At 35.0% G+C, this 72,089-nt stretch overlaps 3 protein-coding genes across 4 annotated transcripts; 1 reads left to right on the forward strand and 2 right to left on the reverse strand.

The window, feature by feature from the left end:
- The first annotated feature begins 28,413 nt into the window (after positions 1-28,413).
- On the forward strand, positions 28,414-34,996 carry LOC141712798 (protein NAR1). The gene is made up of 11 exons (XM_074515869.1): positions 28,414-28,661; positions 29,011-29,096; positions 29,584-29,737; positions 29,956-30,142; positions 30,255-30,381; positions 31,034-31,202; positions 31,416-31,465; positions 31,558-31,726; positions 33,818-33,944; positions 34,091-34,182; positions 34,443-34,996. The coding sequence occupies exons 1-11, from the start codon at positions 28,548-28,550 to the stop codon at positions 34,593-34,595; spliced, it is 1,428 nt and encodes a 475-aa protein (XP_074371970.1). The 5' UTR covers positions 28,414-28,547; the 3' UTR covers positions 34,596-34,996.
- A 582-nt stretch (positions 34,997-35,578) lies between these two features.
- Positions 35,579-41,820, reverse strand: LOC141712799 (3-phosphoinositide-dependent protein kinase 2-like). Of its 2 annotated transcripts, XM_074515870.1 has the most exons (11): positions 41,542-41,820; positions 40,344-40,524; positions 40,180-40,232; positions 39,662-39,763; positions 39,486-39,594; positions 39,247-39,325; positions 38,883-39,048; positions 37,160-37,294; positions 36,898-37,016; positions 36,198-36,420; positions 35,579-35,893 (listed from the first exon to the last, which is right to left on the reverse strand). In XM_074515870.1, the coding sequence occupies exons 1-11, from the start codon at positions 41,803-41,805 to the stop codon at positions 35,810-35,812; spliced, it is 1,515 nt and encodes a 504-aa protein (XP_074371971.1). In that variant the 5' UTR covers positions 41,806-41,820; the 3' UTR covers positions 35,579-35,809. The 2 variants fall into 2 exon arrangements, with proteins under 2 accessions (XP_074371971.1, XP_074371972.1); XM_074515871.1 differs by lacking the exon at positions 40,180-40,232 and having other exon boundaries at positions 40,384-40,524.
- Positions 41,821-43,819: 1,999 nt separating this feature from the next.
- Positions 43,820-46,788, reverse strand: LOC141712800 (G-type lectin S-receptor-like serine/threonine-protein kinase At1g34300). Its single transcript, XM_074515872.1, has one exon. It carries the CDS (start codon positions 46,611-46,613, stop codon positions 44,115-44,117), a length of 2,499 nt encoding a protein of 832 aa, XP_074371973.1. The 5' UTR covers positions 46,614-46,788; the 3' UTR covers positions 43,820-44,114.
- Between the last annotated feature and the right edge of the window lie 25,301 nt (positions 46,789-72,089).

A 72,089-nucleotide genomic window follows, 5' to 3' on the forward strand; every position in this document is an offset into this window, starting at 1 on the left:
GAAAGTTTCAGTTCCCTTTTTAAATAATCATTTAGAACCCTTGATTGGATCATTTCCTCTTTCCATTTCATTATAATACGGGTGATCAGCCCGTACCGACCTCCATCCGGTCTTTAAGGTACCAATCGGCATAATTTCAGCCGTAAATCGGACTAGCCCCGCTAGCCTCTTACCATGACTAGACTAGTCCCACTAGCCTCTTACGTCCCAATCCAATCCATCAGGAATTCATTTGGAAAACCTTGAGTTGGAAAAACAATTAGGTTTTCTAAAACTCATTTTATCATTACCAAGAATTTGAAATCATTCGGACTCTTTCAAGTTGAAACTCATTCTTAAATCAGATTTTAAGGAAACAAAGTTCAGGGAGTGATTCAAAGATACGCAAGGAACAATTCATAAGAATTCTGTATCAGGGATAATAAAGCACTTAAGTTAGAAGGATCAACATTTGTTTAGGGATCAATAGGGTGATCAGGGAGAACATGGTATCATTAGACAGAGTTAACAAGGATAATCAGAGGGTCCAATATATTTCATGGCTCAATACATAATTTGAACAGGAAGGACAGATTATCAAAGGGTGGAATCAATAAGCTTATCAATAACAGATTATCAAGAACAAGAGTACTTCAAATCAATATCAGGGTTTCATAATTAAACAGTTCAATACTCTACATGGTATGAACAACATTCTCTTTATAACCATTTACACAAGTAATCAGAGTTACTTGCCTGGATTTGCTTTCCTGAAGGTTGAACTACTGCCACCTAGTATACCCTTTCCTTTCCTAGCCTGAATGCCCTCACGCTCCGAATCTACAATAAAACCAAACCTTAATCAGATTCTCAACTCTCGTTCCCGGAACGATCTCTCTATACGATAACTCGATTATATCCTTGACTCGAGTATACGAATATAGCTTATACACATAAGCACATAACACATAACACATTCCTTCTCGTAACCTTTATATCTTTATATACTTAATAATCGAAGCGCACTTGCTTAATCTTAGCTATTTCTCAAATCACACTAATATAACTCTTACGAATTCATGATTTATTCACAACCAAATATTTATGACCATAGCTATCACTTATAGCTCTTTTTAATATCAAACAATTTAATTCCCTTTTTCTTTTACCCCTTAATTCGAACCAAACATATAAAACACATCCACATATATTCAATGTCAATCTCACACATTCATGCACAACTAATGCAATTTACAAGATTCATTTACTCACTTTAACCTTATCCTTTTTAATCAAAAATCCGAATCACAAACACATTAAGGGTCAAAATCAACAACTTCTTTTAATCATCAAAATTCGAACAAAAACACTACCCCATCTTTATCATGCAATCAAGTTCTCACTAGCCATTAAACCAACTTAATTCCTCTTTTATTCCTTAGAACCCATTCGGGTTTTCCATAAATCAAACATGCAAGAATGGATTTTGATATGCAAGATTATATATCATATTTCCCACTTGTTTTAGTCCTTAACTAGATCATTCCATTAACTTAAACACCAAATCCAAGCATTACCTAGTGACTTTAGCTTTAATTAACTCATTCAACCAACATGCCTTCACTTAATCAACAAATTATCCCCTTTTAGTTTATTTTCCATTCAGCAAGAACATGATTTACAACTCAAGGACTAATCAATGACATGCACATCTTGATCTTCTTTAAAACTAACATGCAATCACTTTTTAGGCCATATAAACTTAGTGTTCACCACGATTAACTCACAAAATCAAATTCCTCTTCTTAATTAGCATAAAGCCAAATGATAAACTCACATACAAACCTTAATTTTTGATTTTCTAAGCAACAATCATTTACACACATCCATTTACTTCCTAACACAATCAATACAACCATTTTATCAATCATATACTCAATTTTTAACAAAAGAAACAAAACCCTTTTTCAAGCTTTCAAGAAACCATAACATGCAAAGCCAAAATCAAATGATCATATCATGGAAACTCCACCGGCTCTCCTTTGGATCATGGCCGGTGGTGGTCGAACTTGAGAGAGCCCATAACGGGTCTCTTCTCGAGTTTATGACCCCCAACATGCTTGAATTCACTCTCATGGTTATGCATCAAGAAATGGTTTTCCTTGAACACCACCATAGTGATTAACCAACAAAATTTCTATAAATACTTACATGCAAATAGGAATCGAAGAGTATACCGAAAATAAAGACTAAAGGTAGCAATATCTTTGAGTTTGAGTAGGTTTTGAAGGTTGCATGCAAGTGAGAGAGATGAGAGATGGAGAGAGCCAGGAGATAGAGTGAGAGAGAGTGTTCGAGAGAAAGAAAAGAAAAGAGAAGAGAGGGGAGAGTGGGTGCACGGGAAAAGAAATGAAAAGGGGGGGAGAATGAATTTATACTCCACCAAAACAATGGCAAATTTTTAATCTACTAATTCCCTTTTAGCTCATTTGTTCCTTTTCTTTTTACTCAAATGTAACAAAAATAAAATATAAAGTATATCTCTCTCGGGAAGTCAAAAATTATCAAAAATGAAAATTTTAATACGTAGGCCTCGAAATTAGCTTTTTAACCATTACTCATAATAGATTTTTAAGCAGACGGTTGATTTTATATGAATTTCGCAAGCTTACTTTAATAATAACATTTTCCACATAAAATCAATTTAAAAACGCAAAGACCATCAAATAAATTCACTCATCATTTTTAAAAAGTCTCTGGGACTACTAAGAAGATATCAGAACAAATCCCGTGTTTTTATCTTACTCGGATGATTTTATAAAAATGCGCGAAGGTTAAGTAAACCTTTATTTAAATCACTTAATCCCTTTTACATTCATAGAAATGTCACAGAACACATAGCCATGCACACAGACAACAATCTCACATATATAATCACATAATGACTCAAGTCTGATCATAGAATTTATCCCTCTTTAATCTTTATCCTCTTTTACGCGTACCGGGTCACGTTCAGCCTGACGGCCCGACGCTCAGCGTTTCGATTACGCTTCTCATTATCTTTACCAATCAACATGTTACTTAGGACGAAATACTTTATTTATACATTCATTTCATTCACTCATACATAATTCACATTCTATATTTCTTAATTCCTTATTAGGACGGGTTCCGTTCTACCTGACGGCCCGACACCACAGCTTAACTTCTAAGCTGACTCTTTAAATTGGAACGTTTTTATCCACGCTCATATATTCTAATATACAAAAAACACAATTAATCAGCACTTAGTCACATAATTATAATCATATCACATAACACATACTTTATTGACTTAATTACGTCGCAAAATTCTCAGTCGTCACAGCTGATTATGCCACATTCACTACTTCTTGTATGAACAAATTTGCCCCGTGCTTGGAATGCCTTTATTTGTGCTAATATCATGCCATCGTCTCATATGCATGAGGTTACTATGGAGCGAGAACGTTTATTGTGGGGCATTCTAAAGGGTGATTATATGGACATTAGTAGGATTATTCACCATGGTATTCTGAGATTTTTGAGAGGGAGCTCTACGGGTTCTATACCCTATGCATCCATAGTTACGAGGTTGTGTGCAGCAGTTCATGTTCATTGGACCGCACATGAGCAGCTTCAGCTCCCTAGTTCTGCCATTGATAGTTCGATTATATTGTACATGGTGGAGTGGTATGGTGGTAAGCCCGATCCTAAGGGGCTTGGTTGTTCGTTTGATATGCTTCCGGGAAAGCGTCCAGCTGATCAGTATTTTGCTGGTGGTTCAAAGAAAGCCTGTGAAGAAGGTTGGAGAGTTCAGTTGGGTGAGGAGATAGAACCGTCTCAGTTACAGGAACATTCGAAGATGAGCATGACGCAGTACAGGAGTCTGGCTAGGAGGATGCATGTGATACCTGACATCTACAGCAGGTTTGCAGGTGATCTCACCCAGGCATTGGGGACAGCTTTTAGAGCCACCAGTGTTGACATCTAGTGGCCAGTTTTGGGTGAGGATTTCGTGTATCCACCTCCTGACACACCTGACACTCCACCCATTAAGGGTGAGGAGCCTGATTCTGATTAGGTATGCCTGAATTCCTTACTATTACCTTCACCGAGGACAGTGAATATTTTAAGTTTAGGGGTAGTAGTTGAAGGAATATGTTTTGTGTGAGTCGCATGTAGTTGCATATTCATGATAGTTTAGTTCATATAGTTGCATATTTTTCCATGTAGTTTTTTTTGGTAGTTTTTTATGTTAGTTTGTTCATATAGTTCATGCATGTGCATTATAACATGATCTCATAGATGATTTTTCCAGTTGACTTGTGATATTGATGCTAGTGTAGTGATATCGTATTTAGTGATGTTAAGTCTTATCGAATAGTTGCATGATAGAGTCAATTGTATTTCACTAAGTCTTATAGGCTGCTAGAGTGCTAGATCATGATCATGGTTTGTTTATTTGTCGAGGTTTAATCGCTTGTTTATATTTAAAATTTAGGATATTCTCTTAATAATAAAATAACATGGATTTTTAGAAATTAGAGAAAAATTGGATTTCATTGCTAATTGTTATGGCTAGTTGTCAAATGTCTAGTAGCCGGCTCATATTTATATGAGTAGTCTAGGGTTGAACGAGAAGGAGTGAAACGCACTCGTTCAGAAATTGAAAAAAAAATTGAAAAAAAGAGAAGAAAAAAAAGAATAAGTGTTATGTATAATTGATCACGAGTGAGCTCTTTAGTACTCAAGTTATTAAGTTCTTAGGGGACTTTGTGCCTAGTGACCTAAGGCTTTTATAGTCTGGGATCCACTAACCTAACGCTCGCTACATGGGTACTATTGTATAAGTCTTTTGTGGACCTCTCTCATTGCACGACCAAATAAACATATTTGTTTGTTTTGTTTGAATAAAAGCATGAATCCATATAAAAACTCCAATATAATAATTGAAGTGTTATAAGTTTTTTTGAGTCTAGCTTTTTATTTTATTTATAACCTTGCGATTGCCTTGTTGAGTAGTGAGTCATGATTATTGATCTAGTTGTAGTAGTATATCTGTAAGCATTTGCACACACGCACGTCTCTAGTTTGAAAGTTGATTTGTATGATTTGATTGATCTTTATACGAGTAACTGCATTTGTTGAGATGTTGCTCGTTGACTAGTTTAGTTATTCTATTGGGACCGTTGCATTCATATTAGTTGCATTCATGCATTTTTGTTCTTGTTCTTTGAGTCTGTTTATGCTTGAGGACAAGCATCGATTCAAGTTTGGGGTTATGTTGAGTGGCATTTATGACACTTTATAATGCTCTAATAAGCTTTGAATTGATGCATTTGTACTCAAGTTATTAAGTATTTTGACGTGTTTTCTAGTATTTTTGCATTTCAGGCATTATCTAGGTAATCAGGTGAATTAGCATTATTTTGGTGCTAATTTGGTGTCAAGGTGGTGTTGGAATAAAAGCTCGTGGAAAGCCGGCTCGAAGCAGCAAGAAAAAAAGAAAATCTGAAGTTTTTCCAGAAGTACGGCGCGCCCGTGCTGGTCAAGCACGCGACCGCGCCACGATGTCAGAAAGGCAGCGCGCCCACGCTGTGATAGCGTGCGGCCGCGCCGGTGCGAAATCAGAGAATCCTGATTCTATTATAATTACAATTGGAAGACTTCTGGATTGCATGGGGCTACTACATAAACAACTTTAGGTCATTTTTCATATGTAATCAAGTCCGAGATATATCAGAGCGCAAGAAGAAGACGACAAGAGACCTATAGCACAATTCAACAAAGGTGAAGACGATCTAGTTTATTCTTGTGAATCTTTGTTTTGAGTTGTAATCTTGGATGCTCGTTTCTTGTTTTGTTGAACCTATACTTTTGTGTTAACTTGGTTTTGTTTATTTGTTATAAAGACTACGTTTGTTATACCATGCTTTCATCGGAACCCACTGTTAGGTCACACTTTCACTGTAGAGGGGGTGAATACAGTGTTTATTACAATTAAATCAAACTTCAAGAACTTATGTAACAGAAAACAAACTTTATTTAAACAATAAACTCTGTTACAATCTGGAACTGTTATCTCTCAGTGATGAACAAAATATCACGAGAGCTGCTAGAGTTATAGTAAATAATATTCTCGATAATGATAACACTTATAGTGTAAACCCTATGTCTGTGTTTATATACTACACAGTTACAAGATAATCGCTAATTGATATGGAATATAATTCTGCTTCCTAAAATATATCAATCAGATATCTTCTATTCCAAGTATTCCATTCTTCACGGAATTCCTTCTTCATGCATATCTCTTCTTATGTTTATCTTGATCTTCTTAACTTCAATCAGCTACTGTCCTTATCTGATCGTCCTTCAGCACTTAAGTTCCGATATCTATCTCCTGATGCTTATCTCCTGATAACATAAGTACTGATATCCCTTAAGTTCTGTCGTCCAGTATAAGTACTGATCAGTTAAGTACTGATTTGTTCTGTTCAAATAAGATCTGAAATCTAAACATAAAACATATTAGCCATGACATTATCAAATATATCTAACAATCTCCCCCAACTTGTAAATTAGCAAAATATACAAGTTTAACAGATATTTGATGATGTCAAAAACATTAAGTACAAATGCATGAGAAATAGACAAGATAACTACAACTTACAGTCCTTAAAGTTTTTACCAATTCAACTTCTGATAACAACTTCAATCTGTATAAATATCAGAATTTAAGCAGTTGTAGATCTTCGACTTGGCTTCATCATTTTCTGATCTCTCTGATGTCAGGAGTTGTTCTGAGATAATTCTTCAACAAACATTTCTCAGCATATCTGAGTTCATCAATCATTCTCCGTTTGACATCTTTAAGCTCTGCAGTATCTTCACCAGTTTGAAATATTGCAGCTCTGAGATCATTAATCTTTGCTTTTCTCAACTCCCGATCTAGTCTTATGACATAAGCTTTGTTAGACTCTAGATTGAATTCAAGCCCCTTAATACCAAGATATGTTCTGATCTGTGCAGTATTAGGCTTCATATCAACAATATCACCATTGTGATTTCTGTACTTTGGAACATATCTGCTGTCAGACTTAACAGAATAAAGCCTTTTCTGTCTCTGAATCTGTTCTTTTAAGTAGTTTGCAGCAGTCTCTGTTATTCTGTCATCCACTTGAAGTAAGAAAAGTACATGCTCCAATTCTTCAAAATACTTCAAAGGAATGGCATTTTGTCTTATATGATAAACCCTACCATCTGTCATGAAATACAACATGATGTATTCTTTCAAGTAGGTATGGTAAACCATCTGTATAGATTCTAGTTGATTCAATCTCTCAGGAGTTGCTCCAATACCTGGTTCACTCAAGGAAGTTGGATCATCAGTAGTGTTGTGTACTCTTCTTTCATCAGCACTTCCCAATCCAGTTTTATCTCTAGCTTCCTTTCCAGTAACTACTCTTGCTTCAAAACCACTTGGAGTAGTCTTCAAAGATTGAGTCTGTTTTGCTTTAGTGAATCCTGGTAGGAGTATTTTAGATTTATTTTCTGATATCAAGTTAACTTGAGCACTGTCAGAGGTTACTTGCTTCTTCTGAATATCAGAACTTACAATTTCTTGACTCTGAACAACTTGAGCCATGTCAGAGGTTGTTTTAAGAACTTTTCTTGAAGTCAGAGCAAGATCATCTTTTCCATCAGTAATTTCTTCTTCCTCAGGAGGTACATAAGGCTTGATAGGTTCACCAACCTTTTCTTTACCCTTGGATCTTGGATCTATCTGTGGTTGTGATCTAGCCAAAGTTTCTTCAGTATATATCCTTTCTTTGATCACAATGCCTTTAGGTTTTGGAAGTAACTTTTTACCAGAAGCTTCAGATTTAGATGTGACTTTCTCTGATTTAAGTCTGGCTTCTTCTTCCTTTAAACTTTCCAAGTCCATCCCTGGATTTTCTTGAAGAAATAACTGTCTTGACATTTTCTCATCAAGATCTAGAAGTTCATCAGAACTTATCCTTTTACCAGCAGCAGAACTTACTCTTTTCCCAGTATCAGAACTTGTTCTGTGACTAGCTTGTCTTGATGTAAACCTTCTACCTTGACTATGACCACTACCCATTCCAGAGTTTCCTTGGTCATCTTTTCCATCATCCTTTCCTTGCAGTGACTTGTTGGTTTTGCATTTGGACTTAATTACCTTCTCCCCCTTTTTGGCATCAGCAGGTAATAAAAGAGAGATAAGTAGTTCCACTGAGGTCTGGATTTCAGTAAGTTGCGATTGCTGAGAAGCTTGATTTGTCAGAATTTGATCAATCTGAGCTTGTTGCTTCTCTTGAGTTTTCTCAATATAAGCAACCCTGTCAATGGTAGGTTGGAAGAACTTTTTCTTATCAAGTTTCCAAACTTGTTCCTATTTGATAAAGTTCTCCTGAATCTTGTGTAGCTCTGCATGAGTGTTGGAATGAAGACCTTGTAGATGTTTAGTACTCAATACAGTGACTCGAAGCTGGGTTTTAAAATCATCAGAATGTAACATTTCATCAGCTTTAGTCAAGTGCTCAGCAAGATGTAAAGCATTTGGAACACATGAAACTGAGTTCCATTCCTTAGTCCACTCCTGACCGGCAGGAGTTTCACTCCAAGGTACTGGTGCATCCCTGATAACAAACTCCTTTACCAGTTCAGACTTAGGAAGATTCAGTGGAGGAGTATGTCCTGAAGGACCTGCTTCATCAGCATCTACAGTTGTAGCAACCTCACCAGTATCTCCAACATTTGCAGCATCAGAACTTAAAGAATCAGTATCTTCTGATAAGACAACTGTGTGAGTAGCAATGGAGGCTTCAACATCCTCTAATTGCTGATCTGATACTAAGTTCTGATCAACAGCCATATCCTGATGTTCACCTAAAATCTGATCATCAGCATCTTGATGCAGAGAAGGTGTTAGTGATAACTCAGGAGTTTGAACAACATCAGGAACAGGTGTTGTGGAAGGATTATTTGCTGTTGCAGCTTCTAAGAAAAGTATTTCAGGCACAACTAGGTTCTGAATATCAATTTCAGCACTTGTGCCTGGATCAACAAGAGACATAGAAGGTGAATTAGCCTTGTCAGATACAGGTTCCTGAGATGGAGTTGATGGAGAAGAAGTGACTGGAGCAAATTCCTTGTCTTGTGAGATCAGAGATTCCTGATCCCCTTCCTTAGCTGCTTCCTCCTCATCATCTGAAACTGGCCTCTGTGCCCTCTGTTTCTTGTACTTCCTTGTTGATTTGGATTCCTTGGGAGTTTCAGGAACAGTCATACGTCTAAGCCTCTTGAGAAGCCTAGAACCCCCAATTGCAGAATCCTTATGAGAAGTTGCCTTCTCAGCTTCATCTACCACAGGTTCTGAAGAGGGAATCTGATCCTCAGAATCTGATTCATCTCTCAAAGTAATCCTCCTCTTCTTCTGAGATGTTTGAGGAACAGTCTTTGTTCTCTTTGGTTTAGAGGATGTAGGCTTCACAGTAGGTGCTGAAGAAGAAGGTTGAGCAGTCTGTGAAGTGGAGAGATAGGATTTGAGATAAGTTCTGAGGGTAGGTTGAGTAGAATGAGAGGTAGGGACTGAGGTTGATGGATTTTGGTTATGGTGAGTTGGTTGAACATTTGAGTAAACAGATTTGTAAGTAGCAGGATCAGCATTTACCAGAATCTGTTTCACAGACTGAGGAATCTGTAATTGTCTCACCATTGATTTCTTTGTGTCAGCATTTATCAGGTCGTTAAAGTACCTTTTTGCAACCTTAAAAGGTGGGGTTTGAGTGTTGACTAACTGGGGTTCAGCAGTACAATACGTATAAATAAGTTGACAGAATCTAGCAAAATAAACAACATCTCGATCCTCTGTCATCCTATCCCCAATAAAACCAATTATTCCAGTTGCAAAATCAAAATGAGTTTGATGGATAATAGCATACCCGATGTGCTGACTCAGAATTGGGATAGCATCAAAATTTGAACACTTGTTGCCAAAAGCCTTGGTGATGCAATCGAAGAAGAAACTCCATTCTCTTCTGATATTAGCCCGTTTCAACTGTCCAAGTTTCGTCAGACTCTTTTCATATCCCAAATCAGTCATTAACCCTCGAAGTTCTGATTCCTCTGGTATAGAGAAGGTACAATCTTCTGGAAGATGTAATGCTCTTCGTACTGTACCAGGAGTGACTACATAGGAAGAATCACCCACTTGGAAGATAATACTGGGAGTTCCTCGTTTACCACCATCATCATAAACTCCAGTCCTCCAGAACCGCAGAACTTGTTGACTTGAAAATAATTCAGGCTGAGTTAAGGCGTACCCAACCTCACTATGTGCAAGAAGATCTTGCACAAAATGCAATTCAGATGGAGCTTCAGCATGATCAAGAATTGCAGCATAGTTGTTTGGAACAAACTTTGCTCCATCAATGATTAAATCCTTTGGTGCCATGTGAAAAAATATTGAAATTCAAGTATGCCTGTTAGGTGTTTGAGATAATGTCTGTATGAAAAACCAACGTGAGAAAGAATAAGAAAGAGAGTAAAAGTAAGAAGAGAGATAAAGTATAAAGAAAATAAAAGATTAAAGAAATCTTCTCTCTGTTGTTCTTATACTCTGAAAAAAATGTTACCGTTGGACACCTGTCAGACATGCAGTAATAACGGATAGTTACTGGGCTCGAGAAAACAGGAATGATTACTTACCCAGTTGCCTTGTTTCAAGGAAAAAACCATTTCAGTTATCAAGAGACACAGTTTTAATTCAAAATTGAAACCGTTAGCACTGATTGAATTATTTTTCACTGCAACATTAATATTCTGAAAATGAATCATGTTAAAAATGACCGAGATAATTTCGATGAATAAGTGCTGACAAAGAATCAGAACTTAAATAAAGACAAAATTTAAATGGTCATCAGAATATCAAGCAGGATTTAACAACACAGATAAAATAACTCAGAGACAAAATCTTGAAGTAAAAACAGTTTTCATTAATATATCAAGTCAATACATATATGAAATAGAAATTACATCAGTACAAGATTTTCCCTAAGCTTCTAATCCTAACGTCAACAGCTTTAGTCCTAGCTAAGAAGCCTGACAAAGCTGAGGATGAAGAAGAACAGGAAGAAGACGAGATTAAGTCATCTTCCTCTTCCTATCTTCGACAAACAAGATAGCGAGTCAATCATACCTCTGTAATCAGTAATATCTGCTGAATTACCAGTATCCTTATCCAGTTTTGTTGCAGTGGCCATGGGAGTGGATGCACTTGAACAGTCTTGCATTCCAAATTTCTTCAGCAAGTTTCTGGTGTACTTAGATTGACAAATAAAAGTTCCTTCTTCACTCTGCTTGACTTGAAGGCCCAGAAAATAACTGAGTTCTCCCATCATACTCATCTGATATCTTGACTGCATTAGTTTGGCAAACTTTTTGCAAAGTTTGTCATTTGGAGACCCAAAAATAATATCATCAACATAAATCTGGATCAAAAGTAAGTCCTTGCCATGGTTGAGATAGAACAGTGTTTTGTCAATAGTTCCTCTGTTGAATCCACTTTCCAGAAGAAACTGAGCTAAAGTCTCATACCATGCTCTAGGAGCTTGCTTAAGTCCATAAAGTGCTTTATCAAGCCTGTAGACATAATCTGGATGTTTGGAATCTACAAAGCCTGGAGGTTGTTCAACATATACTTCCTCTTCCAATTCTCCATTGAGAAAAGCACTTTTCACATCCATTTGAAAGACAGTAAACTTTTTGTGAGCAGCATAAGCCATGAATATCCTTATGGCTTCTAACCTAGCAACTGGCGCAAATGTTTCATCATAGTCAATTCCCTCCTGTTGAGAATATCCTTTTGCAACCAACCTTGCTTTGTTCCTTACAATTATGCCATCACTGTCAGTTTTGTTTCTGAATACCCACTTTGTACCAACAACCGATCTATTCTTAGGTCTTGGCACTAAGGTCCAGACTTTGTTTCTTTCAAATTCATTCAACTCTTCCTGCATTGCTTGCACCCAATCAGCATCTTGAAGAGCTTCTTCCACTTTCTTTGGCTCAGACTGAGAGAGAAAAGAATTGTAAAGACATTCATTCGAAGTACCTGTTCTAGTTCTGACACCTGCCTCAGGATTTCCAATTATCAAATCAGGTGTATGTGATTTTGTCCACTTCCTTGCAGATGGAAGATTTTCTCTAGAACTGGATGCTCCCCCATCATTCATGCTGTCTTCGGTTTCATTTTCTGATGCTCCCCCTGAAACTATGCTCTCTGAGTTGGATCCTTCAGTATTTAGATTTTCAGTACTGTCAGTACTTGGCTTATCAGAACTTGACGAATCAGAATTTGAAGAGCCAGATGTATGTTCTGATGCTTCTTGAGATGTGATAATATCTTGAGTATGCTCCCCCTGCATTGGTGCATCTTCCTTTGACGTAGTCACCACAGTTTCAATAACATCAGAGTTTAATCCATCAGAATTTACAGTATCAGGACTTAGACTGTCAGGACTTGAGGTATCAGAATATGAATCTTCATTTTCAAATCTCAGCTGATCATGATCAATGCAATCTTCAAGTCCAGTGATCTTCTTGTCATCAAAAGAGACATTGATAGATTCCATGACCACTTTTGTTCTCAAATTATAGACTCTGAAGGCTTTTGTAGAAAGTGGATATCCCACAAAGATTCCCTCATCAGCTTTTAGATCAAACTTCGATAGCTGTTCAGGATGAGTCTTGAGAACAAAACACTTACATCCAAATACATGAAAGTATTTGAGATTTGGCTTCTTGTTCTTCACCATCTCATATGGTGTTTTTCCATGCTTGTTAATGAGTGTTGCATTTTGAGTAAAACAAGCAGTCTGCACAGCTTCAGCCCAGAAATAGGTTGGAAGCTTTGCTTCTTCAAGCATTGTTCGTGCAGCTTCAATGAGAGTTCTATTCTTTCTTTCAACAACTCCATTTTGCTGTGGAGTTCCAGGAGCAGAAAATTCCTGCTTTATTCCATGATTTTTGCAGAACTCTTCCATTATCAGATTCTTGAATTCAGTGCCATTATCACTCCTCAAAATTTTCACAGAATTTTTGATCAATTTATCCAGATGTTTGACATGATCAATCAGGATAGATGCAGTTTCACTTTTTGTGTGCAAGAAATACACCCATGTGTATCTGGTGAACTCATCTACTATGATCAATGCATATTTCTTCTTTGCAATAGACATGACATTCACTGGACCAAATAGATCAACATGAAGCAGATAATAAGGCTCAAGAATTGATGATTCAGTCTTGCTCTTGAACGAAGATTTTCTTTGTTTAGCCTTCTGACATGAGTCACAAAGACCATCAGGAACAAACACTGATTTTGGCAGTCCTCTCACAAGATCTTTCTTGATCAGTTCATTTATCTTGTTGAAGTTTAAATGAGAGAGTTTCTTGTGCCAATTCCAGCTTTCTTCAGTTGAGGCTCTACTCACTAAACAGATTGCAGAACCATCAGAACTTGTTGAAAGCTTAGCTTCATAAATGTTACCACGCCTGAATCCCTTCAGAACAATTTTTTCTTTAGATTTACTAACTATTTCACAATGTTCTGCAAAGAAATCAACATGATAACCTCTGTCACAGATTTGACTTATACTCAGTAAGTTGTGTTTAAGTCCTGAGACCAGAGCTACATCTTTAATGATGACATTCCCAAGATTGATATTGCCATATCCCAAAGTTTTTCCAATGTTGCCATCTCCATAAGAAACACTTGGGCCAGCTTTCTCCACAAAGTCTGATAGCAGGGCCTTATTTCCAGTCATATGTCCTGAACATCCACTGTCCAGAACTAAAATATTTTTCCTGTTGCCCTGCAATCAAAAAGACCACTAATTATTAGTTTTAAGGACCCAGACTTGCTTGGATCCTTTGGCCTTTTTAGGTTTGTTAACATTTGCAGCGGATTTAGCATCAGATTTTATGTTAACAGTTTTCTCATCAGAACTTATACTACCAGACTTTGAATCAGAACTTACACTAGAAGGAACAACAGAAACTTTCTTTAAAGAAGGTTTTATTTGATAATAATCATAGTACAAACTATGATATTCCTTACAAGTATAAATGGAATGCCATAAACTACCACAATGAAAACAAGGATTTTGTGGTTTGTATCTAACAGACTGACTCTTAACTCCTGACTTTGTAGATAAGGAGTTAATATTCTTATTCTTCCTGCAAAAAGAAGCCAGATGGTTAGAACTTCCACAGTTATGACATGCTTTCCTAGGAGCATCAGGAACAGATTTATAGTTATTGCTTTTATTCACACCTTCCTTTCCATTCCTATTTTTCCTAGGTGATTTTACCTTGTTTGCATTCTTAACATCTTTCAGCTTATGCTTAAGCTGCTTCTTTGTCATTAAGCCTATGTTAACTTCAGCTGTCTTTTCCTGTTTTAGTTTGTCAGAAGCTAATTCCTTTTTAACTTCTGATTTCTCATTTTCAGATTTTTCAGTTACAAACTTAACAGGTTTTAACTTCGGCTTTTGCTTATCAACAGGCTTAATTTCTACAGTTCCTTTTTCATTTTTATTTTCTCCATAGCCTAAGCCCTCTTTCCAGTTTCCACTGCTTAGCAAATTTTGAGTTGTTTTGCCAGAGTTAGTCCAAGTTCTGATAATCTCTCTCTCCTTTTCTAACTCAGTTTTTAGAGATTCATTCATTTTTAGCACTTCATCCCTAACATAAAAAGCATCATCTCTATCCTGCTGAGTTTGATGGAACATGACTAACTCTTTTTCTAAGAAATCATTTCTTTTCCTAAAAGCAAGATTTTCAGAAGTTAATCTTTCACATGTTAAAGTTTGATCTCTATAACTAACAAACATGGTTTTAAGATATCTTCTCAACTCATTAATATCATCAGTATGAAAAGCATAAGTAGTCTGAGGTACCTTTGTTTCAGCAGCTTCAGAACTGCTCTCAGAACTTGATTTATCAGCATTTGCCATCAATGCATAGTTCTCCTCACTTTCAGAGTCTGAGGTGTCTGTCCAGCTTTTCTGCTTTGTGACAAGAGCTTTGCCTTTGTCACTCTTGGTCTTCTTGCAATCAAGAGATATGTGGCCTTTCTCACCACAATTATAACATTTAACATTAGCGTAATCTCCTCTGTCAGACTTTCCTCCTCTTCCTTCAGATCTTCTGAAATTCTTCTTATCAGAACTTATGCCTTTTCTGGAAAACTTCTTTCCCTTCCTGAACTTCCTGTATGCAATCTTTGTGACTCCTTTCACCATAAGAGCACACAGCTTCATCATCTCCTCATCAGCATCAGTTTCAGGCAAGCTTTCAGAATCTGAGTCATCATCACTCTCAGAACTTGATGACTCAGTATCAGATTTTATGATAAGAGCTTTACCCTTGTCTTTCTTTGAGGAAGGTGGTTTGGGGGATTCCTCTTCAGCCTTGAGAGCAACTGTCCTTGACTTTCCTCCTTTCCTCTTGCTTCTTTGTTCCATCTCAAGTTCATGAGTCTTGAGCATTCCATAGATTTCATCAAGAGTTGTTTCATCAAGATTGTAGTTGTCTCTTATTATTGTTGCCTTCAAATCCCAACATTCAGGAAGAGCTAACAGGAATTTAAGGTTTGTATCTTCAAGATCATACTCCTTATTAACCAACGACAAGTCATTCAAGAGTTTGACAAATCTATCATATACATCAGTCAATGACTCATTAGTCCTAGAGTCAAAGTGTTCATACTCTTGAGTGAGTATTGTCTTCCTGTTCTTCTTAACTGTTTCAGTTCCTCGACACCTTGTCTCCAGTGCATCCCATATCTCCTTAGCAGTCTTGCAGTTGATTACCCTGTTTGACATTACATTATCAATGGCACTATGCAATAAGTGTCGTACCTTGGCATCCTTAGCAATAGATGCTATATCTTCAGCAGTGTAATCACTCTTTTCCTTTGGTACGGTCATTGCTGCTTCACCTGCAACTACAACAGCGAGCTTGGTAGGTTTGTGAGGCCCTTCCTTGATTCTATCAAGGTATTCTGGATCTGTTGCTTCCAGAAACATGGTCATCCTTACCTTCCATATGGGATATTTAGATGATCTCAATATGGGAACTCTGATAGTCTCATATCGACTCTGAGTTGATGTCTTTGATGATTCCTCAGTTTTCGTAGGCTTAGTTGGAGTTTCTGTGTCAGACATGATTGTGTTTGGATCTTTAACTGTATGTGTGTTAACAGAAGGCTCTGATACCACTTGTTAGGTCACACTTTCACTGTAGAGGGGGTGAATACAGTGTTTATTACAATCAAATCAAACTTCAAGAACTTATGTAACAGAAAACAAACTTTATTTAAACAATAAACTCTGTTACAATATGGAACTGTTATCTCTCAGTGATGAACAAAATATCACGAGAGCTGCTAGAGTTATAGTAAATAATATTCTCGATAATGATAACACTTATAGTGTAAACCCTATGTCTGTGTTTATATACTACACAGTTACAAGATAATCGCTAATTGATATGGAATATAATTCTGCTTCCTAAAATATATCAATCAGATATCTTCTATTCCAAGTATTCCATTCTTCACGGAATTCCTTCTTCATGCATATCTCTTCTTATGTTTATCTTGATCTTCTTAACTTCAATCAGCTACTGTCCTTATCTGATCGTCCTTCAGCACTTAAGTTCCGATATCTATCTCCTGATGCTTATCTCCTGATAACATAAGTACTGATATCCCTTAAGTTCTGTCGTCCAGTATAAGTACTGATCAGTTAAGTACTGATTTGTTCTGTTCAAATAAGATCTGAAATCTAAACATAAAACATATTAGCCATGACATTATCAAATATATCTAACACCCACATTGATGATGAGTCCGATTATGGACTAATCGTTATCATGGGGTTCTAACGGATTTATTTATGGAATTCTTTAGTTAATTTGTTTCGATGTCTTAGTATATGGTGATTTTATGATAGCCTAGTATTGGTTGTGCGTATTCATCTTATGAGCGTCGCGAACTTATAAGATAGTGAGTTAATCTTTAATGAAACGATAGTGAATTTAAGGATTTAGAACTTGTCATGCTAGCATGGGTTCATGTATTTATATGATGATTCGTAGGTAATTTTAACCATCTTACTTGCCCTATGTAATCAAGATAGATAACTTGTGCTTAAACCGTTATTTGTCAAATTTCTATAGACATATAGGGTCTCAATATAATTGGTGTCTATTCAGCTTCTATCTCTTTTGTGGATGTCTGGTAGTATGGTACTCGTGCAACGAAAGTTGGCGTTTATCAGTTTCGTGTTATCTGATTAGTGTCATCACTGTTGCATGCTAAGGTTAAGAACAAAAAGGCTATTGAATGAAGTATTTAATGAAGTTAGAATCTTATGTTTGTCATATATATTAATTCAATCATCTTTAATCTCTTAGTTATAATTGTTAGTTTAATTCTTAGTTATAAACAACCTCAATTTGTTATCGTCTTAGCATTGAATAATAACCATACATTGTTGTTTAAGTGCATAAATTAATTAGTTAACTAAGACAGTCTCTGTGGGAACGAACTGGAAAAGATTCTATATTACTTGCGAACGCGTATACTTGCGTATATTATTAGCGCATATTTAGCGACTAACACATATATCTTTACATCTTGCAGATGGAAGAGTGGTCACCTATGAGACAAAGAGATTCAGATGCTGAAAGCTTAGTTCTTAAAAACTGAAATTATTAAGCAACACAAAATATCAAGAAATGAATTGCTGCTCAACTAAATCTAACTAAGGATTTTTTGTATGTGCTATGGATTGGTTTTTATTGGTTAGGTCCAATCTCTTGAGTATTAAAGTTTATATGATTAACTATTTTTGGTTAAGTGTCGTCTCTACCTATGTAGAGTTCTACCATATTTAGCCTTTTAAACATATTTAATATATGCAAAAATGTAGAACTTATGATATATAATAAATACTTATAAACTTTGACAAACCATATTTAGCATATTTAGATAATTTTATTGATTAAAACAAAATTTGCATGACACAAAATTATCATCAAATATATACCAACATATATAGTCAAAATTCACCACAACTATTTGGGACACGAATGTGTATTTATTTATTAACAATTCAAATTGAGAATTTAAACAAATTTAATGTTTATGAATTAAAAAAATACCAACAAAATTATTAATTTATATCAATATATATAAATATTAGATTTATATCGATATAATTTATATCATGGTACATTTCACTTTTATTGAAAATAATACTATGTTTTTCTCCTATTGTGTTTTATCAATCTAAATTCATAATAATTATTTTTATTTAAATTTTTTGATAACTTTTGCATTAAAAATTGTTATCATTTTATTAAATAAAATTAGTATATTTTTAATATTGATGAATAAATAATATAAACGTGTGTGTATATATAGATTTTTTTTCTAATTTAATTTTCATATCATTCTCTTTTAATATTTTGTTTAAACAATATTCCCACGTAGACAATAGGTTCACGCCATTTTTTCATATAACAACAATGCATGTTCTTATCATTTATATATACTTTCGCTTCAAAAAATTCTATAAACTTTTCAAGTAATTTAAGTAAGAAAATGTGTGAGATTTATTTAATATTTGAAGGATGTAGGATTGATAAAATATTGTAAATGTCACTATCGATAGAAAAATATTTTTATTTGAAACATGTTTATTGTCACTAAATTATATTTTTAAATTAGCACATCGCATTTTTTATTTATGTTCTTTCGATTATATATAAATCTATACTGTATATAATAAATTAAACATTGAAAATTTTGGTTTAATAATTTTCAGTCATTTATTATTATTTTTATTATTATTATTAACTAATTAAAATTTTATTAAAATACCAATTATTTTTTTGTAACAACTCACACTTCTGGATTATTAATTCTAAATCAAAACTAAACTAAAATATAATTTACTGATTAAAAACCTTTTACAAAGGTTGCTATTACAAAAGTGCAACTAACGAAAGTCCAAAAGTCAACCGACTCCACTTCTAAAGTCCTCGAACTTCAATGTTATCCAACTTGAATCTTAGATCGAACCTGAAATTGTAAGTAATGACCCATACAGCCCAGTAAGAAATCAATCGATCCAACTAGTAGGCCAAGTAACACATATAACAAAATATGATAATCTATACGAAACGATATACGATACAAACACTTCCAGTGCACATTCTTATTCTTATTCGATACACATAGCACATAGACACCAATAATTCAAAATCAATAACTCATGCCACGACCACAACAAACCGGTGATAATGGTCTTAAATTTTCAGACAACTGTCAACACAATCCGGCGACTACGGTCCTAAGTTCTTATTCGATATTTTCACAAACCATGTCACAAATCAGAGATCCAAAATTATCGTCTAGATACCATAAAGATACAACAATACGTATTCTATAACATATAATACTTTCAAATATATCATCACTTAGCCCATATTTCAATAAATAAATATACATACACGACACACAATTTTCAAAACACTAGCAAGATCGATCAAAAATGTAACACCCCCAAATCCGGGGTCGGGGATCCGGGTTGTCACGAGTTCCATTTCCCTTAATAACACCCAATCTTAATAAACAATTAACTACTCTGTACTGTGACCCCACAATAAACACACACACCACAAGTTATAGTTTCAGAGATGAATACTCAAAAAACACAAGTCCTTATATTCCACAATTATAAACCGTTACACCTTAAAAGGGTTCTGAATAAATTTACATATTCCTTGCCATTATTACAATTCATATTATACATAAGTCTGGTTCATCAATAGTTGAAAACCTAGCCTATTGGTAGCTCCTACCTCAGCTACGGTGGCATCAATGCTTCCAGAGGACTGCGGAACGTTTCCTATCCGCTCGCGAATCGGGAGCTTGGTCCTGTTCATCCTTTCTATCTGTTGTTGTGTGATGAAAGAAGAAAACAAGGGTGAGCAGCAAGCCCACCAAAATAATATGTATAATGATTAACAATATATGAGCTTTCTCATAGTACTCATGAAAGTCTTGGTCAAAAGAAATGAACCAAGTTTGATATCTTAATGCGATGAAGTCGCAAAATATTCAGTATATATGTATATATACTTTTCAAAATCTTGGAAGTCCTCTTCCATGCATAATATACACAGAGTTCCAGTTTATAACTGTATAAAAATATCGTTGCAAGGTGATCTCATATATCTAACCTTGTCTCAACGTTTTTCTGAAAATCTTTGTCATGCATAAGATAATCATTTACTAGATATAAGTTTAAAAGATGAAGTTACAAGATACTCCAATATACTTATATCTTTTCCGAATACTACTTGAACTACCACCGTTCAAGTTATAATTAGTTCATCCCATAGATTAAGCTACAAGACAAAACTTGTATAGAATCAATCTTTACAATATCATCAAAATAAAATGAAGTTACGAGATACTTCATTTGATGCAAACATCATTTTGAAAACTCGACCCTGCCAACACTCAACAATCGCCCAATCGTAGCCTTTCTATCGAAGTGCTCTGGGTAGTGTTGCAGAAATATCCAATTGGATGATGAACTCATTACGGGAGTTTGCCGCGCCAGGAAGACCACTTACGATGATCAGTCGTAGTAGTACAACCCCACCATTTTCTACATGTAGAGAAGAACCTGTTGGATTTACTTGTCAACCGAACACTGGACTCCTAAGGAATGGACCGTCTTAGCGGAACTTCCAGGCCATTTTGGGCCAATATAATAAGGCTGGGCCGGCGCCACTCGACCACTTACGCCACTCCTAGTTCAGATGAAATCCATGACTCTGAAACGTAAAGCTCGTCCCCCCTTTCCCCAAGTAGAAACTTGTTGATACGGCTCCACCAAGAAGTCGTATCTAGTTGGAAAGGAAAACTCACCGATATTTCCCAGGCGATGCCTGTTAATGGATTAACTTGTTCCAAGAATTTTACTTCCCGAGTGTTGGGTAAGTAATCAATTCATTTATCAAAACAGCAACCTTGTTGCGAATATAAAATACACCACAGAGCCGGATCCCTTAGATTTTTGAGCGAGTATTCAAGTCCCCTTCAAAAAGGAAGATCTTAAATTTGAAAACAAGTTTTGGGATGCGCTCTAACCTTTAAAAATCATTTTGAAGACTCGGAAACACTTTAAAGAGTGTTTGGAGTAATGCTGATTTATTAAAGTAAATCAGTCCCGATATATTAGAAAATATCTGAATATTATTATTTAAATAATATTCTCATAAAGATAATCCTTATAAAAATATTCGAAGTAGAAGTTGTAAAACTTATACTTGAAATGGATATTAAATAACCAAAGATATACTTATATGAAAGTACTATCTTTATTTGAATAATCAAAAGTAAGTTTGATTACCGACACATTATTCTTTAATAAAATAAAGAATATTAATTAGTAAATAACTCGGAGTCATAAGCCCTCGAATGAATATTCAAAATAATATTCATTAATAAAATAAACGGAGTCATAAGCCCTCGAATGATTATTCAAAATAATATTCAATAAATAAAATAAGCGGAGTCATATGTCCTCGAATGAATATTCAAAATAATATTCATTAATAAAATAAAGTTATCGAATAAACCTTATTTGATTCATAGTTTTAAAAACTATTTCTATATATATATAATATACTCGGGAACATCGACTCCCGGTTTAGAAAAATGTTCACCTTTGGGTCCCCTATACTAAGGGTATACACAACTACTGCTTATCTCTAGCATAGGTATTATGCAGTTTATAAGCAATGAATCAACAATTAGATATCAAGAATATGAAACAGGCATGCATATATACCATATCACATGCTACAATATATCGCAAGAATTTGCTAATAATAAATATGCATTTATCGCAAGATCATGCATATACACATATACATCACAACAACAGTATAACGGGTAGAAAACTTGCCTGAGTGACTGGGGGTTATAAATGGCTTGGGACGAGTCTGGTAACCTATAAATAACATATAAGTTGGAATTAAACCAAAGTCACTTATAAATCTATACTTTAACCAATTTAGACTCTAACGCTCGCTTTGCGCTTACTGATTCTCTTAAGTCGCTCGAGTACCCTCGGCTCCACCATTTTTAATAAATTAACCATTACGGGTTTTAAGGCGATTCTTTCGGGAGTGTCTTACCAACTGCCTAATACACTTTATATAATTGTTTCATACTCCAATTAGTCCTTTTAGGTCTTTAACCTATGTTTCAAAGTAAGGCGAGGGGTAATGGTTAGGTCGCGAAACGCCGTTACTTAAAACGGTCGTTTCTCCTAAACCGTACATCGGAATCAAACGAACTACATATCAAAACGAAGCTCGTAACATGAACTATCTAAACATGGCAATGGTAAAAACCTAACAGTGAGTTCAAGGGTTCTGATGTTAAGAACAAAAACAGTCTACGGTAAATTGGGCATTACGACGGCTATGTTTACGCGATTTCCCAAATTTATACCATTCCAAATCAATCCACAATTCAACCCACAATCACAACCCAATCAAAACTCCATCCATACCTCACCATAACAGCCCCAACAACTCAACATTACCAATTCATACTTATTTCTCAATTATAAACTAAGAGTTTACTTAAGTTCATTAACTAATAACCAAGACTTCCAACTCCAAAAATATCACAAAACCAACCAATCTCTAAACACACAATAATCATGCCTCTCATCAACTAAACTACTCATAACAAGCTTTAAACATGATTACACACCCATTACACTAACCCATCATCTAAACATTAGGAAATCTAAACAACAAAACTTAAGACTAAGATCATGAAGAGTTATACCTTCCTTGAAGCTTTTAATCCATGAAAGATCCTTGGAATGCCCATGGAAGCCTTAATCTAACCTCCTACAAGCTTGATCTTTCAAAGAAATCAAGAACACAAAAATTAATTTCAAGAAGTACTATTCACCATCTTCTTCCTTGATTTATAAAAAAAGATTGACTTGGAATTAGAAGCTTAAACTTATAGGAAGTATGTAACTATCCATGGGGAAGCTTAGATAAATACCTTGCCAAATAGTAAGTGGTGGACCTTGGATCTTCATTTTTTTATAAAAGAAGCCGAGAGCTTCATGAAGAAAATGGAGGGTTTTGTGTTTTGTGATTTGTTTTGATTTGCCTTGGTTGTTTTTGTTTTGATTTTGGTTAATTACCTTATTAACCTTGAACTTTGTGTGGTTATCATTCATCCACACCTCCTTCCCTCCTATGTCATGCTTATGTCACTTTGTGATGTCATCATCCCTTACTTGCCCTCTTCTTATTGGTTGGATGACCTCATCATCCCTAACCTCCTTGATTAACTTCCTAATTGTTTGCCTAATGACCGCTGATCTGTTATACGGTTCGCTTAACTTTCGCTTTCGTTTATCGTTTGAGGGATCATACCCGGGATCTTATTACTTGGGTTTCCTTAACCTTTCTCAATACATTATAATCCTTTTATGATCCTCTCTTATAATTCTTTAATTTAAATCCTTTTTATCCTGTTACCTTATACTCAATTCTTTCCGTATCTAGTGGATTTCCGGGAAAAATCAAAGTGTTCGGAATTGGATTCTGACGATATTTACATACACTTATATACCATATAGAGTACTAATAAAATCTCAGAATATCCATAACAGAACCCCTACATAGTGTGGCATGAAAAGTTTTCTCATTCAGCAAAAACACTATTCATAAGGGTTTCAAAAATTTCCAAAAATTGGGGTTATTACAAAAAACTTACGTCAAAACCTAACCAGGTCTGAATTTACTCTATTTAACCCTCTAAACGACGTTTTCTTGGGAAACACGAAAGTTGAAGAGAATGAAAAAACCTTTCCGAAAAGTCTAAAATTAAAAATTTTGATTTACGATGAATAATCTAAGAATTTTACAAGACTGCTGATTTTTATGTAATAAGGCCCTACGAATTTTGATATTAAAAACGAGGAAGACGAATAAGATATATTTATAATGATAAAAAAACCTATATCTTAAACTACAAATTATCCATATTAGAATATGATCCAAATTTTAGGCCCGTTAGTCTAATCCAATTTTTAAATCTTAATCTTTATCTAATTTTAATTTTTTTTTATTCTATTATTAATATTATCATAAAAATCACGGGATATTACACTTTTTCAACTAAGTTAACTTTTTCAACCAATTACTTTTTTCAGCTAAAATACAAATTATATTTTTCAACTAAAATATGTTACCTTTTCTCAATTTATTTCGACTAAAACACCTCATTCTCCAAAAATATCACGAGCAATTCTACTACTAAAATAAAATAATAATATTTTAATTGTTAATAACCAATTTGCTAACACAAGAGTGCAGAGCTAGATTCTTCATTTTCTTCGTTGGTAGATTGACACGTCCAGACTACTTAGCTTCAATTCTTGTTTCAAATTGCTCCAACTTAGCGAAGATTGTAAGATGATCCATTGTATCAGCATTTACCGCAGATTCCAAAGCTATAATCTTGGATTGATAAATAAATGGAACCAAGTTAAGTAATTTCATGTTGATCTTCTCTTGTGAAATCTTCTTTCCCAATCTTTGTAGATCATTGATTATGTTCTAAAACCTTGCTTGAGCTTCTTTGATAGTTTCACCATCTTCAGACTTGAAATTTCCAAAAAATTTCATTAAAGCACTAAGTTTCACCTTTCTCAATGCTTTGAATCGTTCATGATATGTTTCAAGAGCATCCCAATTTTTTTTTGTAGTCTTGAAAGAAGAAACTTTGTCATATTTAGATTAATTTAGACCCATGATAAGCATGCTCCTTTCTTTTCCATTGTAGCCAATCTTTTAACAGCTCGTCGGGAGTGAGCGCATTAACATTCTTTACTTTACTTGTATCATCTTTAAACTCGTATGGACCTTTGTGAACAACTCTTTAGATATGTGAAATTCTGGATAGGTGAGTTTTCATTTGTCTCTTCCACCCGTTGTAGTTATCAGCTCCGGTGAGAATATGATTCCTCAAATCAGTCTTTCCAAAAAAATAAGTCAGCCATTAGATCGATACTTTTCCTGTTACAGAAATGTTAGTATATCAAAACTCGGATACCAAGTAAAATTCTACACCTAAAGGGGGGTGAATAGGTGTTATGGCTAACTAAAAATGATTTTAAAAAGTTACTGAATATTTATCAAACTATCAGACATCTTGTTGTTAGATTTTAAAATATGTTATCTGCAAACTGACACTCGATATGCAATGCAGGAAATAAATAATAGCAAGTAAATAACACAAAGAGTTTTAGTCAGGTTGGACCCCTATGTCTAATGTTCTACCACCTGCTTTCTTACCAACTTAGTAAGAGAATATATTATAATTATTGAAATGATAATATAACAAGATTCAATAATATATCTCCATTTATCCCTTATTCCTGATAGCAACTTGTTGATAACACTTGTTACCTTGAGTGGATTGCCCTCTAAACCCTATACCAAACCTGTATAGTCTTTTCTAGTAATCTAACTCCCTGAATCCTTGTTATCCGAGCTCAACTACTTAGTAACAAATTTTTATACCTTAAATAATAAAAGCTTAAATGGAAATTACAATTGAAACTATAAACTCTATGCATATCGATATACGCGTATATGTTAGAGCTCAATAATAAAATATTCAAAGAATGCGAAGTTGTATTTTCTCATATGGTATGGTGTATAATTCGTGGATCAACCTCAAAAGAAAGTATACCCAAGTGTATATATAGATCAAGTTAACTTTCAAATAGTTAACACAACTTTCGATCTTGACCAAGGCTCACGGTTAGTTTGTTTTAATTTTAGATGTTAAGATAATCTAAAATACGTTTAAACTAAAATAAGATATATTAGAAAATATTTTAAAACTTCTATCTTTAGTTTAAATTAAATACCGATCTAGAAGCAAGTTGTTTGAATGATAAAACGTTATAAACAACTTACTAAAAAATAGGAATCGATTTTGTTTAAAAGAGTTTCAATAAATAAAGAGTTCTAATATATTTAAGCACGTTAAATATATCATAGAATTCTTACAAAACTCATTCCTATCTATTCTTCTTGAAAACCACAATTTTGGTTAATCTTGAATTATTCCTGGCAGTAACTGTAAGCTCGATGAAAACATCTCAAATAAAAGTTAGCTTGCTGATAGATCAAGTCTATCATAATATTTGACTTCTGTTGTTATGGGTAAAAAACTAGGTTGTAATTAATGCTAGGGATCGTGAGCTCAAGACCCTTGATTGACTGCTCTCGCGTTTCGTGACTCGACTCTGCCTTTACAAGATGTCTATGTACTTTACTCTATGCCAAATATTAGGTAAAAAACATAGGGTGAGACCCTTTATATAGGCGTGGGCAGCCTTGAGTTAGATTGGGTTAGGGGACTTGGTGGACAAGTCTCAGATTTAGAATGGATTTTGGAGTCGGATTTGCTTCCTCATGAGATTGTATGTATATCTTGAGGACTACTCTTTTATGAGTTCGAGTCTGATTTAAACTTATATTCTCAACTATAATCTGGGCTGATTTATGACCTACAAATTTAATAATAAATTCTCTGTTTGTAGGCCTTTAGAGCCCAATTAATGTTATATTAATTACGGGACTTTATTAATCGAGTTTCATTTTCGGACCAAATCAGGCCATAATTAATACGATATAAATTATGCAAGGTTACTTTTATTACATGTCATCTGCAAAACCATATTAGTAATATATATGTATACACACACATATTGCAAAAGCTTGCTATTAGAATACTAGGATAAGCTATAAACTTGCTATAAATATGATATTCAAAATCATAAGGATATCAAGAATTCAATTCAAAACCATATAATATTATAATAAAAATTTCAACTCATATTAAATTAAAAATTAAGATAAACTCAAATTAAATTAAAAATTAAGATAAACTCAAATTAAATTAAAAATTAAGATAGTAGTAACGTAAGTGTGCAGGAGTTTTAAACTAGTGTTTACTAAATTTTATGTTAGGTCATATTGGTTTATTGTGAGGTAAAATTGTTGAGTTAAAGTAAAAGAAAAATTATGAAATTATGAAAATTAATTTTTTCAAAATGATAGATCTCATTTTATTATAGATTATGAATCATTAATTTAATTATGCAAAGTTTCAACATTTTTTCTCATTTTTTTTAAAAAAAGTGTCATCTATTTATAAATTATATGCTACTCCAATACGCTAATATGAAATCTATCTATAGTATCTTATAATAGACGAAATATTAAAAGTTTGGTTGATACGGTCTTTTGTTAATTTACATAATTACCCTTACTTAATAATTATACTATTTTACTAAATTACCCTTACTTAATTATTAAAATTTTAATTGGTCGGTCATTAGTCGGTCAATTCTAATCCTAATTGATATTGAAGCAATTTCCTTTACCAATTTAAATTCTAATTCAAACTGACTCGGTATTTTTTCGATTGAAATGAAAATCAACTTTTTCCATCAATTTAAATTCTAATTTCATATTGAGATCTATATTATTCTAATTGATATTATATTCAACTTATTCTAGTAATTTTATTTTATTTAATTAAATTCTAAAACAATATTTATTGTAACTGCCAATTAATTTATTATTTGATTAAAATTAAAATTAAATATTATATTATTTATCACATGTATATATTATAGGTGGCTAACTATGTTTATACCATCAATATAAATCAATCACATTTTTTAACTCAAACACATTACTTTTTTAATTTTCTTCTACTAAAACACCTCCGTTTCTATAAATATTACGGTCAATTATATTTAACAAAAATATATTATATATGTACTAAATTATAATAGACGGAATATTAAAATTTTGGAAGTCGATCGGTAATTGATGAAATTTCTTAATTGCTCTCACTTAATTAAATTATTATTTTAACATAATTATCTAATATTATATCATCGTTAAAAATTATGAAACCCCTGAAATAAAGTTATATAATTTAAAATATTCTCATTTTATTAACTAACTATCGGTTAAAATACTGGTTTTAAGGTACTGGTTTAGGATTAATAGGAGTAAAAATCGGATGCATTTTAATATTTTAAATTATTTTGACATAATTATATTTATATTTAACTTTATTCAATTTATGGTTAAATTTAATTAAGCTATGGATAATGGTTTGTTTGCAATAGAATGCATAGAGATTAATTCGGAACAATATTTTTGTTTTCAAAAACAGAAAGACAGAAATCAGGAAAATAAAAGAGAAACCCAGATGGTTGGAGAAAGTCCGAAAGTGTAACACACCTCCACAGAATCACATATATAACTTACTTATAAAGAAGAAGAAAAACAAGAAGAGGATGTCTGAGAAATTCTCAGCAACGTTAAGAATAGGAGACCTTAATGATTACATAGCTCCTTCTCAAGGCTGTGTTGTTTCTCTCAACTCTAAATCCACTTCCAATAGATTGGTGGTAATTTTCCTCATTCTTTTTTTTTTTAATCTGTTTATTGTATTTATTAGCTCTATAATTTGATTCTTCTTTGAAAGCTTTTTTAATTTACTGTTTCTTCTTCTTGTTTTACTCAAATTCACTCTTTGTTTTCTTGTTTCGACAACCTTAAAAGTTTTGTTTTTGACTTTATTATGTGGGTTTTTGTTTTTTATTTTATGTAAATGGTAAGTGGGCAAGTTTTGGTTTTTAATTTTGGGGATGACCCTGATGTGTTTTTGCTCTGAATTTATTGTCTTGTACTTGTGGTTTGGTTTTTGGGATGACTCTGATATGTTGTTTCTCTGAATTTGTTGTCTTCATCTTAAAGAACAATGGCTCGAAAGTTGCGATTGCTCCTAAACAAATGCAAGTTGAGCCCGTGAAGATATCGCTCAAGGATTGTTTAGCGTGCAGGTAAATCACTCTCTTTGAAGTCTTAATAATGCTATTCTTGGTAGGCTGGTTTTGTTGTTGGTGAAGTTTTAGTTATTTGGATTGAAGTTTGTTAGTTGCTGTAGGCCTCATGTGGGAATATGTTATGTTATTAAAGAAGACTAACTTTTCGGTTACTGGATATAGACTATTTAGGTCTCGGAAGGTGAACCATTGGAATATTATTAATTACAATCATGCCTACATGAGATGACTGGTCTAACTACATGTCTACTGTTTACCCTCCTTTCAAAAAAATAAATAAAAATCTGCTACTGTTTTACCCTCATCAGTAGCTAAAGTTACATGATTGTTGATATTGTTTAGCTTGTCAATTGATGAAAATATTAGGTTTTGGGCTGTGTCTTGCTCTAGTTTGTTGTATTGTGTTGATTCTTGTTTTGAGTTAAATGTTTTTGTACCTTTTTTAAGGTGTTGAACTTGAATATTTTTTTGATGGTCTGTACAGTGGTTGCATAACTTCTGCAGAGACGGTTATGCTTGAGAAGCAGAGTTTGGATGAGTTTCTTTCTAGTATTGATAAAGGGAAGACTGTTATTGTATCTTTGTCTCCCCAATCCAGGGCTTCCCTTGCAGAGTACTTTGGGCTTTCTCCCTTGCAGGTGTGAAATATTGAAGTTTGTAACTTATATAGTTTTCCTAGTGTGTTAAATGTTATATGATCAAGTATAGCATGAGTGTCAATGTTATTGTTGTATTGTACATGTTTGTGAATTTGCAGTCCTGTCTTATTATTTAAAATTGCTAAAAGAAAAAAAAAAGAATTGGTGCATATTGCCAACATAATTTCCTAATAGTTTGACTTTTTTTCAATTTTCAGGTGTTTAAAAGACTAACTACATTTTTTAAGTCTTTAGGAGTTAGGACTCTGTTTGATACCTGCTGCAGCCGAGACTTGGTACTCATAGAATCGTGTAATGAATTTATTACACGTTACAAGCAAAGCCATTCGTCTGGTGATGATAAAAGTAAATCATTGGTACCCATGATATCCTCTGCATGTCCTGGTATTCATTAATCTTTATAGTTCTGTTTGCTGCCAAGTCTTTGGGAGCTTTTAGTTTAGTTAATCATGGTAATTGGTTAAGAATGTGTTATATATTTTTGGTACTGTACCAGGTTGGATATGCTATGCTGAAAAAACGCTCGGCTCATATATTCTGCCTTATATTTCTTCTGTTAAGAGCCCTCAACAAACCATGGGAGCAATCATTAAGCAACACTTGAGCCAGAAGATGTCTATCAGGTGAATTTTTCTGTTTGGGCGCTGTATGTTATACTGGTTTGCAATCTAATATATTTAGTATCAAGATTACGATCTGAAAGTTCAACAAGTATGTGTTTGACAAGTTTAAATGGATCAAAAACAGTTCACCTGTGATTGAAAAGGTTGTACCTCTTGACTGTAAATAATGCCAACACGTGAGTTGGGGACTACCCAATTGTTTCCTCTATCATCTAGTATTAGAATGTGCACTTGTCATGGAAAGATAATTTTACTTTATCTAAGTTTTATTTCCGAGTGTAACTAAGCAAGCCTCGTGCAGAAACAAACTTATGACTATCTTACTCTTTATATGCGCAAGTTTAGGATTTTTTATAGAGAGAAAGGAGCATAAGTCTATTGGGAGTTGGGACCATGGTTTAGAAATAAATGCAGCATTTTAAAATATTGGCTTAAATCTACTCTTATGTGTTGTGCAGAAGCCTTTTTTTTTCCCAGTATTTTGTGTGTGTGAGTGTATATATGTTCAAGTAGTTATTCATTATTTGTTATTGCTGATTTTTAGTTTGGTCTTTGTATTTTTTAATTGGTCTTTGTACGCATAAAAGCAACATTTATAGATATAGCAGTTGGGTATGTGTTCTTGGTTGATTATTGAACATTTGGCTAGCAGGCCTGAAGATATCTACCATGTGACAGTGATGCCCTGTTATGACAAAAAGCTTGAGGCTTCAAGGGATGACTTTGTCTTTGGTGTTGAATCTCATGGTGATGGGCCTATTGTAAACATAACAGAGGTAGATTCGGTGTTGACATCTGGAGAAGTTCTAGAATTAATACAGGTATGACAAAAGTTCAGTTTTAACTTTATAATCTCTTGCTGTCACCATAATACTTCCATTTCTTGTTTGCACAAACATCTGATAGAAGTTGGTTTCCAACCCCAAACTAAGCAATAAGGGTGAAGAGGAGGGTAGAAACACAAATGTCATTGTTTTTCGGAGAGTTAAATTGGACAAGTGACGAATCTTATTTGTTGTTATTGATTCTTACAGTCTAAAGGAGTTGATTTTAAAGCATTGGAAGAGTCTCCACTCGACCAACTGTGAGAAATTTAATTTATTTTTGGATTTCTGTATTTATTTAGTAAACATTTTAGCAAGTTTTGATGAATAAACCATCATCTCATATCTGCAGTCTTACAAATGTTGATAAAGGACAGCTTTATGGTGTCAGTGGAAGTTCTGGAGGATACGCAGAGACAATTTTCAGACATGCTGCTAAAACTCTTTACGGTCAAGATATTCAAGAGCCTCTAGTCTTTAAGACAGTAAGGAATTCAGATTTCCGTGAAGTGAGTCTAGAGGTAGGTTTGACATGTTGACTGTTCTAGTAGCTTTTTCTTTCTTTTTAGTGGATAATATTTAAGGATCCTCGTGTAAACTAAGAATAATGTTGATGGAAGTAACATGATATGAAAGTAAAAGGTTATTTAGGTTACCAAGAAGTATGTCTAAGTTATTTATATGTGAACTGTGGACACTACTTTGCACAACATATAAGATGAGTGTGTGTGTAGTTGGGCGGTGTGCCTACACCCGCACCCACACCCAGACATACAAGGCCTCAAATGCTGCTAGTTTGTTTGACTGCAATTTTGATAATGTTCAGTATGCCCCTTGTTAATGCAAACCAAAAAGCGTAACTTAAACAATGAGTATTGATAACTGGATGAGCAAATCTTTTATAGGGTACGGAGGCAGTCTACTAGTCTAGCTTGGGAATCCCTTACATATTGTTTCTGGTAGATAAAAAGCCTAGAATAGAGCAAGTCTAGTTCATCTGAAATTTGGAAAAAATATTTCTTTTATTTCCCATGGTATATTCCTTCTTTTTGTTTCGTAATATTCAGTAGAGGTTATTTGTTCAAATTCCAGTCCGGGAGTCTATTTTACTTCAGCTGCTAGGCTTGTTGAGCTTACGGTGTGGTTTTGTTGCAAACAAGAAAAAATTAATATTAAACAAGGAAATCGGAAACCAAATAATGATGATAGCTTAACTGTGAAGGAGTAGTTTGTCTGTATCAGAAGATTGCTAATCAGTAAAGGCCAGGGATAGCTCTGGGCAAGGCACATAAGAGGCTGGGCTTCTATTTCTTGTTACCGTAGAATTCATTATCATTAATAAAAAGGTGAAGAGTGCCTATTTGAGAACATTCTCCGCTTTGTCTTTATAAGCTGCCAGTAGATTGGAACAGAATAAGAAAGCACGAGGAAGAAATAAATTATATTCTTTCTCCTAGTTACTTCAGCAAGGTTGATCTATGCATAGGCATTCCTGGTGTTTTTATTTAACTTTAATATTCAACTCAACCTATATGTAGTTATATTCCCCGGTAGTTGCATTCTTGCATGCATGGTTGCTTACTGTTTTCTCCTTCTGCTGGATCTACCATATGGAGCCTCTAGATTATTTTTACGTATGCCATCTCTTAGATTAATGGAAATTACTTTGTAGACCTTTCTTTTTTTTTGGGAACTATTCTCTACTGTTTAATTAAGAAGAAGGCTAATTAAACTGTTGCTCCTAGATCCATTATATTCCAAACATTTTCTGGAAAATTATTTTTTGGTTAGTGATGCTTAAAATTATTGATACTGTATATGTTTGATAAGTCTTTTACTCCCTTGCAAGTTGCAACTATGTGTTTGAGTTCTAGTCTCGGAAGTTTTGTTCACATGTATAAGGGAAACTTTGGGTTTTTGCTTTAGGGTAGAACAGGTAAGTTAAACTTTGAGTCGATTTGGTGTTTGCTGAGGCATAAATCTTGGATGTTAAATAAATAAATTCATGTTCTCTACTATTGGTGTTCGCATAGGTCCTAGTGCCTTCTCCTTCCTTGGGACCAATCAAATGGAACTCTACAAACCGTTTTGTATGCCATCTCTTAGATCATTACAATTTACACATGATTACATCTAGGTCTTTTCTTATTCTGAAATTATTATTTGCTGAATAATTAGAAAGACAGCTTAAGTTTAGGATTTTTGTATATTTCATTTGTATTCTGGCACACACTTTTTGGTTAGTGTAGTTTCAGAATTGTGGATTCAACACTTTATTCAAATTTTTTCCTTGCCAGTTGCAACTATGTGTTTGAGCTCTATTCTTGGAGCTCTTGTTCACACGTGTGAGGGAAACTTTGAGTTAATGCTTTAGGGAAGAAGAGAAAAATTAGACTTTGAGTCAGTTCGGTGTTTGCTCGGGTCTTAACTCTTTGGGGATGAATAAACAAATAATTGACATTATGAACTTCTATGCCTGAATGTACGACAGCTCCTGCTGTGCAATTTTAGCAAATGCTGTAAATTTTCAACAGGCAGGCGCTGTTAAACATTTATACTTTCACCCTTGTTTTCAGTATAATGTAAGTATCTACCATTATTGTTTACTGCAGGTAGAGGGTGAAATTGTATTGAAGTTTGCACTGTGTTACGGGTTTAGGAATCTGCAAAACATTGTCAGGAAAATTAAAATAGGAAAATGTGACTACCAGTTTTTGGAGGTCATGGCCTGCCCTTCAGGTAATATATATCTATATTTCTTTCTTAATTTAAACCTAGCACTGCAAAATAATGCTGAAAACACATGTAGCTAGTAGAAAGAATCTTTGTACTTTTTATCATGCTTGAAGCCTTGAATTTTAATATATGTATTCTGTTGTTTATAGGGTGCCTGAACGGTGGAGGTCAAATTAAGCCAAAGCCTGGTCAGTCTGGTAAAGATTTAATTCAGTCACTAGAGGCCAAATATATAGAAAATGTAAGTTTTGGCTTCTTACTAGATTGTGTACTTGTGTTAGTTTGGGTGTATATCAATGCCAGTTATCTTTCTTAAAGATTTCTTTGCTTTCGGTGGTTGAACATGTACATTAGTAATAAATTACACCAAGTTACCAGTGCTCAGTGGGGCTCCAATTATTGCCTACATATATTTCTGTAGCACATAATGCACGTTATGCCCGAAGTTAATTTTCTAAGGTATTGTTTCTTATCATGATTTTTCTTCACTCTGTTTTCTAGGTTTTAATTAGTGATCCTTTCCACAATCCCCTTGCCAAAAGTTTGTATGATGAGTGGCTCCAGCAACCTGGATCGGAACAAGCTAAGAGACACTTGCACACAGAATACCATCCTGTGGTGAAAAGTATTACCTCTCAACTGCAGAACTGGTGAATTATGTTGTTTCTTCCAAGATTCGTTGATGATGCCACTTACAACAACAAGCCACCCAATTTACTCGAAAGCTCAGTCTAATATCGAGAGTTGGATTAAAATTTTGAGAGCCCCAGATTTTATATTTTAAAGATGCCATGCGGATGCAACCTTTGGTCCGATGTGAATTCTCATGTGCCTTGCCATATTCTTTATCATGAAAATAAGGTACAATACTAGCAAAGGATCTGTAATTTTTTAAAGCAGGGTAGGTTTTTATCCTGTATGAAAGTCTCGGAGTTATATTACTGTACACGTGTATACTTAATTAATTCGATCATTTGTTTCCAGAGAATATTACTAGCATCAAGTTCTGTATGTAAAACTTTGTATCATGATGTAAAAGTTAATTTTGGAATTGATTATCTTGCAATTTGCTAATTTCTTTATTCTTTTTTTTTTTTCTAAAATGAGTTTCTAATGGATTCTCTCTTACAGCTGGTCGTTATTTTACCAAGTATTCTATAATTTGTTTATAATTTAAAAGCAATAACCATTTTGTTATTTACGTCAAAATAACCTTAAAAATATGTTTGTGTTCTTTTCTCCTAGTCGTCATGAACATTTTTCTCTCAAAGACCTCAAGTCCTGGCAAATTATGAACAAATTGTGATATGATTCATACGAAACAGTTACTTGTATACCATATGAAAAATAGTGATATGGAACAGCCTCCAATAGTCCCATGTGAATCAAAATATATCACCATCCTCTAGGGATATCTTGCTGTTTTTTTTAAATCAGAGTATCGTAAACCTGCTACAACTTTTTACCGAATAACATATTGCAATACGATTTTCTCAGAAAACCACTTCAAATTCTTCTATTTATATTTTCTTTTGTTAAAATCAGAGCAACACTTAAAGTTGTGTTTTTCTGAAGATTTCTAGCCGGTCTTCACGTATTTGTATGTGATAAAGCAACAAATTACACAATTTTGCATCTGTAGAAATAATATGTAAGCCATAAAATTATAAGATGTGTGTCGTTTCGTCTATGTGAATACACAACTAAAATTTCGAAATGTTTTTTTTCCTGTTTAGAAATGACTACTTGCTAGATACTCTTCCGTCAGAAATAATAGTTTTGCAGGGAGCATCAGCCTATTCAGGATCCCCTAGTTTCTTCATGATAATGTTACAGTAATGAATGTAGTCGAAAAAATAATAAACAGTTCAATGGTCTTGAAGAGCCTCAATAGCCTTTTTCCATTGATGTGCTCTTTGTTTTGCATCTTCAAATGTCAGTATCTTTTTTGGCTGCAAATGTCAGATTATGAACGTGAGAAAATGTTGGGTCGATGTCAATTTATCTAAAGCCAAATACGGCCGTAAAAGTGAAAGAAGCAGTGGGACAGTTCTCAAGTCAAGGAGATTAAGTGTTCAAGAATACTGCAGACGAACACATTGTTGATCTAAGTAATTATGATAAGATATCACCGCATCATACAAGGTTTCAAGAAAATCTGACGTGACTTGTGTTTGGTAAATCTGTTGAAATTTATTTAACATCATAATAATATAATATTATAATTGGATTTAAAGAAAGGGAGGAAGGACTTACAGTACAAATCTTGAAATTTGTAGGACTGACAACTTGGATGCTAAGTTCATTAGGGTTGTCTGACCAAATTATACTCGCTTTAGCTTCTAGCTTTGAGGGGTTCACATAAATCAACTTTGGCTTGTTGGTGAGGATAAGCTGGACTTTCTTGCTTGTTAGTTTTTGATGTTTCTTGACCATGGATATCATAAGAATGGATTCATTTGGCTCCAAAAATTCTTGCCTGTTAAGAGCAAAAATTAAGTACAGAAATATGACTTGCGTAACTTTGAGCAACAGAAGAAAGCCAATGTGGCCATCCCAAGGCATCTTGAAATTTTTATACATAAGTGAAAAAGAGAGCTTCAGAAAACATCACAGTAATGGTTCAAGGTATTTCTAATGGATCATAAAGTTTTTAGTAACATTATTCATTCACAATATGTTCACTTTTCAAGTGATTACATCATACATTGACAGTGAATTCACTAGCATCAACACAAATAATAATGTAGTGAGTAGTGGGATGTGTGCATGTTTAATGACTACTCATTAGACTGAGCGTGTAAGAAGCAAAGAAAAAAGAAAGAAACTCGGAGACAAATGGGAGAGAAAAGGAAAGGAGACTAGGTGAACTATAAGATTCAATGTATCTTCTTGTTCTAGTTGCTGCTGAAAGGAAATAATGTGAGTTTGAGCAACAAAAAAGTTGGAATATTACCATTTCGAGTCGAAGGAATCAATAGAAGCAAGTCTAGTAATAGAAGATGCAGATTCATCATTTCCAGTGGTATGTCTTTCTGAACCATCCCCATCATGTGAGAGGTACCGTGAAGAATTCTGAGCATCAACCCCATGCGAATAAGCCAAACTTAAGTCAAAAGGTGTGTTTATAAGAAAAACAATATTGTTTCCTTGATCTGAAAACCACCATACAAAGCCAGTTATTTCTAAATCAGTCATTCATACAAATAATGCCATACCTTTCGCTGCAAAGCAAGTGCAGGAGGCTTCATTGCTTTTAAATTCTCCCAATCAACTCCTTTAAAGAAAGGATGATTCTTTAAAGAAGCATAGCCATCAGGCCCTGCACCTGGCCGCTTGCTAGGATCAATATCCTGCATCAATGTTCAACTTTAGTCGCAGGGGAAAAGCTTCAAAAGAAGTAGGAGCAGATCTGTTGTCTGTATATATATGACTGAAGAGTCGAAAATAAATTAATTAACTTAAGTTCAGACCAATGGACTTGACAAATGCTTTGCAAGTCTTACTCATTTTAGGACCCATATCTCACTGTAGGACCTTAATTAATCAACATACCCTCAAACTCAAATTATTTAAATGCATACTTTGTATTGATTAACCAATGTTTTGTGTATAAAAGAAGTTTCTGGAGGACCCTGCAACATGTAAAAGTTGTTGCTAGTACTTGTACCCAAAAAGATCTAAAAAGAGAGTAGCATTCTCTACACAAACTTTAGCTACCACTATTTGGGTGTAAAACTTCAACACCTGTTCACAATTAATTGATCCTAAAGAGAATTTGTAGTAAGCGGTAAATTCAGCTATTTATAAACAAAGCATTCAGCCCAGTTTGTATGTCTGTAGAGCTAGACTAAGGGTAAAGCCCAGCAAGTGCAAGTAAAAGAAGCTCGACTGACTTAAGCATTCGGAGAGTAACATTTGAAAAAAATATTAGTAGCAAATATCAATAAGTCTTTTTTCTATTTATTACTTGCATATCTTCTTCCATAACGGGAGCAGATTATTTTTGTTTTTTTAACAGCCCTACATGTATAAGTATAAAACTAGTAAAAAGCACAGCATTGGAAGTCATTCTGATGCATATTTGTAGCCAATAATATTGGCGGAAATTATACGCAGAGCCATATTTTGTCGTGGTATTCTAAGAAGTGATTCAAGAATAGTAGTTTATTTATGTGTGTCATACTTCGTGTGGTGTGTATGTTCGTGTATGGAGAGTTGTATTGTATCATGTATGTACATAAATTTGTGTGTTATTATAAGGATTCGTTAAATCTGCTAAGCATCCAAGGATAAATACACATGCTCAAAGAAGTCAAATAAACAATAGTATGGACACAAGTACGCTGATTTATGTTGTGTGGGTGATTTTACACACTAGCAAGCAAGTACTCGTTAACTCGTGTTGCAGATAACAAAATAAAATTTGTATGAACATACATATTAAATTTGTTTTACAGTTATATTATACAAGAAAACACTACAATATAGATTCATCTATGGTCAAGAAATGAGCTTGCTGCGAATGCTGAATCTCTAATCCACATAAGTATATATTCTGAAATTTTTTGACAGCTGGTAATAATAACTTGAAGAAATAGTTATGGTTGCTGAATGATCGATATTCAGTTTATAAGCACTATATGGATGTTCCGATTTACAGTACATGAAACATAATATACTAGGATAAATTCAGAGCAACAAATGGTTCCTTAGAATGATATTGTTTGAAGTACTTTATAAAAAATCATTGCCAAATATGTATAGTTGTATACATTTGTGAAATAGTGATGTCGTTTAGAAAGAAGCAAAGTTTGTTTGGTTTCAGAAACAATGTGACTGGACAAAGGGAAGAGAAAAAGAGGAAATTTTACATGCAACTTATAAGAAAGTAGCTGAGTTGACTTGATTATAATCTGGGTATGGCCTATTACAACTTACCAATAATCGATTAATCAGATCTTTGGCTTCATCACAAAAGTAATCCGGAAATCTGAGGTCTCTGGCTATAATTCTTTGGAATGTCAGCCATTCACTGGCATCCTTGAAGGGAGAAGTTCCAGCAAGCATTTGATACAAGGTACAGCCAAGTGCCCACAGGTCGTTTCTGTTAACACACGTGCGAAGACATAAAAAATTAGTAAGCCATCCTACAATGATAAACATGATTTATAATTCACATAGCTAGATGCAAAGAAGTATTAGAAGCATCAAAATTTCAATTGAAAATTCCACAGTTGCAAGATATTTCGGTCAATAATACATCCATGCAAGTATCAAAGCTCTTCCTAGAACAATTTCTCACCCAACTGTAGCAGGAGATGAATTTAGCACTTCTGGAGGTACATAAGCGGCAGTTCCAACAAAGGTGCAAGCTTTATCATCTGTAAAGAAACATTATCATATTATAACACACGGTCAATTTGTTTATACTTTTCCCCAGCATACCAATGAGCTCTGGTTGAACTGGTGTGGAGTCCTTTTATATTGTCGAAACAACTCCAGCAGTCTATTATAATATATGTACATAGTTCAAGATATTACCTGATGCTGCATTAGGAAGGACAGTTATTGAGCTAACTCGCATAGGCTTTACGCTACCAAAATCCGCAATTTTTATGTGCCCATCGGAACTAAGTAATAGATTCTCTGGCTGCCATCCAACAACCTGTCAGCAATTTTCTTATGCCATGGACACATAATAATATTTAGTGAAGCACCTTAATATCACGATGTAACAGTCCCACTTTATGTATGTACTCGAGCGCGTCTACAACTTCAGCAGCATAGAAACGGGTTTCATCTTCTGATAATCGACCTTTCTACACTGACACAAATTCAATTGATATTGGACACTTGAAACCTTAAAACTAGGCAGGCAAGAAATAATGATGATAATTCAAAAGTAGGAAATGAGAAACTAAAATTCACTAAAACTTGAACTATAATATCAAATGAAGAACGATTTTATGCTAAATTAAACAATATATAGAGCAAATACATATGTAATATACAATTACAGCAACTGTATGCCTTCACTAAAAGTGGCACTTCTTGCATTATATATGCAGGAACGCCGCATCAGTAAAATTACTAGTGAAGTGACAAATCTTAGAATAAATCATACGTGCATTGAATTTATGATGACAGGGCCAGGTTACAAAATAATTTTCAACAAACTTTTTACGATTTTCCTATAATGAGGAAATAATTAATAACATATTCATAATTAACTCACCCTGGTAATTTGATCAAATAGTTCTCCACCTTCACAAGATTCTAGTGCCATGTCTTCATAGTACCGACATATGAACCATGTCAATAACAAAATTTAATACATACAAGCACATAACTAAATATGGAGTACCTAAATACCAACTAGATTCAGTCAAGAGTACATACATAAGGAAAGAGCATCTTGAAATGTAAAGAACAAACGCACAATGCCAGGATGATCCAGTTGATCAAGTACTATCCGCTCTAGCTTCACATATGCAGTTTTATTTTCCTTAGTAATGAACTTTTTATCCATGATCTTCAATGCATAAACCTTTCCTGTGTCTTTCTTTTTTGCCCTGACAACCTGGTCAAATCATTGTATAGAAAATAAACACCAAAGAACAAGAAGAATATCAGAAGAGTGAATATTATTTTAGGGTGTCCTTGCACTAAGCAAACCAAGAACATTTAAGCTATATGCTTTTGAACAATCATTAGTATAAATCTGCAGGTAACTTGTTATTCACCCAGAAATAAATATAAAAGTAAACCGGGCTTTTGCTTACAAGCTCAATATTACAAACTAGCAAGTCATTTGTCTGGGAATTCCCTAAAGCTCAATATTTTTAGACTCAGGTCAACTGCAATCGCCTGCCCAAGGGAGAAATTATCTGGATCTACAACCATATTCCACAACACAGCAAGGTCCTTCTCTGTTTTCTTCCTAGATAAACATGCACATCACAGATGTCCTGTTGTTTCCTTAAGCCACTAATATAGCAGGTGCTTGTGCCACTGCATATCAAGAGTCCAAGTAGCAGCCTGCCCCCATGACAACTGACAAGAAGCCTAAAAATCTTTCACACACATTATAGACTCTAAACACAATGGAATACTTTTATGATGACAATTTAGGATAGTTGAATCATGATGAAGATTGGTTAGAACATGGAATGTGGTTAAGACTTAAGAACCAGGGTGTGGGAAGACTTGCTTGAAAATATAAACTAATCGCACAATTCCCTTTTCAGACTACCATTTTTGTCTAGTACATGTAAAGGATAGATGAGGTCCTAATATTTCCTAATGCTGCAGTTACCCCAGGCCCGGCAGAACCTCTGTTGATTGTATTGCAGAACGTGTGCACGAATATTACTGATTGCATCTTACTAAAACATATTGATACAATAGAGTCTTACCATTATTTCGAGATTGTCATATTACCATGAAATTAATATACGGACATGGTAGTGGACAAACTACACCAATCACATAAAAAAAAAATACATGCATTCAAAACATTATAAAGAAACACAAGGATACCAGATAAATCAATCAATGACAATTACTAACAAGAAAATAATAAGAAAAGGAAAGGGACCTTAGAATAAGAACCAACACCATAGATCTTGCCTAATTCAAAGTCTTTAATGGTGAAATTTTCTTGTGGGGCCCTGAATGTAAAGCTCTTAGACCTTAGAGGAGGCTTATTTGTATTTGTATTTGTATTGTTTGTATTATTATTTTTATTCATTAAATTATTATTATTATTATTATTATTATTATTATTATTATCTTTCTCCATGGTATCAATGGCTGCACCTCCTCCTCCTCGTCCACCTTGATCCCCAAGAGCTGCTGACATTGTTTTTTTCTTTGCGGGTAAAAACCATACAGATGTTGTTATAGTATGTGTGTAAAATATAACAAGTTCGTGCCTAAAAATAAAACATTGGAATTGAAGAGGTGACGAGCATCCAGGGCGGGGGATCTAGAAATTTGTTTAAAGAGACAACCAACATATGTATTTTGAAAAAATAATTTTATATTTTTGAATTCTGAAAAATATTTTTAAAAAAACTAATAATTAAATAAAGTAAAATTTCATTTTACAAACTGTATCCATTATTAAAGCCACCATATATCATTATTAGATTCTCACATCACATGTGTGTGTTACGGCCTCCGATTAAAACAGGAAGGGAAGACCCACGTAACTGAAAAGTAGGGCCGTAAACGAACTGAACCGTTCGTTAAACTCGTACGATTCGTTCGAGTTCGAGCTCGATAAACTCGTCCGATAATCTTATCGAACTCGAGTTCGAACAACATTTCTTGTCCGATAATTTTAACGAACTGAACCGAACTTTTAAGGTGTTCGACTCGAGTTCGGTTCGTATTCGGTTCGAGTTCGGTTCGTTCGTTAAGCTCGATTTCGGTTCGAAAAAATAGTATATTTATAATATTATATGTATGATTAATAATATATATTAATCATATTTTATAATTACTTCAAATAAATATTTTATCTATGAAAAAATATATAATTAATAGTTTGATACAATTTTTCACATAAAATAATATTTAAAATTATTTTTTTAAAAAAAATATAAATGATGTTCGCGAACAGTTCGTGTTCGTTCGTGTTCGGTTCGATATGTTTGCGAACCGTTCGTGTTCGGTTCGAATATTACCGAACTCGAGTTCGGACAAGAAATTTTGTCCGATAAATTTATCGGACAGTTTTTGGTTCGTTAAAATTTTGTCCGAGATCATTAAAAGTTCGTCCAAATTCGATTCATTTACGGCTCTACATTCCAAAGCACAACAACAGTGTACGAGAAAGAAGAAAGATTCTTATTCCACATGGTCATCCTAGGGAAATTCACGTTAAACACTGCTATAAAATTCATTTTTTGGGAAAATAAAATTGGATTTGGATTATTGGTAATTGGCATATTTTTGTTTAGATAAGTAATTTAGTTTTTAATTTTTTTTGATTTATGCCATAACAATTTTTTGATTTAAGTATTTTCATAAAATAAATTCGATTTGGACTTGTTTTTAATAATTTTAATAAAGTAATATTATTATTTTTGATGAATTAAATAATTTTGACAACATAAAAGATGCCTCTATTTAACACGTTCTAAGAAAGTCTCTATCGAGGATTTATTGCTAGAAAACAACAAGGTTAATGCATTTCTTCCAGCTTAAAAAATTATTTTACCCTAGAGTTTCATAGCAAAATCTTGATTAAGTGAGATTTGATGTTATCTAATTTTATAAATTTAAGACACTATCAGTTTCTTGTTCGAATTCCCTGTATACGTAGGTTCAGAAAAGTGACAATCCACGTGCAATTGGGTCCACAACAGACTTGATAGAAGTATTATATTAAGCCTGATAATAGTAGAAGATTAAAGGGGTAGGCAGGTAATGACAGCAACCTTTGAGCTGCACACATTTAACACAAAATCACAAACTGATCATGATCAAGTATGGCATCTCTGAGAGAAAATCTACACCAAACAGGCAAATACATTGTTAAGTTACCATCATCTGCAATTTAGCCTTTTTCCAGCTAGCATGCGGCGATGATTCGGGTGTTAGCAGGGGCATGCAGGGGCACGGGACTGTGTTACATTTTTGCGAATCGCCTTTACCAACAATATTAAGTTATAAATGCTCAATAGTATGATAGTATTCCCCCGTTACCCTAACCCTACCGAAGTATCTGAAGTTTTTTGATGTACCTGTCTAAGATGCTCACCTCACAATCCAACTAAATTAAATCAGTTGAGTTCTCATAAAAACAAGAAATATACTTAAAACTTGCTACACAACAAACAGCATTCAATATAGAGATGGAAGGAGTATCATGTGAAATTTCACTAACACTTATCATTAAAGAGTTCTGCAAATTATTAATAACAGTATATACTTGCTATTTATATACAAGACTATATAAACCCACTCTTAAAGCGGTTAATTCACTTTTAGAGCGTACAAATAATACACATTCCTAAATAACAGTGGAAATAAGAATAGAAACAATACAACAAACAAACTTAAGTCATGTATAGAGCAAAGCTTACTGTCCCTTGGAGTTTATTTCCATTCTGGAAAGAGCTCCTTGTAGTACTAGGCATATTCGAACTTTGGACCCCAAATTTAATCTGCTTCTTCACGTAGAAGTGATGAAGATATCCTCTCCGCATTCTTTCCTGAAGGAAAAGATGTAGCTCCTGCAGTTTGGAGTGATGACAATGATGAGGGAGCCACTGCTGAAGTTGCAAAGGTGGAGAGAGCACTGATGTTGCTGCTTGCAGTAATGCTAGTACCACTGATAGATCCTTCAGTCACAGACTTAGGAGCTGGTGGCTTTTCAATTTCCATAATCCCTTCTAGCATCTGTACCACTTTTCCCATCATTGGCCTTTGAGAAGGTTGCTCTTGAATGCACCAAAAGCTTATCTGAATTACTCTCCTAACCTGTTCCATGTCCACCTCATGCCCTAAAAGCCGTTTGTCCACAATTGTCTCAATGTTACCGTTCTCAAACTCGTCATATGCCCACAACGAAAACTTCTTCTGATTTGTTTCAGAGGAGACATAGAAGTTCCTTCTCCCGCTCACTATCTCTAACAACACCATTCCAAAACTATATATATCAGATTTAGATGTTATTGGAAGATTGGCAAGCCATTCTGGGGCCAGGTATCCTCTGGTCCCTCTCACACTCGTCAACGTTCGATACCTGTGGTCCTTTGGGTTTACAAGTTTTGCCAAGCCAAAATCTGATACTTTTGCATTGTAATTCTCATCCAAAAGGATGTTCTCTGGCTTTATGTCACAGTGCACAATGCAGTCTCGACATTCTTCATGAAGATATGTAATCCCCTTCGCTGTCCCAAGAGCAATATTAAACCTATTCTCCCAACTCAGCAATTTACTTGACTGACCTTCCGTTGCAAACAGGAAGTGATCAAGAGAACCATTTTTCATAAATTCGAACACCAAAAGCCTGTGACGCCCTTCTGAGCAAAATCCAATTAATCTCACCAAATTTAAATGGTGTGTGCTACTTATAGTTGCAACTTCCATTCTAAATTGTTTCTCACCCTGCTCGATTCCTTCGAGTTGCTTCACTGCAACAACAGTCCTATTAGCAAGAACCCCTTTATAAACAGCACCAAACCCTCCTTCTCCTAACTTGTCCTTGAACCCCTTGGCTGCCCGTTGAAGATCCTTATACGAGAACTGAACAGGTGCACCAGAGGCATACTCAAGCAGCGCGTACTGTGCTGACAGTGCACCAAACTTTGGGCTATTTCTACAGCAGCACCACCAAATTCCACCTTCCAAGAGGACTAAAACTAAAAGAGTAGCCAAAACAACTACAACCACTATCCAAGCACGCAACTTCCATTCTTTATCTTTATCTTCACTGTTTGAGTTTGGTGTTGGATTCGGTTGTGCAGGTCCACAAACCTTAACATATGACGTGCTAGGAAGTGCAGGAGACTGATACCCACTATAGTAATCTGGATTTTTCAAGTAACACAACCCCGTACCATCCGCCAACGATGTTGAAGCACCGCATGCAGAACCAACAAGACAATTCAACCTACAAGCAGAAATCCCCACAAAAAAAACCTGTGAAGCCAATTCAGGCTGATACGTCAAGAACCTCGTATGATCCAGTTGTAACATTGTCGCATTACCAGTACAATCACTAATCTCCACTTTCCTCTTACAACCTTTTCTTGGATCACTTGAATCAATCGGATCAAAATTCCTAGACGGACACCCACAAACCGGCTTAGGATCCGAACCATTATAACTACAAATCCCTAATCTCCCACAATACCCATAAATCTGACAAATATCACTAACAGCAATCCACCTCTCTGTCGCACTACCTCCCGCAGCACTAAAAATCTTCAAATTCCCATCATTATCCAACTTAACATACCTTTGTTGCCCCGCCTCAGCATAATCACTACTATAAGCCACAATAACAGACCCCTCAATCTTAGGATCAAACAACGACAAAATCCCAATAGATTCCAACCTTAAACTAGGCGAGGTTAAATTAACACTAGCGGAAGAATTCAACCCTGAATTATAATACCTAGTAGTCCTATTCCACAACAAAGTCAAGTTGCCATTATCAAGAAGCTTAAATGAATACAACCCATTTCTCAATTCATGTTTAACACTAAAAATCTGACCAGGCATAATAGTATCAGTAGGATTATCAAAACTACTCCAAACAATCTTACTACCATTCTTAAGTACAAGATTACCTGAATCTTCAAGACTAGCTTTCGACACGCCGAGCCCGGAAGTGTTGGACTGCCAAACGACACCGTTTGAGCTTCCATTAACTAGCCTGAGATTCCCATTGGGAAGAAAAGTCAAAGTAGCAGTTGAGTCAACGGCAGCAGCTCCGGCAGACCAGATTTGAATAGTGTTGAATGTAATGGCTGCAAAGAAGGTGTTTGGTGAAGAGGGGTTGGAGATAAATGAGAGAGTGAAAGTGTTATTGGGTGAAGTCCATGTTTGAGTGGTGTCTCCGGCGGAAATGGAGGCGCGGGGAAGTATGTCGGCGGCGAGAATTCCGGCGAGAAATGAAGAAAGGAGGAGATATGTTAATGGGGTTTTCATAATATTTGTGGGTTCTTGAAGATTAGATGTGAAGTGAAGTTTTAAGTTGATGAAGAAGCATTGTTTTAATGGAGTTGGGAGATATTTATGTTTGTGTTCTGAGAGGACTTCAGACCAGAGACTGTGCAGACAGGGAGAGGTACTTGGAAGACTTTGACTTTTCAAATTTACATTGTCCCAGTAGAAAATAATTGATTCATCAATGAGTTTAATGATGTATCAAGTTCATTAATAAAATTTGAGTTTCACTGATTTATTAATTACTAGCATAAATCTGATGTGATGCACGAGTTTCATTAATATTTTAAATTTTTATTTATTAAGTTATATTATATTTTTAAAATATTTATATAAATATATAATGATTATAATTTTTTAATAAAAATAATAGAATCACATGTGTTCGTAATTTAGTAGAATAAATAGCCTATTTCTAGTAATTTAACAATTTAGTAGTTTAACAGATATGTAACACTATTATTTATATTTTTTAATAATATGATAAGTTGTATTCGTAGTTTAGTAGGATAAGTATACTATATTTAGTAGTAGTTTAATAATTTAGTAGTTTATTAGATATCTAACACTATTTATCTATTTTTGTAATAATCAAAATTAGGGAATTATAGTTGAAGCAAACCGTTGAACCAAATTATCTCTATTCCGGCTATTATAATATAATATAGATTATATCAAAACGTTGATAAAATTAGTGATTGAATGACGATTTTTAATTTAAATAAAGGACCAGTAAATAATTTTTGTATTAATAAAAATTATTTATTGATTGTGATTATTTTACCGCATATACACACAAGAACCTCACACAGAACATCATAACATAAATAATTTTCTCATAGAGAAATTCAAATTCACTTAAATATAATTCTTCAAAATAATCCCATTAAAATGATACCAATCAAAACTCCAACTTACAATTCATTAACAAAATATACTCAAATCGTTCGTATCCAAATTATATGAAGTCCAAATAAAATTCTAATAAAATGCAAGAAAATAAATAAGCTACTCTAGATCCACACTCGTGTTCATCACATAAAATAACCCACCTAGTTAAGATTATTTGCTGGAAAAATAAAGGAAACAAAACCGGAAGTGAACAAAAGGATCATATACGAATAACCACAATGTCAAGGTATACATAAGTTACACATGATATATATATATATATGAAACTAAGTTGATCATCAAAACAAGAAGTGCTCACAAAATATAGATATGATAAAATGTCAAGAATACCAAAATCACAATATAAAAAGAATCGTTCAGCGACGCATCACTCTTTATTCACGTTCTAAAATTCTTTCGGGTTCCTCCTCATAAGTCAAATCCGGTCGAACTTTATTCAAGGGGCAACTTACTACATGCGACATAGATAATTATAACCTCTCAACAATGATACATGAAACATATTATGTACCCTTGACAACTGAAGTGGCAAGGCTAATCTGTATGCTACCTCTCCCACTTTTTTCAAAATCTCAAAAGGGCCAATAAATCTTGGATTCAACTTTTCCTTTAACCCAAAACGATGCACTCCCTTCCATGGAGAAACTTTTAGGAATACCTTTTCACCAGGCTCGAAACTTAATCTCCTACGATGCACAACTACATATTTTTTCTGTCGATCTTGAGCTTGTCTCAATTTTTCTCGTATCACCATTAATTTATCATTAGTCTCTTGAACAATATCGGGTCCCTCCAACTTCCTCTCTCCAACCTAATCCCAACAAATAGGTGTTCTACACCTTCTCCCGTATAGAGCTTCATACGGTGCCATCCCGATATTAGTGTAACACCCCAAAATCCGGAGTCGGGGATCCGGGTTGTCACGAGTTCCATTTTCCTTAATAACACCTAATCTTAATAAACAACCAACCAATGTGCACTGTGACCCCACAATACACACACACACCACAAGTTATAGTCTGAGAGATGAATATCAAAAATAACACAAGTCATTTTATTCCACAATTATAAATCATTACACCTTAAAAGGGTTCTGAATAAATTTACATATTCTTTGCAATTAGTACAATTCATAATATGCATAAGTCTGGTACATCAACAGTTGAAACCTAACCTATTGGTAGTTCCCACCTCAGCTACAGCAACATCAACGCCTACAGGAAACTGCGGAACGTTTCCTATCTGCTTGCGAATTGGGAGCTTGGTCATGTTCATCTTGTCTATCTGTTGTTGTGTGATGAAAGAAGAAAGTAAGGGTGAGCAACAAGCCCATCAAAATAACATGTAAAATAATTAACAATATATGTGCCTTCTCATAATATTCATGAAAGTCTTGGTCAAGAAGAAATGAACCAAGTTTGATATCTTAATGCGACGAAGTCGAAAAATATTCACTATATATATACATACATACTTCTCAAAATCTTTAAAATCCTATGACATGTATAATATACACAGAGTTCCAGTTTATAACTGTATAAAATATCGTTGCAAGGTGATCTCATATATCTAACCTCGTCTCAATGTTTTTTCTGAAAATCTTTGTCGTGGTTAAGATAATCATTAACTAGATATCAGTTGAAAAGATGAAGTTATAAGATACTCCAATATACTGATATCTTTTCCAAATACTACTCGAACTACCACCGTTCAGGCTATAATCAGTTTCAAAAGTTTATCACATAGATGAGACTACAAGATAAGACTTGGATAGATTCAATCTTTGAAATATCATTCAAAAGAAATGAAGTTACGAGATACTTCATTAAGTCCCGATATATATATACACCTATATATATATCTTATACTTTCCTTGAAAACCTCTGTAATGAAAAGTATAAATAGAGTTATAATATCCAATGAATTTGGAAAGAAGGGAATTTTGGCATAAACCCGATATCTTGCTAATCAGGCAAAGATACCCATTAAGTAACCTTTTCTACTGTAGATGGATGAATTCCTCGCCGGTCATCACCCTGGCCGCATTAGGACCTCACGCTAGACTGTTACCCGGCCACTCACGCGTGGATGGACTGTCACCTAGCCTCTTATACCATCATAGACCGTACCCCGGCCTGTTGCCGACTCAATTAGATGGACTTACTTCCCGAACATTGGGCAAGTAATCAAATTGTTTTCTCAAAACAACAACCTTGTTGCGAATATAAAATACACCACAGAGCTGGATCCCTTAGATTTTTGAGCGAGTATTCAAGTCCCCTTCGAAAGGGAGATCTTAAATTTGAAAACAAGTTTTGGGATCCGCTCTAACTTTTAAAATCATTTTGAAGACTCGAAAATATTTTAAAGAATGTTTAGAGTAATGATGATTTAATAAAACAGCCCCGATATATTAGAAAATATCTGAATATTATTATTTAAATAATATTCCCATAAAGAATAATATTTATAAAAATAATTGAAGTAGAAGTTTTAAATCTCATACTTGAAACGAATAATAAATAACAAAAGATATACTTATACGAAAGTACGATCCTTATTTGAATAATCGAAAATATGTTTGATTATTATTCAAAACCATCGAATATACCTTATTCGATTAATGGTTATATAAAACTATATATATATATATACACAAATATACATATATTATACTCGGGAACATCGACTCCCGGTTTAGAAAAATGTTCATCTTTGGGTCCCCTATACTAAGGGTATACACAACTATTGCTTATCTCTAGCATAGTTATTATGCAGTTTATAAGCATTTGAACTGATAATAGAATATCAAGATTTCACAACATGCATATATATACCATATCAACATGCTCCAATATATCACAAGATTTGCTCATAACAGTCATGCACTTATCTCAAGATAATGCATCAATATATTTACATCACAACAACAGTATAACAGGTAAAAAACTTGCCTGAGTGTTCCGGGGTAGACTTAAGCTTAGAGTGGGTCCGGTAACCTATGAACAACAACATAAGCCGGAATTAGACCACGGTCGCTTAAGAAACTAGTCAAAACTCACTCATACCCTAACGGTCGCTTATACGCTTAACGATTTGCGTTAATCGCTTGCGTACCCTCGGCTCCACCAATTTTAATAAATTAACCATTACGAATTTTCAGGCGACTCTTTTACGAGTACTTTACCAACTGCCTAAACCACCTTATATATTTGTTTCGTAATCCAATTAGTCTTTTAAGGGCCTTAAACAATGTTTCAAAGTTAAGCAAGGGGTAATGGTTCGCTCGCGAAACGCTGTTACTTAAAACAGTCGTTTTTCCTAAACCGTACATCGGATCTAAACGAACCACATATCAAAACGAAGCTTATGACACGATCTAACTAAACATGGAAAAGTTATAGATTGGTCAGTAAGCTTTCTTTCCCGAAAACTAAGAACAAGCAGTTGAATGAAAACAGGCATTACGACGGCTATGTTTACGCGATTACCAATGTTTATACTACTCCAATTAACCACAAACCAAATCATAACCATCAATACAACCAAACTTCATCTAAACCTCACCAGATCAGTTCATAACCTCAAGATTTTCCAACTCATTCAATCACAAACATGAGCTACTAACTATACTAAGATTCATTAACTAATAAACAAGATTCATAACCCAAAATCACAACAAATCCAACCAAACTTTAAACAAACAAGAATCATTCTTCTCATAAACTATATCAATCAAAATCACTCCTAAATACTCAAAAGTAAGGCTAGGGTATGAGGTTTTAACCTTCCTTGGTGAGTGATAAGTTGCTAGGAAGCTTTAGGGAGCCTTCATCTAACCTCCTACAAGCTTGATCTTTTCTAAGAAATCAAGAAACACAAAGTTAGATCTTGAAGTTACTATTCACCCTAAACTTTTAGGAATTGTTTAACTAGGTAAACCTTGAAATCTTGGATCCAACCTTATAGCATAACTAAGTTATGAATTATGGAAGCTAAGGAAACAAACCTTATAATTTTTGAAGGTGTGTATCTTGAGTTTTGAAAAATTCCTTCTTGTTTTAAGAAGAAAGGCCGAAACAATGAGGGAGAAGAAGAAAACAAAAGCTTCTTGATTTGTGTTTTGATGATATGTGATGTTTAAGGCTTGGTTACTTAGAATTTACCATGGTAAATAATGCTTGGCTTATGATCATCCAACAAAACAAATCTACTTGTCATGCCTATGTCATCTTCCTTATGTCATCCATTTGCCGCATGTCTTTATCTTGTGGTTTGATGATGTCATAATACCTTGGATTCTTGTACAAGCTTGTCCCTTGGTTGCGTATTTGTTTTACGGCTCGCTTAACTTTCGTTCTCGTTATCCGTTTGAGGGATCATATCCGGGATCTCATTAATTGAGCTTCCCTAAATCTTTCCTAATATTTTATAATCCTTTAATGATCCTCTCTTATAATCCTTAATTTTAAAATCTTTTTAATTATGTTACCTTATACTCAATTCTTTCGGTATCTGGTGGATTTTCGGGAAAAATCAAAGTATCCGGATTCGAATTCTAACGACCTTTACATACACTCATTTATTTTGTGGAATACTAATACGATCTTAGAATTTCCGTAAAAGTACTCCTATATAGCGTGGTCTGATAATTTTCCTTAATCAGCATCATCAACAAAAAGTTACTATTCATCAGTATTTCAAAAATTCCAAAAAATTGGGGTTATTATAGTCTCTCCTCCTTAAAAGGATTCCGTCCCGGAATCAGATAGAAAATGAATAGGGATACTTTCTTAGCATTGCACTTTCTAACCCTCAAGTCAATTTCCCACATTGTGGTTCTACCACCAAACTCTGACTAGTTTGATAACCCTTCTCCTAAGAACTTGTTCCTTTTCGATCTATAACCCTTCCTGGTTGCTCCATATAGGTTACGTCTGGTCGGAGGTTTACGGGTTCATATTCCCCTATGTGTCTCGCCTCTGGATCATACTTCCTTAACATTGATACTTGGAACTTATTGCGAACTTGTTGCAGGTTCGGGGGTAGGGCTAGTTCATTTGATAACTTCCCAATACATCTTAATATATCCAAGGGTCCAACAAATCATGGACTTAGCTTTCCCTTCTTGCCGAACCTCATCAATCCCTTCCAAGGCTTTCCAAGGGGATAACTTTAACAACAATAGGTCCCCTACTTCATACTCTGTGTCCTTTTGTTGTCAAATCAACATACTTCTTATGTCCATCTTGGGCTACTCCCAACCGTTCTCTGATTAGATCTATTATATCCTTGGTCCTTTGGACCACTACTAGTTCGAGCATCTTGCGCTCTCCAACTCCATCCTAACATAAGGGAGATCGACATTGTCTTCCCTCAAGGATCTCATAAGGCGACATCTCGATACTGACATACGATCTATTTTCGTAAGAAAACTCAATCCGCGTTAAGTGATCATTCCAAATTCTTTCAAGTCTATTGCACAGACTCTCATCATAGCTTCTAGCGTTATAGCTTTTGCTTCTCAATACCTACTCTTTTCTAGTTCGTAATCGATAATACCTTCCGTACCTAATATTATACTGGTTACACTTTTGCTCGTTAGCGTTCTATAACCTTTTAATAACCGCGTCAACCTTAGTATCACAAACGCGTTAGATTCGGAATACCACCGTATTGATACCACTTTATCTCTAGCTGCTTCCATCTTCGAAAGCTTGGTCCTTCATATAGAAGTAAAAGAATTTATTGAGAGATCACTATAATCATGAACACTTGTTATATCGCATAGTTAGTACAGAAGGTGGCCAACTTTTAGTACTTGACAAGCAATTAAACAATATGTGATATCCTACTAGGCTTCTATCACACAGATAGATAGTCATTCGGCAATACCTCCCCTTCTGGAAGGGTTGTTCTTCTCAGCTTATAAAAAGGAGAGAAAAGAACGAATTTAAGAGCATTATATAAAAATACCGTCACAAAATATCAGGCTTGGAATCTACCTCCGAACTATAGAGGTTTATCAAAGGAGAATGAAACATAAGTATCTATAACAATATCCAGTATTATCGCATCGCAATTGTGCCTGAATATTTACTATTCCGTCCATCATTCTATGGACCCATGTTATTGCTCGAGCTTATAAACAATCATCTTTGAAACTCCCTCGACATCAATGGGATTTCATTCTAGACATCATGGTTACTAGAATTCTATGCTTGCACTACAACCTTCCTCGTATAGTAATATGACTCTCTATTGATAAGAAGGAATAAATATTTAATAGGTAAATAATCGACTTAATTAGTCTATCATTGATAACTTATACATCACCACGACCCGATTACTGGTGCTCAATCTTAACATCCATTACAATAAAACTCTCACGGTTGTTATCGTCTCATTATTCAAAGAATCGTTGATGCATTACTATAGTCCACCACGGACCTAATGTAGTCATTCATTTTTCATGAAGTCTTAATATCTAACCATACAGTCCATACCTACCTTATCGAATTCTTCTAAGGAGGTAACATAATCACCATTCATGATTCATGAAGAACACTCCTAAACTTGACATACATATGACATGAAGCAAATAATATTGCAGAAGAGTTTCAATAAAAGCAACAATAGCAGGTTAATACCATTATTAACCATATATCTTTATTGGGAGACATGCAGCTCAAAGGTTCATTTAGTCATTTCCTAACATGGTCCTGGCTTATCTCAAGATAGGACCTTCTAAGATAGATAGCCCGCTCACGATGATTACATGGATTAAATCTTTACCAAACTACTATTATGGTTGAGTATCGCACAATCATCAGAAGGAATGTCAATCTTTCACACCATAATACAACCTTCACAGCTTTAACCATCATCACTCTATTCCTCTGGCACGAGCGCCTATAATTGCTCTCTTACACTTAGAGTGTCGGCCACCTCATTGGCTTTTCCTGATAACAATAGTTCCTTATAATCAATATCCCTTGAACGATCTCCAACTAAATTTTCTACCTTATTTCCAATCACTGCTTGTGTGAAAATGCTCTTCCTTAAGCTTTGGTGAGAATAAAAATATCACCATTTTTTCATAAGTTATTGCCTCGGTCTTTAGAGGTTAACATTGTCATGACTGACTCTCGATCATGCTTCAGACGTCTTTTATCTTAGGTCCTAATTGCCTTAAACAATTTCAACCTTTGCCGGTTCGATCCGTACTTTCTCATGGTTTAACACGTGCCCCACTTGGCATTATTATTATTACGTCCTATTTCCTTTATCAAAATTTCTATTCTTCAGAACTTCGAATATTACCTTTCTCCTTGTCAAACCTCTAAGGTCATTCTTGAATCGTTCCTCCTATATTCCCTAGATACAGGGCATATCAAAATACCATTTACTGATACTAGAACCATTGTCCATATACTTCTGAAAAATTTCTTCACTGATCCTTAAAGGTTGTTGTTACCTTAATCCTTTCCAATTTATACTGTCAAAACTCTTATTATCCCTATTAAGGGTGAAATGCCAACCTTTATGCATTCCCCTAGGGTTCATCTCAAGTTATCGAGGTTCTATCCTTAATTCCACCTTTAAAAGGATACTTGCATCCTTCCAAGGATAAATCAAGTCATATATCCTTGATAGATTATCTTATTCAATCATTCCCACCTCGATAGTCTATACCAAATTTCAAAATAGCATCCTTAATTAAGTTGGGGTCAATCCATATGGCCTCGAAAAGATAACGATAGTTATCCACTTTTCTTTCCTGATTTGGTAATAAAAACTTGGATGTTCTGGAAGATATTGGTCGTGTTCAATGTGAACTTTTTAGTTCTAACTATTCATTTATCTCCATTATTTATCTCAACCGTCATCTCAATGTTGGGATATCTTTTATACCTGGTGTCTCCCTTCTTGGGTATCAAGCCGCTGGTCTTACCTACACTTCTCATTCTTAAAGGTCACTTCCTTCATCCCATATTCTTAATTTCTTGTTATCCTATCTCCTCAGTCCATCCGTTTTTCCTTATTAATCCATTGGTCTACCTCAAAGTTTCATCGAATACTCTTAACTTAAAGGGGATTAATTATACATATCACTTACGCCTTCAAACCTTGAATTTATCTCATGATCCGTCACCATCGTGCTGATGATGACACCCTTCTCTTTATTTATTGCTAGGGTTTCTTAGGGTTTCACATACCTAACTCCCTTATCGCTTCTCAACTCTATTTCCTTTATATCCCTTTATACTCCTTCCCCTTTCAGTCTTTTATTTTGGTTTCTATTACAACCATTTCATGAACCAACACAACATAAGCATTGATTTCAAACATCCCTTCATTCTGAATTCGTGTCCTTCAGACGAATCTTGATGACTTTCACAACCTAGATTCATGATTCATCATACTAATCCGCCTTTGGTCTGGCTCTTAATCCTCTTGTTAGGTCACACACACTGTAGAGGGGGTGAATACAGTGTATAATACAATCAAATCGAACTTTAATATATTAAGTAACAGAAAACAAACTTTATTGAAACAATAAACTCTGTTACAGTATGGAACTGTTACCTCTCAGTGATGAACAAATATCACGAGAGCTGCTAGGGTTACAATGAATAATCTTCTCGAATATATGATAACACTTATAGTGTAAACCCTATGTCTGTGTTTATATACTACATAGTTACAAGATAATTGCTAATTGATATGGAATATAATTCTGCTTCCTAAAATATATCAATCAGATATCTTTTCTTCCAAGTATTCCATTCTTCACGGAATTCCTTTTTCATGCATATCTCTTCTTATATTTATCTCGATCTTCTTTCCTTTAATCAACTACTGTCCTCTCTGATCATCCTTCATCACTTAAGTTCTGATATCTAACTTCTGATGATTATCTCCTGATAATATAAGTACCGATATTCTTAAGTCCTGACTTCCAGTATAAGTACTGATCAACAGTTAAGTACTAATTTGTCCTGTTAAGTAAGATCTGAAATCTAAACATAAATTATATTAGCCATGACATTATCAAATATATCTAACAATCTCCCCCAACTTGTAAATTAGCATAATATACAAGTTTAACAGATATTTGATGATGTCAAAAACATTAAGTACAAATGCAAGAGAATTAGACTAGATAACTACAACTTACAGTCCTTAAAGCTTTACCAATATTCAACTTCTGATAACAACTTCAGTCTGTAGAAATATCAGAATTTAAGCAGTTATAGATCTTCGACTTGGCTTCATCATCTGATCTCTCTGATGTCAGGAGTTGTTCTGAGATAGTTCTTCAACAAACATTTCTCAGCATATCTGAGTTCATCAATCATTCTCCTTTTGGCATCTTTAAGCTCTGCAGTATCTTCACCAGTTTGAAAGATTGCAGCTCTGAGATCATTGATCTTTGCTTTTCTCAACTCCTGATCTAGTCTTATGACATATCCTTTGTCAGACTCCAGATTGAATTCAAGTCCCTTAATACCAAGATATGTTCTGATCTGTGCAGTATTAGGCTTCATATCAACAATATCACCATTGTGATCTCTGTACTTTGGAACATATGTGCTGTCAGACTTAACAGAATAAAGTCTTTTCTGTCTCCGAATCTGTTCTTTTAAGTAGTTTGCAGCAGTCCCTGTTATTCTGTCATCCACTTGAAGTAAGAAAAGTACATGCTCCAATTCTTCAAAATACTTCAATGGAATGGCATTTTGTCTTATATGATAAACCCTACCATCTGTCGTGAAATACAACATGATGTATTCTTTCAAGTAGGTATGGTAAACCATCTGTACAGATTCCAGTTGATTCAATCTCTCAGGAGTTGCTCCAATACCTGGTTCACTCAAGGAAGTTGGATCATTGGTAGTGTTGTGTACTCTTCTTTCATCAGCACTTCCCAATCCAGTTTTATCTCTTGCTTCCTTTCCAGTAACTACTCTTGCTTCAAAACCACTTGCAGTAGTCTTCAAAGATTGAGTCTGTTTTGCTTTAGTGAATCCTGGTAGGAGTGTCTTTGATCTATCTTCTGATATCAAGTTAACTTGAGCTATGTCAGAGGTTACTTGCTTCTTCTGAATATCATAACTTACAATTTCTTGACTCTGAACAACTTGAGCCATATCAGAGGTTGTTTTAAGAACTTTCCTTGAAGTCAGAGCAAGATCATCCTTTTCATCAGTAATTTCTTCATCCTCAGGAGGTACATAAACCTTGATAGGTTCACCAACCTTTTCTTTACCCTTAGATCTTGGATCTATCTGTGGTTGTGATCTAGCCAATGTTGCTTCAGTATGTGTCCTTTCTTTGATCACAATGCCTTTGAGTTTTGGAAGTGGCTTTTTACCAGAAGCTTCAGATTTAGATGTGACTTTCTCTGATTTAAGTCTGGCTTCTTTTTCCTTTAGACTTTCCAAGTCCATTCCTGGATTTTCCTGAAGAAATAACTGTCTTGACATTTCCTCATCAAGATCTAAAAGTTCATCAGAACTTATCCTTTTACCAGTAGCAGAACTTATTCTCTTCCCAGTATCAGAACTTATCCTGTGACTAGCTTGTCTTGATGTGAATCCTCTACCTTGACTATGACCTCTACCCATTCCAGAGCTTCCTTGATCATCTTTTTCATTATCCTTTCCTGTCAGTGTCTTGTCAGTCTTGCATTTGGACTTAATCACTTTCTCCCCCTTTTTGGCATCAGCAGGTAGTAGAAGAGAGATAAACAATTCTACTGAGGATTGGATTTCAGTTAGTTGTGATTACTGAGAAGCTTGATTTTTCAGAATTTCATCAATCTGAGCTTATTGATGATCTTGAGTCTTCTCAATATAAGCAATCCTGTCAATGGTAGGTTGGAAGAACTTTTTCTTATCAATTTTCCAAACTTGTTCCTGTTTGATAAAGTTCTCCTGAATCTTGTGTAGCTCTGCATGAGTAGTTGAATGAAGACCTTGTAAATGTTTAGTACTCAATGCAGTGACTTTAAGCTGGGTTTTAAAATCATCAGAATTTAACATTTCATCAGCTTTAGTCAAGTGCTCAGCAAGATGCTTGTCAGTTGGAACACATGAAACTGAGTTCCATTCCTTAGTCCACTCCTGACCTGCAGGAGTTTCACTCCAAGGTACTGGTGCTTCTCCGGTAACAAACTTCTCAACCAGTTCAGACTTAGGAAGAGTCTGTTGAGGAGTATGTCCTGAAGGACCTGCTTCATCAGCATCTACAGTTGGAGCAGCATCACCAGTATCTCCAGCATTTGCAGCATCAGAACTTAAAGAATCACTATCTTCTGATAAGACAACAGTGTGAGTAGCAATAGAGGCTTCAACATCCTCTAATTGCTGATCTTGTTCTAAGTTCTGATCAACAGCCATATCCTGATGCTCACCTAAATTCTGATCATCAGCATCTTGATGCAGAGAAGGTGTTGTTGATAACTCTGGAATTTGAACAGCATCAGTAACAGGTGGTATGGAAGGATTATTTGCTGTTGGAGCTTCTAAGAGAAGTACTGCAGGCACAACCAAGTTTTGAACATCAATATCAGCACTTGTTCCTGGATCAACAGAAGACACAGAAGGTGTGTTAGCCTTTTCAGAAACAGCTTCCTGAGATGGAGTTGATGGAGAAGAAGTGACTGGAGCAAATTCCTTGTCTTGTGAGATCAGAGATTCCTGATCCCCTTCCTTAGCTGCTTCCTCTTCATCATCTGAAACTGGCCTTTTTGCCCTCTGTTTCTTGTATCTCTTTGTTGATTTGGATTCCTTGGGAGTTTCAGGAACTGTCATTCTTCTAAGCCGTTTGAGAAGCCTAGATCCCCCAATTCCAGAATCCTTCTGAGAAGTCACTTTCTCAGCTTCACCTACAAACAGGTTCTGAAGAAGGAACCTGTTCCTCAGTATCAGATTCATCTCTCAGTACAGTCCTCTTCCTCTTTTGAGGTGTTTGAGGAATAGTTTTTGTCCTCTTTGGCTTGGAGGATGAGGGTTGAACAGTCTGTGAAGTAGAGAGATAGGATTTGAGATAAATCCTGAGGGTAGGTTGAGTAGTATGAGTGGTAGGAGCTGAGGATGATGGTTTTTGGGTGTTTATGGTTGGTTGGACATCAGAGTAAACAAATCTATAAGTATCAGGATCAGCATTTACTAGGATCTATTTTATAGACTGAGGAATCTGTAATGGTCTAACCACTTTTTTCTTAGTATCAGCATTTACCAGATCATTAAAATATCGTTTTGCAACTCTAAAAGGTGGGGTTGAGGAACTGACTAATTGAGGTTCATCAGTACAAAAAGTATATATAAGTTGACAGAATCTAGCAAAATAGACAATATTTCTATCCTCTGTCATCCTATCCCCAATAAAACCAATTATTCCAGTTGCAAAATCAAAATGAGTTTGATGGATAATAGCATACTCTATGTGCTGACTCAGAATTAGGATAGCATCAAAATTTGAACATTTGTTCCCAAAAGCTTTGGTGATGCAGTCAAAGAAGAAACTCCATTCTCTTCTGATATTAGCCCTTTTTAACTGCCCAAGCTTTGCCAAACTCTTGTCATATCCCAAATCAGCCATTAACTCCTGAAGTGCTGATTCCTCTGAAGTTGAAAAATTACAATTTTCTGGGAGATGTAGAGCTTTGCGTATTGTACCAGGAGTGACGGCATAAGATGAATCACCCACTTCAAAAACAATACTGGGAGTGCCATATTTACCACCATCATCAAAGTGCCCAGTCCGCCAAAACGTCAGAACTTGTTGACTCGAAAAGACTTCAGGCTAAGTTAATGCATACCCAATCTCACTGTGTGCAAGAAGATCTTGCACAAAATGCAATTCAGATGGAGCTTCAGCATGATCAAGAATGGCAGCATAGTTGTTTGGAACAAACTTAGCTCCATCAATGATTAAATCCTTAGGTGCCATGTGAAAAATTAAGATTTAAAAGTGCCTGTTAGGTGTTTGATAAAATGTCTGTATGAAAAACCAACGTGAGAGAAAGAGAGAGTAAAAGCAAGTAGAGAGAAAAAGTATGAAGGAAATAAAAGATTAAAGAAATCCTCTCTCTGTTGTACTTATACTCTGAACAAAAATGTTACCGTTGGACACCTGTCAGACATGCAGTAATAACGGATAGTTACTGGGCTCGAGAATACAGGAATCATTACTTACCCAGTTGCCTGTTTTCAAGGAAAAACCGTTCCACTTACCCAGATATTCCATTAATCAAGGTGAAACAGTTTTAATTCAAAATTGAAACCGTTCCCACTGAGTTAATTATTTTTCACTGCTTCATTAATATTCTGAAAGTAAATCACGTAAAAATGACCAAGATAAATTAGATGAGTAAGTGCTGATAAAAAAAATCAGAACTTAAATTAAAACAGAATTTATATGGTCATCAGAATATCAATCAGGATTTATCAATGCATTACCAAATATCTTAGAGACAAAATATTGAAGCAAAAACAAATTTCATTAATATATCAAGAGAATACATTTATGAAATGGAAATTACATCAGTACTTATACAAGATTTCCCTAAGCTACTAAACCTAACATCAACAGCTTTAGTCCTAGCTAAGAAGCCTGACAAAGCCGATGATGAAGAAAAACAGGAAGAAGACAAGATTAAATCATTTCTTCTTCTTCCTACTCTCGACAAACAGAATGGCGAGTCTGATGATTTGCTCTTGCTGGTGGAGAGCTGCCAGTCTTTCCTCCTCCAATCGCTCCAGATGGCGATGGTAATCCATATAGAAGAACAGGAGGTGGGTCAGAACCTCCTGTGGGACAGAGTCCCATATCTCCTCAGGAATGGCCGTGACGTGCCATTCCTGCTGCCAGTCGGCACAACTTAGCTCCATATTGAAGTTTTGGTAGTTCAAAGACATGTTGTATCTGACCATTGTGTTTTTGAAAGAAAAAGTATGAAGATAAGAGTGTGAAAAGAATTTGATGGGAAGGCTGATGTGAAGTGGCTGCTTATATAGGCAAGAGAATGCCAGGAGACGTAAAAGTTTTTAATGCTGACAGGTAGAATTAATTCTACCTCGTCTCCCTAGACTTTGAAAAAGAATAACATTCATTGGAAAGAGGAAACATGGTTTAAAGCGCACAAGAAACAAGTAACAGTGGACTATTCAAGTACAAATACCATTAACCCTAACCATAGTGACTATTAATCTTCCACTTCAACATATTAAAAAATTAACTGAGACTGTTATCAAATTTTATTCACAGATAAGTCAAGTAAAACATTAGACTGTAATATCAGAACTTAGACTTATATTAGAACTTAACAGTCATCAGAACATAATTTCTTAACTCGAAAAAGGAATGCCTATCTTAGTAAGTCCTCATACAAGTTCTGAGTTATACTCTTCAGAGCTTAATCATCAGAATATGCAACCAGAGCTTGTCCTCAGAATTTGTGCAATAATGACACAATGACTGTTTATCTAAAATAACATAGACCTCCACAGAAATTTTCATCATTCAGATGGAGTGATTAGTGTGTGCATTAAGCTAAATAACAGACAAAGAGTAAAGTCTGATTCACTTCAGTACATCTTAGAAATAAGGCATAACTAAAATTTTGCTAAAGAGCTGTCATTGTCCTGAAACCTACTGATGAATGAGTTCATGCTTGAGTCCACCTCAACTGTTTTGTGCTAATTTTATGCATCTTTTGAAATTCTATTTTACAGTGGCTTCTCAGTGTAAGTGAGTCACGACTGCTTATCAGAATTTATGCTATTATCAGAGTATTTCGCCAGTAATCATAGAGTGTGAAAAGTCACCAAGAAAATATTTTGCTTTTCTAATGCATATTTACTTAATACCAGCAATGCACTTGGGTCGTCCCTTCCACATTTTTACTCTAGATCTCAAAGGAGTACCTGATTTTATTCTTTGATCTTTTTGCTTTTTCTTTTGATAAGTGAGGTTTATCAGCACTTAGTACATTCAGCAGTTTTACTAGTATCAGAACTTAACAGATGAGTAGCATTATTCTAATTTGTGACTTAGTAATAAGATAAACAAAGTAAACTCAACTAAGCTCAATTATCAGAATTTGCTAGTGTCATAAGATTTCCACTAAAATAATTACTTCTTACATGGAATCATTGGTTTATTGAAGACTACTAGGTCAGTATCTAGCACATTTATCCTCATAGGATTGAATAGTTACTTGAACAGACATATCACTTATCAGAGTTTAGAAACATATATCAGACAACAATCAGTACTTAAACGTGTATTTCAATTAAGCACAGAATAAACAAAGATATTACATTCTGGAATAAACAAAGATATTACATTCTGTAAATACTGATCATAAAGTCTGATGCATCAGAACAAAACTAGACAGATTTAGAAAAAGAACCTGAGACCATTCCAAGTTCATTTACCAATCTTGTAAAAGTGGCTTCACATAGTGGTTTTGTGAAGATATCTGCTAGTTGTTGATCTGTTGGAACAAAGTGCAATTCCACTGTACCTTCATCCACATGTTCCCTTATGAAGTGGTACCTGATGCTGATGTGCTTTGTCATAGAGTGTTGAACCGGATTACCTGTCATAGCACTTTGATTATCACAGTAAATAGGGATTTTGAAATATGTTAACCCATAATCCAGTAACTGATTCTTCATCCAAAGAATCTGTGCACAACAGCTTCCTGCAGTAATATACTCTGCTTCTGCAGTTGATGTGGAAATTGACTTTTGTTTCTTGCTGTACCAAGAAACCAATCTGCCTCCAAGAAATTGGCAGCTTCCACTTGTGCTTTTCTTGTCAATTTTGCAACCTGCAAAATCTGCATCTGAGTATCCTATTAGTTTAAAATCTGATTCTCTAGGATACCATAATCCCAGAGCAGCTATTCCTTTAAGATACTTAAAGATTCTTTTCACAGCTGTTAAGTGAGGTTCTCTTGGATATGCTTGAAATCTTGCACAAAGACAGGTAGCATACATGATATCAGGTCTACTAGCAGTTAGATAGAGTAGAGAACCAATCATACCTCTGTAGTCAGTAATATCTACTGATTTACCGGTATCCTTATCCAGTTTTGTTGCAGTGGCCATGGGAGTGGATGCACTTGAACAATCTTGCATTCCAAATTTCTTCAGCAAGTTTCTGGTGTACTTGGTTTGACAAATAAAAGTGCCTTCTTCATTCTGCTTGACTTCAAGGCCCAGAAAATAGTTAAGTTCCCCCATCATACTCATCTGATATCTTGATTGCATTAGTTTGGCAAACTTCTTGCAAAGTTTGTCATTTGTAGACCCAAAAATGATATCATCAACATAAATCTAGACCAGAAGTAAGTCCTTTCCATGGTTGAGGTAGAACAGTGTTTTGTCTATTGTTCCTCTGTTGAATCCACTTTCCAGAAGAAACTGAGCTAAAGTCTCATACCATGCTCTAGGAGCTTGCTTAAGTCCATAAAGTGCTTTATCAAGCCTGTAGACATAATCTGGATGTTTGGTATCTACAAAGCCTGGAGGTTGTTCAACATATACCTCCTCCTCCAATTCTCCATTGAGAAAAGCACTTTTCACATCCATTTGAAAGATAGTAAACTTTTTGTGAGCATCATAAGCCAAAAATATCCTTATGGCTTCTAACCTAGCAACTGGTGCAAATGTTTCATCATAATCAATTCCCTCCCGTTGAGAATATCCTTTTGTAACTAGCCTTGCCTTATTCCTTGTAATTATGCCATCACTGTCAGTTTTGTTTCTGAATACCCACTTTGTACCAACAACAGATCTATTCTTTGGTCTTGGCACTAGGGTCCAGACTTTGTTTCTTTCAAATTCATTTAACTCTTCCTGCATTGCTTGCACCCAATCAGCATCTTGAAGAGCTTCTTCCACTTTCTTTGGCTCAGTCTGAGAGAGAAAAGAATTGTAGAGACATTCATTTGAAGTACCTGTTCTAGTTCTGACACCTGCATCAGGATTTCCAATTATCAAATCAGGTGTATGTGATTTTGTCCACTTCCTTGCAGATGAAAGGTTTTCTCTAGAACTGGATGCTCCCCCATGATCCATGCTATCTTCATTTTCATTTTCTGATGCTCCCCCTGAAACTATGCTCTCTGAGTTGGATTCTTCAGTATTTAGATTTTCAGCACTATCAGAACTTGGCTTATCAGAACTTGACGAATCAGAACTTGAAGAGCCAGATGCATGTTCTGATGTTTCTTGAGATGTGGTAAGATCTTGAGTATGCTCCCCCTGCATAGGTGCATCTTCCTTTGACGTAGTCACCACAGTTTCAATAACATCAGAGTTTAATCCATCAGAGTTTACAGTATTAGGACTTAGACTGTCAGGATTTTCAGTATCAGAATTTGAGTCTTCATTTTCAAATCTCAGCTGATCATGGTCAATAAAATCTTCAAGACCAGTAATCTTCTTGTCATCAAAAGAGACATTGATAGATTCCATGACCACTTTTGTTCTCAAATTATAGACTCTGAAGGCTTTTGTGGAAAGTGGATATCCAACAAAGATTCCTTCATCAGCTTTTAGATCAAACTTTGATAGCTGTTCAGGATGAGTCTTGAGAACAAAACACTTACATCCAAATACATGAAAGTATTTCAGTTTTGGCTTCTTTTTCTTCACCATCTCATATGGTGTTTTTCCATGCTTGTTAATGAGTGTTGCATTTTGAGTAAAACAATCAGTCTGCACAGCTTCAGCCCAGAAATAGGTTGGAAGCTTTGCTTCTTCAAGCATTGTACGTGCAGCTTCAATGAGAGTTCTATTCTTCCTTTCAACAACTCCATTTTGTTGTGGAGTTCCAAGAGCAGAAAATTCCTGCTTTATTCCATGGTTTTTGCAGAACTCTTCCATTATCAAATTTTTGAACTCAGTGCCATTATCACTCCTTAAAATTTTCACAGAATCTTTGACCATTTTATCCAGATGTTTGACATGATCAATCAAGATAGATGCAGTTTCACTTTTTGTGTGCAAGAAATACACCCATGTGTATCTGGTGAACTCATCCACTATGACCAACGCATACTTCTTCTTTGCAATAGACATGACATTTACTGGACTAAATAGATCAACATGTAGTAGATGATAAGGCTCAAGAATTGATGATTCAGTCTCACTCTTGAATGAAGATTTTCTTTGTTTGGCTTTCTGACAGGAATCACAAAGACCATCAGGAGCAAATACTGACTTTGGCAGTCCTCTCACAAGATTTTTCTTGACCAGATCATTTATATTGTTGAAATTTAAATGAGAGAGTTTCTTATACCAATTCCAGCTTTCTTCAATTGATGCTCTACTCATCAGACATATTGCAGAACCATCAGTACTTGTTGAAAGCTTAGCTTCATAAATGTTACCACGCCTGTATCCTTTCAGAACAACTTTGCCTTTAGATTTACTCACAATTTCACAGTGTTCTTCAAAGAAATCAACATGATAACCTCTGTCACAGATTTGAATTATACTCAGTAGGTTGTGTTTAAGTCCTGAGACCAGAGCTACTTCTTTAATTATGACATTTCCAAGATTGATATTGCCATATCCCAATGTTTTTCCAATGTTGCCATCTCCATAAGAAACACTTGGGCCAGCTTTCTCCACAAAGTCTGATAGCAGGGCCTTATTTCCAGTCATATGTCCTGAACATCCACTGTCCAGAACTAGAATATTTTTCCTGTTGCCCTGCAATCACAAAGACCACTAATTATTAGTTTTAAGGACCCAGACTTGCTTGGATCCTTTGGCCTTATTAAGTTTGTTAACATTTGCAGCGGATTTAGCATCAGAGTTTATGTTAACATTTTTCTTATCAAAACTTACACTATCAGACTTTGAATCAGAATTTATACTAGAAGGAACAATAGAAACTTTCTTCATAGAAGGTTTTATTTGATAATAATCATAGTACAAACTATGATATTCCTTACAAGTATAAATGGAATGCCATAGACTACCACAATGAAAACAAGGATTTTGTGGTTTGTATCTAACAGACTGACTCTTAACTCCTGATTCTGAAGGTAAAAAGTTAATATTCTTATTCTTCTTGCAAAAAGAAGCCAGATGGTTAGAACTTCCACAGTTATGACATATTTTCCTAGGAGCATCAAGAACAGGTTTATAATTATTGCTTTTATTCACACCTTCCTTTCCATTCCTATTTTTCCTAGGTGATTTTACCTTGTTTGCATTCTTAACATCTTTCAGCTTATGCTTAAGCTGCTTTTTTGTCATTAAGCCTATGTTTACTTCAGCTGTCTTTTCCTGTTTTAGTTTGTCAGAAGTTAATTCCTTTGTAACTTCTGATTTCTCATTTTCAGACTTTACAGTTACAAAATTAACAGGTTTTAACTTTGGCTTTTGCTTATCAGCAGGCTTAATTTCTTCAATTCCTTTATCATTCTTATCTTCTCCATAACCTAAGCCCTGTTTCCAGTTTCCACTACTTAGCAAATTTTGAGTTGTTTTGCCAGAGTTAGTCCAAGTCCTGATAATCTCTCTTTCCTTTTCTAACTCAGTTTTTAGAGATTCATTCATTTTTAGCACTTCATCCCTAACATAAAAAGCATCATCTCTATCCTTCTGAGTTTGATGGAACATGGCTAACTCTTTTTCTAAGAAATCATTTCTTTTCTTAAATGCAAGATTTTCAGAAGTTAATCTTTCACATGTTAAAGTTTGATCTCTATAACTAACAAACATGGTTTTAAGATATCTTCTCAACTCATTAATATCATCAGTATGAAAAGCATAAGTAGTCTGAGGTACCTTTGTTTCAGCAGCTTCAGAACTGCTCTCAGCACTTTCTTTATCAGCATTTGCCATCAATGCATAGTTTTCCTCACTTTCAGAGTCTGAGGTGTCTGTCCAGCTTTTCTGCTTTGTGACAAGAGCCTTGCCTTTGTCACCCTTTACCTTCTTGCAATCAGGAGATATGTGGCCTTTCTCACCACAGTTATAGCATTTAACATTGGTGTAATCTCCTCTGTCAGACTTTCTTCCTCGGCCTTCAGATCTTCTGAAATTCTTCTTATCAGAACTTATGCCTTTCCTGGAAAACTTCTTTCCCTTCCTGAACTTCCTGTATGCAATCTTTGTGATTCCTTTCACCATAAGAGCACACAGCTTCATCATCTCCTCATCAGCATCAGTCTCAGGCTAGCTTTCAGAATCTGAGTCATCATCACTTTCAGAACTTGATGACTCAGTTTCAGACTTTATGACAAGAGCTTTACCCTTGTCTTTCCTTGAGGAAGCTGCTTTGGGGAATTCTTCTTCAGCCTTAAGAGCAACTGTCCTTGACTTTCCTCCTTTCCTCTTGCTTCTTTGTTCCATCTCAAGCTCATGAGTCTTGAGCATTCTATAGATTTCGTCAAGAGTTGTTTCATCAAGATTGTAGTTGTCTCTTATTATCGTTGCCTTCAAATCCCAGCATTCAGGAAGAGCTAACAGGAACTTAAGGTTTGAATCTTCAAGATCATACTCTTTATCAACCAATGACAAATCATTCAAAAGTTTGACAAATCTATCATATAAATCATTCAATGACTCGTTAGTCTTTGAGTCAAAGTGTTCATACTCTTGAGTGAGTATTGTCTTCCTGTTCTTCTTAATTGTCTCAGTTCCCTGACACCTTGTTTCCAGAGCATCCCATATCTCCTTAGCAGTCTTGCAGTTGATTACCCTGTTTGACATTACATTATCAATGGCACTATGCAGTAAGTGTTGTACCTTGGCATCCTTAGCAATTGATGCTATATCTTCAGCAGTATAATCACTCTTCTCCTTTGGTACGGTCTTTGCTGCTTCACCTGCAACTGCAACAGCGAGCTTGGTTGGTTTGTGAGGCCCTTCCTTGATTCAATCAAGGTATTCTGGATCTGTTGCTTCCAGGAACATGGTCATCCTTACCTTCCATATGGGATATTCAGATGGTCTCAGTATGGGAACCCTGATAGTCTCATACCGACTTTGAATTTGTGGCTTTGGAGGTTCTTCAGTTTTGGTAGGCTTAGTTGGAGTTTCTGTGTCAGACATGATTGTGTTTGGATCTTTAGCTGTATATGTGTTAACAGATTGGCTCTGATACCACTTGTTAGGTCACACACTGTAGAGGGGGTGAATACAGTGTATAATACAATCAAATCAAACTTTAATATATTAAGTAACAGAAAACAAACTTTATTGAAACAATAAAATCTGTTACAGTATGGAACTGTTACCTCTCAGTGATGAACAAATATCACGAGAGCTGCTAGGGTTACAATGAATAATCTTCTCGAATATATGATAACACTTATAGTGTAAACCCTATGTCTGTGTTTATATACTACACAGTTACAAGATAATTGCTAATTGATATGGAATATAATTCTGCTTCCTAAAATATATCAATCAGATATCTTTTCTTCCAAGTATTCCATTCTTCACCGAATTCCTTTTTCATGCATATCTCTTCTTATGTTTATCTCGATCTTCTTTCCTTTAATCAGCTACTGTCCTTCTCTGATCATCCTTCACCACTTAAGTTCTGATATCTAACTTCTGATGATTATCTCCTGATAATATAAGTACTGATATCCTTAAGTCCTGACTTCCAGTATAAGTACTGATCAATAGTTAAGTACTGATTTGTCCTGTTAAGTAAGATCTGAAATCTAAACATAAATTATATTAGCCATGACATTATCAAATATATCTAACACCTCTATACTATCTTCATTATTTATAAGCCTCTCACCAGCGTTGGCCTTTCTCTTTGGAATGTAAGTGGCAAAAAAAAGGTCTTTTGTGCCTTATCAATCATTTAGATCTCAAATGATTCCTCTATTTGCTTTAGCCAGGATCTTGCCTCGACTGGGTCGGCTCGTTCCTTTGAACTCTGAGAGCTTAGCGACTTAAAGGTCATGAAAGAATATTCCACCGCATTATTTCCTCAGGGTGGTGGTTGGGGGTAAAAGTATAAGTTTTGTTTAGGCAGGTCCATGAATTGCCCCATAGGAGTACCGTCTTGGTTTTCCCTATCTTGCTCGACTTCTGTTTTCTCAGTATGAAATGTTTCATCCTTCTCCCATAATCGGGGTTATCTTATACGTTCAAATCCTTGTTTTCCACTTCATTATGTTATGGGTTCCTTCTATCTTGATGGCGACCTCCATGACTATCAAACTCAGGGTAGCCCTAAATCTTATTCCTCAAACTATGGCTTTCATCTAAGATCTCATGTTTAAGCTCTTGAACGTTTGGAACCCAAATTCTGTAGGAATACCTCATTATTCCCTTATCATCTTTCTCGGTATTAATCTCTTCTCCAGTCATTGGCTCTCTTCCTTCATTCATCACTTTTTCTTGGCACCATACGATATTTTCCAGTAATTCGGGCTGCATTGCAAATCTCAACAGCTTTTCGGTACCGGCTCCGGTTACCTACACTTTTATTTCCATTTTCTCAAAATCTTTTATCAACTCTCCCGAAGACATTATCATATTGAGTCTCTCCTTTCTACTAAGGGCGTTAGCCACCATATTGGCTTTCCCTGGATGATAAAGAATCTCATACTCGTAATCCTTGATTAGCTCTAACCACCTCCTCTGGCACATGTTGAGCTTTTTTCTGTGTGGAAATATACTTGAGCTCTTATGGTTTGTGTAAATCTCGCACTTCTCTCCATACAAGTAGTGCCTCCAATATTTAGGGAAAAACTATTGTCGTGATCCCAAGATCATGGGTGGGATATCGAATTTTATATTCCCTTAATTGTCTTAACGCGTACGCGATTACCTTGTCGTGCTGTATAAGAACGCACCCTAATTCCTTGTGTGAAGCGTCAATACAAATCACAAGATCTCCTTTTCCAACCGGCAACGCCAACATAGGGGTCGTCACCAATCTTTGCTTCAGTTCTTGAAAGCTGTTCTCGCATTTCTCTATCCATTCGAACTTCTCAGTCTTACGAGTAAGCCGCGTTAAAGGGGCTAATATCTTTGCAAACTTGAACGAACCTCCGGTAGTAACCGGCCAATCCTACCTATGGTATTCGCCCTGGCCATGGTCATCAATTTCTCAGTGGTCCTTTCTTCATTCTTGTTAGGATCCTCCACCGGATCCTCCTCAGCAACAATCCCTTCTGGGACAACATCCTCAACCGCTACATCCTCAATATGAACATCATCCGGTTCCTCATTAGGGTACTCCATCGGATCCACGATCTGATCTCCAATATGTAATAAAATAACATCGCGTTGTTGCTCCTCATCATCAGGGTTCGGTGCCCCGCTACATCGATCTATGTTACTATCATGATATTTATAAGGGTTCCCATAAGGGTTTTAACTGTCAATACTACATTAGGTAGTCCGACTATAAACTTGGCAAGAGTTCTTATTATCTTAGTGAACTTATCATTTAACGACGCATCATCTCTGAGGTTTATAACACGTAGCTCTGATATCATTTCTGTAACACCCCCAAATCCGGGGTCGGGGATCCGGGTTGTCACGAGTTCCATTTTCCTTAATAACACTTAATCTTAATAAACAACCAACTAATGCGCATTGTGACCCCATAATATACATACACACCACAAGTTATAGTCTCAGAGATGAATACCAAAAATAACACAAGTCATTTTATTCCACAATTATAAACCATTACACCTTAAAAGGGTTTCTGAATAAATTTACATATTCTTTGCCATTAGTACAATTCAGAATATACATAAGTCTGGTACATCAACAGTTGAAACCTAGCCTATTGGTAGTTCCTACCTCAGCTACAACGACATCAACGCCTATCGGAAACTGCGGAACGTTTCCTATCCGCTTGTGAATTGGGAGCTTGGTCCTATTCATCTTGTCTATCTATTATTGTGTGATGAAAGAAGAAAGCAAGGGTGAGCCACAAGCCCACCAAAATAATATGTATAATAATTAACAATATATGAGCCTTCTTATAGTACTCATGAAAGTCTTGGTCAAGAAGAATTGAACCAAGTTTGATATCTTAATATGACAAAGTCACAAAATATTCAGTATATATATACATATATACTTCTCAAAATCTTTAAAATCCTCTGACATGTATAATATACACAGAGTTCCAGTTTATAACTGTATAAAATATCGTTGCAAGGTGATCTCATATATCTAACCTCGTCTCAACATTTTTCTGAATATCTTTGTCGTGCATAAGATAATCATTAACTAGATATAAGTTGAAAAGATGAAGTTACAAGATACTCCAATATACTTATATCTTTTCCGAATACTACTCGAAATACCACCGTTCAGGCTATAATCAGTTTCAAAAGTTCATCACATAGAAGAGACTACAAGATAAGACTTGGATATATTCAATCTTTGAAATATCATTCAAAAGAAATGAAGTTACGAGATACTTCATTAAGTCCCGATATATATATACACCTATATATATATATATCTCATACTTTCCTTGAAAACCTCTATTATGAAAAGTATAAAAATAGTT

This window comes from Apium graveolens, chromosome 3 (genome assembly GCF_009905375.1).
Source record: "Apium graveolens cultivar Ventura chromosome 3, ASM990537v1, whole genome shotgun sequence".
Taxonomy (NCBI): Eukaryota; Viridiplantae; Streptophyta; class Magnoliopsida; order Apiales; family Apiaceae; genus Apium; species Apium graveolens.

What these genes read in the sequence shown, in the direction of transcription:
- LOC141712798 (XM_074515869.1), top strand. Translation starts at nt 28,548, where the DNA reads ATGTCTGAGAAATTCTCAGCAACGTTAAGAATAGGAGACCTTAATGAT. An exon ending in AGCCAGAAGATGTCTATCAG is followed by an intron (nt 30,382 to 31,033) that starts GTGAATTTTTCT and finishes TTTGGCTAGCAG; the next exon opens with GCCTGAAGATATCTACCATG. An exon ending in GGTCATGGCCTGCCCTTCAG is followed by an intron (nt 33,945 to 34,090) that starts GTAATATATATC and finishes TGTTGTTTATAG; the next exon opens with GGTGCCTGAACGGTGGAGGT.
- LOC141712799 (XM_074515870.1), bottom strand. Translation starts at nt 41,805, where the DNA reads ATGTCAGCAGCTCTTGGGGATCAAGGTGGACGAGGAGGAGGAGGTGCA. An exon ending in TGTTACATCGTGATATTAAG is followed by an intron (nt 39,595 to 39,661) that starts GTGCTTCACTAA and finishes GTTGGATGGCAG; the next exon opens with CCAGAGAATCTATTACTTAG. An exon ending in TCATCTCCTGCTACAGTTGG is followed by an intron (nt 39,049 to 39,246) that starts GTGAGAAATTGT and finishes GTGTGTTAACAG; the next exon opens with AAACGACCTGTGGGCACTTG.
- LOC141712800 (XM_074515872.1), bottom strand. Translation starts at nt 46,613, where the DNA reads ATGAAAACCCCATTAACATATCTCCTCCTTTCTTCATTTCTCGCCGGA.